Raw genomic sequence first — 69,624 nt, 5'->3', positions numbered from 1 at the left:
GATTAATGAAAAGAGCATATGATCCGAAACCGGTTTGGCTCAGTAGCTAGAGCGTCAGCCTGCAGACTGAAAGGTCCCAGGTTCAGTTCCAGTCAGAGGCATGTACCTTGGTTGCGGGCACATTCCCGGTAGGGGGGGTGCAAGAGGCAGCTAGCTGATCGATGATTCTCTCTCATCGATGTTTCTAACTCTCTATCCTCTCTCTTCCTCTCTGTTAAAAATCAATAAAATATATTTTTTTAAAAAAGAGCATATGACTACCCCAGCGAGCTCCACTGAGGGCTATTTGGGCTGAACGGATGGTTTGGAACAATGATCCCCGGGGAAAACAGATCTAAACTGGAGAGAGTGGCTTTTTAAGCTGTTGGAAGGAATTGGACCCCCGACAATGTGGTGAAATTGGTGAAGATGAAGATCTAGGCAAAGAGGGAAAGCAGGGAGGTATGGCCAGAATTGTCGCTGCCCTTGTCAGGGGTGGCGGCTGAGTCAGGACGGGAGGCGGGAAGCTGAATGAATGGCCCTCTGGCCAGCTGGTGAGGCAGGAGGACAAGAGCAGGAGTTCGGGGCCGCCAGGGTTAGGGTCTTTATTTTTTTTAATATATTTTTATTGATTTCAGAGAGAGAGAGAGAGAGAGAGGGAAACATCCATGATGAGACAGATTCATTGATTGGCTGCCTCCTGCACTCCCCACACCAAAGATCAAGCCCACCACCCAGGCATGTGTCCCAGTCAGGAATCAAACTGTGACCTCCTGGTTCATAGATCAATGCTCAACCACTGAGCTAAGCTACCTGGGCCAGGGTTAGGGTCTTCATGCTCCTGTAGTTTTGAGATGGGAGCCCCCTGGGCCACACCCTCTGACTAATAAGGGGCAAAAACCAGCCCTCCTGAGGACTAGAACTCAGCTTTTGTTGCTGCTTATTATTACAGAATTAGAGGCCTGGTGCATAAATTTGTGCATGAGTGGGGTCCCTCGGCCTGACCAGTGATCGGGGCTCATCAGGGCCATCTCAGCCAGTCCTGACCTTGCCGATTATGGGGAGGGACCGCAAGAGGTTGGCTATGGGAGCACACTTACCCCCAGGGGGCAGCTCCTGCATTGAGTGTCTGCCTCCTGGTGGTCAGTGCACATCATACTTACCGGCCGGTCATCCGGTCATAATGGTTGTTTAGGCTTTTATATATCGGAGGCTGTGATGTGTGCAAAAGCGAAGATGCTGCGTCTGACCTCCTGACAGACGCCCCTGGGCAAGGGGTAGTTCGATAATTGTAAGAAGAGACGTGCCATTCATAGTGTAGTGAGGCTGCCAGTCCTACCCAAGCAGCTGCTGGTAATTCCGGGACAGAATTTCAGGAATATGTATAAATATGTACAGTAAGTCAGCATGGGTCCAAAGAAGGTTACTGATGGCAGCAAAGTGAAAGGGAAGCTGTGAGAACACGGAAGAGCTTAAAAAGGAAATCATTGCAAATATGACAGCGGTGTTTGTGTGTCTGGTCTGGCTACTGAGTGCAGCATGATGAGCACAATCTCAAAACATAGAGGCCATCACGAGTATGGCTGCTGTTCAGGGTGTGAAAGTGCTCACGAAACAGCAATTGCAGGCAATTGAAGGGGTAGAAAATTTGTTGATTTTGCTACATGAAAAGTAGCAAGCCGGTGATGGCATTTCAGAGGCCGTGATGTGTGCAAACTCGAAGATGCTGCATCTGACCTCCTGACCGACGCCCCTGGGACAAGGGGCGGTTCGAGAACTGTAAGAAGAGACGTGCCATTCACACTGCAGTGAGGCTGCCAGACCTCACCAAGCAGCTGCTGGGAAGTCCGGGACAGAATTTCAGGAATATGTAGAGGCCGAGGGATTGGTTCCCCAACTTGTTCAGCTGTGTTCTTCTGGGGGGAAATGCCCAAGGCAACCCACATCACACAGGAGGAGAATCACTGCCGGGACACACACCATGAAAGACAGGCGGATGTTACTGTCCTTTGGCAAGGGGAGCAGGACCTTTTATTTTATTTTATTATTATTATTTTTTTAAGAAATTACAATTGGGAGAAGGACCCATTTTTTATTTTTATTTATTTTTTATTGATTTTTTACAGAGAGGAAGGTAGAGGGACAGAGAGTTAGAAACATCGATGAGAGAGAGACACCGATCAGCTGCCTCCTGCACACCCCCCACTGGGGATGCACCCGCAACCAAGGTACATGCCCTTGACCGGAATTAAACCTGGGACCCTTCAGTCCACAGACCGACGCTCTGTCCACTGAGCCAAACCGGTTTTGGCGGGAGTAGGGACTTTTAAATGGAAGCCTCTACTCACCTACCATTCTCAAAACCCACGAGTTTTCAAGAAAAACTATTTCATGGAAAACAAGTTGTCTATGATGGGGAGGGCTAATAGCAAAGGTTGGGAAACCAGGCAGTTTTTGAGTGGATGTTGAAGTGTTTGCCCCACTGACCTCTGGGACAGTGGTCGGCAAACACATTAGTCCACAGAGCCAACTATCAACAGCACCGCGATTGAAATGTCTTTGGAGAGCCAAAGTTTTTAAACTTAAACTTCTTCTAACGCCACTTCTTCAAAATAGACTCGCCCAGGCGGTGGTATTTTGTGGAAGAGCCACACTCAAGGGGCCAAAGAGCTGCATGCGGCTGAGAGCCGCAGTTTGCCGACCATGGCTCTGGGCAAAGCAACTGCCACTCAGGCACGAGTTGTCATGGAGCGGAGCTGGTGGAGGAGCACAGCCTCATCACTGCCCGGTCCTCGCCACCTACACAACCCCTCCCACCCAGCCCCCTGACCAGCGGGTCATTTCTAACTTGGAAAAACTCTACACAGCACCAGGCTGGGGTAGCTCAATGGTTGAACATCGTCGACCTATGAATGAGGAGGCCATGGTTTGATTTCTAGTCAGGGCACATGCCTGGGTGGTGGGCTCAATCCCCAGTAGGGGGCATGCAGAAGGCAACTGTTCAATGATGCTCTCTCATCATTGATATTTCTATGTCTCTCTCCCTTCCTCTCTGAAATCAATGAAGATATTTTTTTTTTTTTTTAAAGAAAGAAAAGAAACTCTACCCAAAGGCCCTGTTTTGGAGGTGTTTTGAGGCGAATTAAACTCTCAGGGAGTTCTGGAAGGAGCATTTTATTTATTTTGGGAGGAACATTTAATATCCTCAGTTGCTGAGCTTCCGGAGCAGACAACTTTGTGAGCATGGTGGCCCACTCTTTGTATGATAGTTGGTTGGGCTTGGGGTTCCAAACACGCTGGGGCCAGAGCCAGAAGCGGATGCTGATGGAGACAGAAAGGCCTGGAGGCCATGGGCACACAGAGCAAGGGGAGAGAGAAGAGAATGGGGGGTAGGCCTTCCCCAGGAGGAGGACAGAACCCCTGGCAGGTAGGGGTGGGGGACAGAGGGAGGGGAGCAGAGCAGCTCTCCCGGGCTGGAGAGAGACACGCAGAGGGACAGGGGCAATGGGAAAGATGTACTCTGGCCTCCCCAACATTTCCTTATTGTACCAAGATGGCGTCACACTGAACAACATTTTTACTGTAACTTGCAGGTTCAGGCTGCTTTACGATGTTATAAACCCTAGCTGTGTTTCATAATGTTCCTGTAAAGTAGATGGAAAACTATTTTTTAATTTATGGAGTGAGCTGAGCAAACACAACACTGGCTCCCGGTCACATAGCCAGTCAGTGACTAAGCAGAGAGGTACATTCCAGAACTACTGGTTCCCAGCACCCTGGCCAAGTCCACAGGCTGGCACCCCGGGATTTCCCCTCTCTGTTCCCTCCCCACCGCACAAACACCCCTGGGGTTCACCTGCGATGAGAGAGAGTGAGCAGAGGGTCCGAAGTGGGGAGACCGGCTACGCCCTCCTGCCACCCCCTCCTCTGGGGCAGGTTGGTGGAAATGAGGGAACATGCTCGCCCACAGCCCAGGAGCGCACAGCCCAGGAGCACACAGCCCAGGAGCACACAGCCCGGGAGCACACAGCCCAGGAGCACACAGCCCGGGAGCACACAGCCCAGGAGCACACAGCCCGGGAGCACACAGCCCAGGAGCACACAGCCCAGGAGCGCACAGCCCAGGAGCACACAGCCCAGGACTGCGGGGAGAAGGCTCTCCCAGCTGTTTCTTGGTCACCTGCCTCTCACACTCACCCCCCTGAGCACAGATGGGCTCCCCAACATTCCATTCATCACCTCCTGTGGAGCAGCCGATGTGCCCCAGTTGCCCTCCAACAATCCCCTCCTGAGACACAGGAGGTGTTTGCAGCCTGGATAAGGGTGGGGTGGCCTGGGCACTCCCGTCCTGGAGCCCATTGTATCACGGACACACTGCCTGGGGTCAGCCAAACCTCAGAGCAGGGCGACTGGGCACACAGGGGACTCTTGGGGTTCCTGGAGAGACACGCGGCCATGCCCCCCTCGGTCGGGAGCCACCTGCCCCAGAGGAGGGGGTGGCAGGAGGGCGTTGATCCTGAAGCCAGTCTGGGTCCTTCTGTGGTTTCAACACTATGGCTCTCGGACACCAGACCACTTGTAAATGGGACAAAGATCGTGCTCAGGGCCCTTCCATTCCCTCCTGGACATTAAGTCCTTCAGCCCTGCGGGACCCAGATGGCCCCTCACCCTTCTTCCCATACAGCCAGCTTCGGGAGCAGGAGGAGGGCAGGCTCACACCAGTTCTCACGTGAGTGCAAAAGGCTGATAGGGATTGCAATATGTCATACCGCACGACAGAATCCTGCTAAACAGAAGCCAGCCTCCAAGGGTGGCATCCAGGCTACCGTTGCCAGGCTGGCGGAATTCCTGGACTCCCGCGTCCATTCGCTCATTCGTGTCGTTGTGGCGGCTGCTGGAACCCCTCCCGCATGTGGGAACGCACAGAACGTGCTTCCCCTCTGTGGGCCACGGCGCCCGCCTCCCTGCCCTCCACAGGATTCCTGGGAGTGCCTGGGAGCTGGTCCCCTGGCCGCTCCCTCCCGAAGAGCCCCTCCTGGTCACTGAGTAGGAAATGGGGGAGTGGGCTTCTGGGGCTGTCCTTTCCTCCCAGAAGCAGCCTGGTAGGGTTCTGTTGCCCCCTTTGCCTTCAAGTCAGGGTTCAGGGCTCAAGGATCCTGGAAGGAAGTCCATGTTAGGGCGACAGTGGGGATTACTCAGTCAAAGCCAGATCTCTCTGAAGAACAAGTGTGGAGTCGTTAGCTCAGTGGCTGAGTCTGGCTTTAGAAGGTGGCATCTACCACTCACTAGACCTGGGCCTTTGGACATCAGATTGCTCTCCCCAAGCCCCAGCTTCCTTCCCCATAGCGTGGGGTGGCGGTGGCCTGTCCGTCACCCTCCTCTGCAGGTCTGTGTGCGACAAACGCACCAAGCACTTTGCTCACTGGGCAGTGGGCCTCCGCATGGCCTGTGCCTGCTCCCCTGGGCGGAGCGGATGTGGAGAGAACGCATTAGCGGACAGACAGACATCCAGTCCCACAGACCGGCGGTCTGGGGTGCGGGGTGCTGTGAAAGCAGGAGCTCTGGGGTGCGGGCCCATCAGGAGGTCAGGGAGAGCTTCCCCACGGAGGACGGAGGCCTCTGAGGCCAGCGTGGAGGCTGATTCAGGCACAGAGGAGGGAGGAGGGCACCGCATTCAGGGATATGGAACAGTATGTGCGGATTCCTGAGGCCGGCGGGAAGGAGCTATGAGCGTGGCTAGAGGGGGTTTCCTCCTTATTCTAAACCACGGAGGGGGTTTTATCAAGAAGGGGTCTCGCTCAGACATCAGAGTTCATCACCCTCCCCTTCTCACCGTCCGTCTCCAAGTCTACCCGGAGTCGGTACTTCCTCAATAACTTTTCATTGGATTGTGATCACTGTATGAAGCCATGACATGGACAAATAACAGCTTTCCTAAGTTTCACAGAGTTAGTGGGTCCCTGAACACACCCAATTTAAAAAACATTGCGTTTTGTGACCTTGGAGGGAGGGCCTACGACAAGTGGTGAGTCGTGCCAGCTAATTTTAATCACGGCCTTCGGGAGCATCACTCAAAAGGTAAGTTGATCCCTGGCTGGTTTGGCTCAGTGGATAGAGCCTGCGGCCTGAAGGGTCTGCGGTTCAATTCTGGTCAAGGACACAAGGGTTTGGGTTTGATCCCCAGTAGGGGGCATGCAGGAGAAGCTGGTCAATGATTCTCTTCTCATCAATGGTGTTTCTACTTCTCTCTCCTTCTCCCTTCCTCTTTGAAATCAATAAAAATATATTAGAAATAAAAAGATGTGTTGGCAATTGCATGAAAGACTACAGCAGACTTCGAACCACGAAACTCGGTTTGACTGTTTTGTTCTGGGCTGAAACAGCACAATTCTCTACAGCGACATTGGGGTGATAACCTGGGGAGGGGGGGTCCGTGGCAGAACCAGGGGGAGGAAGGGGCAGTGGACCACAGGTGGCGGCTCTGAACAGACGTGCCCAGTGTGAGAGGCAATGTTGTGGCGCCAGGAAGTGCAGGTCCCTTGTCCCTGAGCTGTCAGGGTGAGGAGTCCATGAGAGGAGGAAGACGCCATGGGAACGCCCCAGGAAGTGAATGCTGCTTGAAGAGAAAGCTGTGAAACACCCCCAAGGCCCCCCATTTAACAACCAGGAAACAGGCGGGCATGCTGGAGCTACACTCAGCTCTAGATTCCAGGAACAGGTGATTCACAAGCACGCCCGTCACCGGGGAAACCACTTCGCTGAACCCAAGGAGAGGCTAGGAAGATGTCACCGAGGGGCAGTGACCTCCAGACATTCCCTGTCACCCTGCGGCCAGCACTCATGTTTGTTCAGCCAGAACCTGGCCTGGGAGAGGCACAGGTGATGGGTCAGTTTAACCCAGCTCAATGTGACTGCAGCCCTGTCCCTCCTGCTCCTGGCCGCTCCCTGATGGGGACTCACCTGCTAGAGAAGAAGGAGGAAGAAGGGGAGGAGGAAGAGGGGGAGGAGGAGGAGGGGGAGGAGGGGGAGGGGGAGGAGGGGGAGGGGGAGGAGGAGGAGGGGGAGGAGGAGGAGGGGAAGGAGGAACAGGAGGAGGGGGAGGAGAGGGAGCCTGCAGGAAAAGCAAGCAGCCCTGCAGGGACCGTGGGAGCCCCTCACAGTGTGACTCTGGCTTACCATGCGGGTCCCAGGCCGGCCCCACACGCACCGCCAGCCTCTGCCGGGAGAGCCGGGGCATCTGCACTGTATTGATCGCCCCTGAAGGCTTTTCATGTGCATGAAGGTGTGGGACACACGGGGAGGCTGGCCAGCAATGCCTGGTTCACAAAAGGAAACACCCAGATCCTTCAAAAGTTGGCCAGCTTTGATTTTATTTATTTTTAAAATATGTATCTTTTTTATTGATTTCAGAGAGGAATGGAGAGGGGTAGAAAGAGATAGAAACATCAATGATGAGAGAGAATCATTGATTGGCTGCCTCCTGCATGCTCCCTATTGGGGATCCAGCCCACAACCTGGGCATGTGCCCCTGGCCGGAACCGAACCTGGCGGCCTTCAGTCCGCAGGCCGGTGCTCTACTCACTGAGCCAAACCGGCTAGGACAGCCAGCTTTGATTTTAATTCCAAGGTCTCACCAGGGCCTGCCATGCCCTTGGCATAGACAGCCATGCTAATGGCCGCCTGGGTTTGAGTGGCCCTAAACCAGCCTGTCCTAGGAGCTTGCCTTCTGGACCCGCGCAGCGTCATCGCCTGATCCGAAGAACAGGGGCGTCCATCGCCTGTTCCAAGAACGGTTATCTGAGATGGAGTTCGGGTTTCCTGGCAGAAATGCGCCCTCCTCCTCCGGGATCCTTTATGCCCGGGCAGGAGGTGTAAATGCCGAGATGAATTAAAAGGAAATACTGGAACAAAGGTCACGAGGCTTTGATGGAAGCCCCAGGCACCCGCCTTATCTTTCACAGCCACCCCGGCCTTGGCCTTCCCGAGAACTCGGTATCAAACACACCCTTAAGGAAGTCACCCCACCGAATAGTAAGCTGACTCATTCCAAGTCCCCCAGCTGGCAGCGCCACTGAGGTCCGGACTCTGCACCTGCTCGCCCTCAGGGACAGCGGTTCCAGATGTGACGAGCCGAAGGCCCAGGAGAAGTATAAGTGAGCGGTTCTTTCAGTTATCCGCATGTGCTCCAGCTCTTCCCTAGGGGTTCAGAAAACATTAATGTGGTTAACGCATGGATTCCTTGTCTAGCGTCATTGTGAATGAGCCGTGTCCGAACTTTTTAAAATCAATAAAGAAATTTTAAAACATCTTTATACTTCATGTTCACAACAATAGGACTATTTACATAGATTTTTTTTAGAAGTTAACTAGCTTTTTTTAAAATTTAATAAATCATTATTGCTCAGATTATTTAGGAAAAAAAATATTATATATATATATATATATATATATATATATATATATATATATATATATAAAAGACTGCAACCCATGACCTCGAAGAGGCTTTCCAGACTCAGTGCCTCGGCCTGCTCTGCATCTGTGGTGTTCCTGGGCCTCTCCTGGCAGTTCTCAAACTTGGCTGCCCCTCAGGGGACTTGCAAGCTCCTGTCAGGAAGACCTGACCCCTTAAGGATTAAAGCGGAACCTCAGGAAGGGAGCCCCAAGGAGAAACCATTTAAAACTCTCCCCAGGGGTTCCTGTGTGCAGCCGGGCTGGGACCTCCAGGGATCACAGATGCCCACGCTTGAACTGACCCTCCTCCTCAAAACAGGTGTCAAGCGCTTGGCACATGAATGAACCAAGAGACACTCAGATCGTCCCATAACTACCTCACCCAAAACAAGGGAACGGTGGAAAGGGTTGTTTTTCCTCCCTCTCCCAAACGATAGTTAATGACAGGAGCTGATGGAGGGGACTGAAACCTCCTAGGTCTGTTTCCTGTCTGCCTGTCTGCCTGAAGGTATTAGGCAGACCGGCGATCCAGCCCTGGTGGAACAGCAGCATGATCGAGGGAGACTGAGAGCTGGCACGAGGCTCTGGTTGAATGAGCATCCAAGGCTGAGAGCCACTGATTCTGTGGTGCTTTCATCCAGGTCTGCATTTCGCTCTTCCGTCTTCCTAAGTCCAAAGAGCTAATTGTGCATTCAATCTTTAAAATACCTACGTATATAAAAGCCAAGTGACAGAATGACTGGAATGACCAGAACAACGGGGTCACTATGACATGCCCTGTGGCTGGCCAACAGGCCCGATTGGGGGGACCAGCCAGCCAATCTCCTATGGCCCTTTCCCCCTCCCCACTGGCCAGGCTTCCAGGGAGGAAAGAAAAGGTAACCTACAGAAGCAACCACTGGCCATCTCATTGGGCCCCCACTCATGCACAAATTCATGTACTGGGCCTCTAGTATATTTACATATATGTTTTTATTAACTTTTAGAAAGAAATGAAGGAAGGGAGAGAGAGAGAGAGAAACGTTGATGATAAAGAAACATCTATTGTATATTCCCTCTGGGGATTGAGCCTGCAACCCGGGCACATGTGCCTTGACCGGGAATCAAACCAGCAACCTCTTGGTACATGGGTCAATGCTCAACCCCTGAGCCACACCAGCTGAGCATGCATTCGGCCTTAATAACAGTGTGGCAGCTTATAGAATTCTAGGTTGGAAGCCGTTTTCCTCTGCCTTTTGAAGGTTTCCACTCACCACCTTCCATCCGGGTGTTGAGATGGCCAGTGACCACCTTCCATCCGGGTGTTGAGATGGCCAGTGGTTGTTTGTGTAGGTTACCTTTTCTTTCCTTTCTGGAGGCCATTAGTCTTTCTCTTTGTCCTTGACGTCCTGCATTTTTACTGCAGGGAGTCTGCCTGTGGGTTTATTGTTAGGTATCCTGCTTGCTCCACAGTGTTATCTTTCTATTTGGAAAATTATGACTCTCTTCAACTTGGAAAAATGGTCAACTGTCATAATTTGGATAGTTCTTCCACATTTTCTGATATTCTCCAATCCTGGAACTCCTGTTAGCTGATGTTGGAATGTCTCGTTTTATTCTCCTTATTATTTAACTCGCATATTTTTCATTTCTTTGTTTTTTCTCTGGCCTATTAGCATTAATTCCTTAGTACAATCTTCCATTTCTTTAATTCTCTCTTTAACTGTATCCACTTTAGTGTTTATCCTGTTTTTTTAAGTTGTTTATTTTAATATTTACAGGGTTGTTGTTTATTTCCCATCATTTTTTAAATCTACTACTTGATTCACAGCTGCTTGAGTTGCTCTGTGATTTGCTGTTGTGTGTTTGCTTCTATTATTTTCCTTCCCTCTGTCTCTCCTCAGATCACACCCAGTCAGCGGAAGTCCTTTGATGGTTACTCTGTTACTTAGATTTCCTCAGGAGCCGTTTTCCACCTGTTGCCCTCAGAGGGAATGTGTTGAAGGCGTTAATTTTTACCCTTCGCTTTGAGTCATTATTGTGCAATCTCCTATTGTTTGGTTTGTGTAGGGTTCCTCTTTCTTCCCTCACGGAGTATGGCTGGTAGGCTTATGGTTAACTCCACTCCCTTCCAAGGTCAAGCACACAGTCTTTATTGACAGCCATCCAGCTTTATGTTCCTGGTGGGAAGCCACGCCCTGCTCTTGTTCCTCCAGTGAGCTGGCTCCTACTGCACACACAGTGCACCGGTGCCTCTTTCCACTTAGGAGGTGACGTTCCGATGGCACTGCCAGTGCCCAGGCCTGAACACCAGTAAGCCAGTAGCTTGTGCCCCTTCTATGAGTTTTCTCATTCCCTCTCTATTCCATGGCATCACTTTTGCTTTAGAGTAGCTATGTGCATAAAGTATTTTGTGTATGTATACGAGGGTGCTTGGAAAGGTGCAAGGAAGAGAGAAGCCAATTTCAAACATAAAGATAATTTACTGAATGGGAGAAGATATACATCCAATAAGGGGTTAATATTCAGAATATATCTATAAGGAAGTCATACAAGTTAACATTTAAAAAGCAAGCAATCCAACTGAAAAAGGGGCCAAGAACCTGAATAGACACTTCTCCAGAGAGGACATACAAATGGCTAGCAGACATATGAAAAGGTGCTCAACACCTTTAATCATCAGAGAAATGTCATTCAGACCACAATAAACTATCCCCTCACACTTGTCAGAAAGGTTGCCATCAATAAATCAGCAAACAGTGCTTGTAGGTGAGGACGTGGAGAAAAGAAAGCCCTCATGCACTGTTGGTGGGAATGTAAATTGGTGCAGCCACTGTGGAAAATAGTATGGAGGTTCCTCAAAATAATTAAAAGCAGAGCTACCATAGGAGCCAGCAATTCCAACTCTGGGATTTATTTAAAGAAAACATAGCACTAGTTAGAAAAGATAAATCCATCCCTATGTTTATTGCGGCATTACAACTGATAGATGAGCTAAGGAAGCAATGTAGGTGCCCATCGATAGAGAATGTGAGAAAGATATTTAATGGAATGTTACTCAGCAACAAAGAAGGATACAATCTTAACATTTGCAAACATAGATGGATCTAGAGGGTATTATACTAAGCGAAATAAGTCAGGCAGAGAAAGACAAACACCACATGATTTCACTTACATGTGGAATCTGAACAAAACAAACCAGAAACAGACCCACGGATACAGAGAACAAGCGGAGGGTTGCCAAGGGGAGGAGGGCGGAGGGTGGGTGAAAGAATATCTGAAAGACTGCAACGATTACCCCAAACCCTCAGGCTAAGTTCGTGAGCGGCTGGCAGCCCAAAGCCTGGCGTCTGCATCAGAAGTGGGCATAGGCTGTAGGGAGGGGTATTTTTAAAAAGAAGAAAAGAAAAAATTCACAGCAACTTTAAAACGGGCACTGTACCATGCCATGCAGCTGCAGGGCCGGCTGTCCCCCACACCCAATGGCCTAAGGGACTCCAAGGCGCTGGATGCTATACCAGAACCCGCTCCCCATGGATCATAAACCCTCCCTCTCCGCCTCCCACAACGTTGGGAGCAGGTCTTATGTAAACAGCCCGCTTGTTTTGCCACTGCTGACACAGGGCAGAGCTGGACTGAGCCAATCCAAGGATCCTGGTAGGGAGGGAGCTGCGGGAGGGGGGGGGAGTGTGGGAGGGGCTGCGAGGGGGTGCTGTGCCCAGTTTCCTGTCCCCTCAGGTCTAGCTCTTTGCACTGTTCAGCGCTCTCTTCCCATTGCAAAGCCCCTTCTGATCCGTTGCGTCAGGGATCCTCAGTGAAGGACAGATCGCCAGGTCCCTGCACAGAAACGGATACCGGCCAAGGCTGGGGCCACGTCGTTGGCAGGAGGCACCCTGCTAGAGAGTGGGGGCCTGGAACCCCAGCCCAGATTTCCTGGAACTTCAGTGGCTGGCTGCACGCAGATGGGCCTGGTGAGGGCCGCATCCTGAAACCTGTGCTCGAAGCCCAGGGGCTAAGGGGCCTCTGCCTGCGTTTCTGGTCCAACAGGAAAAACCAGGCCGTGGGCTCTGGGTGGCTGTGGCTGCCAGGTGGGTGGGGAGAGCAGTGAGAAAAGCAAAGAAAAGGGGAGCAACCATTCAGCCTGTACACAAACCACCCTGGGGCGGCGTGGGCCCCTGGACCCAGTTCCCCTGCGGACGTGACTCTCCGGTCCCTGCGAGGAAGGGTCCGGCCACTTTGAGTTTCCGTCTCTTCTCTCCCTGCTGAGCCCTGGTTTGTGCCAGCTCCCTCAGCGCCAAGCTGTCTTCCACTATCACCTGCTCCGAGGCAGTGAAATAGGAATGGTTAGGGGGGAAATAGGCAAGTTTAGGGAATTTTTTAAATTAAGGGAGTCCATGGATAAAACACAGGGCTACAGAGTTACAGAAGGGTACATTTCCATAAGACAAGGAAGTCAGAAGTGGCAGAAGTTACCTTTCCATAAGATAATGGGACTGGGAGTAGCCAAAGGCCTATATCCTATATAATAAAAGCCTAATATACAAATCAACCAAACAGGGAACTAGTCAGTGTGGTGTGGGGCCCATGAACCGGTGGCCCCAGGCTAGCCAAGGTGGGTGTCAGCAGGCAGAGGGAGGGGATGGCGACTGGGGGGTGATGGTGACCAGCAATGGAGAGTTGATCGGGGGAGCAGGGCCAGAGCTGCCCCCTGGTGGTCAGTGCACTTCCACAAGGGAGCACTGCTCAGCCACAAGCCAGGCTGATGGATGGTGAGTGCAGCTGCGATGACGAGCCTCTCCTGCCTGCCTCTGCAGCAGTGGTAAGAGTGGGCCTAAGCTGTCAGTTGGACATCCCCCAAGGGCTCCCAAACTGAGAGAGGTCTCAGACTGGGCTGAGGACCCCCCACCTGAGTGCACAGGTTTTCATGCACCGGGCCTCCAGTTAACAAAATAAAGAAGGACTGCCTAATATGTCCCAAGTAAGGTTTGACCTTTGAGCTCAGGAGTTGCCATAGTGACCAAATCAAAGGGGAATAGTGGCCAATCAGAGGGGATATGGTGGCACAAAAACTGCAGCCTTTATAAACGAGGGTGGGGGGTAAGGAACTTGGTGGACTCTTCCCCCTCCTTACGTGGGAGTCTGTGTTGGGACTCTTTTCCCCTCCCCACACTGGAGTCTGTATTTGTTCTTCAATAAATTCCACCTTTGCTGTATCATCTTCCCTCTGTGGTTTCATTCTTCGACTCCCATGGACAAAGAATCCCGGAAGCCATCCTGCCCAGGGGAACATCGTGTGTTCCAGTCCAGGACAGGTGACTGTGGGCTTCCTCTAATGGCCGGGACCTAAACCAGGAAATGCAAGAACCCAATTCCTTCCGTGCTGGGTGGCACGGAGCAAAGGGCAGCTTCCTAGGCTTATGCCTGGGCATGACTTAGCTGATAACCGGAAATAACACCATTTCCAGACACTGGGAGAGGAGGGTACAAGGGGAAGGAGCAGTCTGGAGCTTCCTGCACGTCTCCCTCACCTGGAACAAAGCCGTCTGGCCACATGGGTGCCTGGTCCCACCCACAACTACACTGAAGGGCACGCAGTGGACATGGCCTCCACACCCTCCCCTCTCCCGAGTCCTGGCCCAGCCCCAACTACCATGCGACTCTGAGCAACACACTCAAACCCATAACCCCGTGAAAGGGCTAATGACACCCCCTCCACCACCATTCCCAGGGTCTCCGGAGACCACATTCAGGAAGTGAGGTTAAAACACCAAACACATGGTGGATAGAGCCTCTTTGAACATAAAAAAAAAAAAAAAAAAAAAAAAAAAAAAAAAATTAAAGCAACACCCTAGCTAGTTTGGCTCAATGGATAGAGCATCAGCCTGCAGGCTGAAGGGTCCCGGGTTTGATTCTGGTCAAGGACACATGCCTGGGTTGTGGGCTGGATCCCCAGTTGGGGATGTGCAGGAGGCAGCTATGGATGATTCTCATTGATATTTCTATCCCTCTCCTTTCCTCTCTGAAATCAATAAAAATATATTTTAAAAAAATTAAACCAAAGTTCTTAGTCCTTTCAAGCTGCTGTAATGAAAATAACACAGTCTGGGCGCTCAAGCAACAAATGTTTCTCACCCCCTGGAGGCAGGAAGTCCAAGACCGAGGCACCGGCAGACCCGCGTCCTGCTTCCTAGATGCCACCTTCCCACTGTGACCTCACAAGGCAGGAAGGACGAGCAGCTAGGAGATCACAGTTTGATTCCTGTCAAGGGCACGTGCCCTGGTTGTGAGCTGGATGCCCAGTGGGGGCATGCAGGAGGCAGCTGATAAAGGATTCTCTCTCATTATTGTTCTTTCTCTCTCTCTCCTTCTCCTTTTCTCCCTGAAATCAATAAAGCATATTATATATATATAAAAAAGAGCCCCCCAAATAAAAATACTGCCTCTGAACTCTTCTTCTGAAGTATTTTTTTCCGTTGCTTTGAGTGCCACTTACTGCCAATGAACAAGAACCAACACAGCCCTAACTGGTTTGGCTCAGTGGATAGAGTGTCGGCCTGCGGACTGAAGGGTTCGATTCCAGTCAAGGGCATGTAGCTTGGTTGCAGGCACATCTCCAGTGGGAGGTGTGTGGGAGGCAGCTAATTGATGTTTCTAGCTTTCTAGCCTTCTCCCTTCCTCTCTGTAAAAAAAAAATCAATAAAATATATAGATTAAATAAATAAATAAATAAATAAGGAGCAGCACAGCACCACATAATCTCTTTATCCTCCCAAACGCCTCCCAGATGAAAGGTGCTTGGTTAGCCTCTTCCCACAGGAAATGACGTCAGGCTAGGATTGGGGAAACCCAAGCAGGCAGGTGCTCTCTTCTCCCCACCTCCTGCTTGGACTTCAGGCGGAGGGAAGGCAGGGCACACCCACGGAGGGGTGACGGTACCCTGGGGAGGGGTCCAGCCCCAGCTCTCGTCACCGTGTCACCAGCACCACAGGGGAGAGTGCGTTCGGAGTTTGTAAACCAGAGAGAAATGCCCGGTTCTGAGAATGGAGCCCAGGTTCCTTCCCGAGACCCGGCCTCGTGCTGACTCCCCAGGCTGGCTCCCCTCGCGGGCACCCTCTGCTTCTGCAGCTGGCCGTCCAGCTGTTCTCTTACCTGGGCCTGGAGAACACCTCGGTTCCAGACGCTGGCAATCAGCAGGTGCTGTCCCAGGTGATGGTAGCAGGTGCCCTCATTCGGAATCCTGTGAGCCACCTCGTGCTGCTGCCTTGACAAGCCCGTGTCCTTTCACCTTCCCAATAGCCTATGGGGGCACTCCTGGTCCCCTAGTACGGAGGAGGCTAAGAGAATTTAAAAAAACAACAACACATTTTATTGATTTTTTACAGAGAGGAAGGGAGACGGACAGAGAGCTAGAAACATCGATGAGAGAGAAACATCGACCAGCTGCCTCCTGCACACCCCGCACTGGGGATGTGCCCGCAACCAAGGTACATGCCCTTGACTGGAATCGAACCTGGGACCTTTCAGTCTGCAGTCTGATGCTCTATCCACTGAGCCAAACCGGTTTTGTCGAGGCTAAGAGAATTTAAGTTACAGTGCCAGGATTTAAAACCAAACGTCTGGCCCCAGCCAGTTTGGCTCAGTGGATAGAGCATCATCTGCTTACAAACTCAAGGGTTTTGGGTTCAATTTCGGCACATGCCCCAGTTGTGGGCTCCATCCCCTGTCAGGGCGTGCCAGGGGCAGACAATCAATGATTCCCTCTCATCATTGATGTTTCTGACGCTCTCCTTCTCCCTTCCTCTCTGAAATCAATAAAAATGAATATATATATATATATTGAAAAAAAACAATCAGCTGACTTGAAAAATCAGCATTTGACTAGCTCCAGCCGCACACTCTGGTCAGCCAGCCCTCTTTATGGGGCACCCACTTGTCTCCTATGAGTTCCTTGTGAGATGAGGGGTGTCCATGGGGCAAGTCCTCATGGAGGCTGTAGCTCCAGCAAAGCCGTCTCCCTGGCTTACGCTCATGACTGGAAGTCACCCTGGGCGTTTGCTATGCTCCCTGCCTCTCTTCCTGCCCACCCGTTCCTGCCAACACCCCTCCTGCTCCTGTGCTGGGAGGCGCCACGATGGGGTCTGCTCCCATCCTTCCCCAGATGCCCTCCTCTTCCCTTCTCCCCCGACACGTCCCCAGCCCCCTTAAGCTTGCCACCACGCCCCCTGACATGCCCCCCAGCCCAGGGTGCCCTCCGGGATTCCCCCCTCCGTGCTCATACACGACAATTAAAAGGTGAGTCCAGCTGGCTTTCACCTTGGAAAACACCGAACCAGTTGTCATTTGGGGATGTGGACCCTTTGACTGCTTGTCCGGGCACGGAACCTAAGCTTCCCCGCCCCCTTTCTCTCCGTGCTGAGCATTTCGGGGACAGCAGGCTGGGAACCAAGGGGGGAGCTTTGTCCAAGTACCGCTTCCTGACTCACATGTCAAACCCACTGCCACCGCATCGCAGTAAGAGCCGCGCTGCGAATGGGTGGCCATGAATACGTCACTTCTTTCCTGAGGGTTTAACACTGTAGTTAGGAAAAGACAGCGGGCAAGCCAGCAAGTGTGGAGCCCGCGAGCCAGGTGCTGCCCGCGCAGCGGGTGAGAGCAGAGGCCAGCCCAGCGTCTGGCCTGCTCAGCGTGTGCTCCCAGCGGCAGACCATGGCCTGTGGGGTCCGCACAGGCAGGGCTGCTGCTGCTAAAGCCAGTGGCTAGGGAGAGGGAGAAGTGAGCACAGGGCCAGTGCGGGCTATGTAGCGGGCAGAGAGAGCAAGCCAGAGGGGGGGACTCTGCTTGGGAATGTTACCTTCCCAGGATTTCCCACACTAGCGGTGGCTCCGCCCTCCCAGCCAGCCATTGTTCCCCAGGCCAGACAAGTCCCTTCTCTACTGTGCTTACTCGCCCATCCACCCCTTTGTTCCATCCCTCCCTCAGGACCTCAGGGCCCTGGATAGGTGTCCCCTGGGGAGCAGGAGCTGTAGCTTCCTGGCGAAGCTGCCAGAGGACCAGGCTTCTAACGTCTGGCCTCCCCTTTGCTCCCTTCCCTTCATTAGAGTGAATAACTAGCTAATGACAATGATAACCGTTCAATTGGCTATTTTCTCTTGCTCAGATGCCTCGTGTTTATCTAATTTTAACTTTAATATATATATATATAATTGACTTCAGAGAGAGAGGGGAAGGAGAGATAGAAACATCAATGATGAGAGAGTATTATTAATTGGTTGCTTCCTGCACGCCCCTTTTCTCTGAAATTGATAAAAATATACTTTTTAAAAAGACTCAGAGGGAAGGCAAGGGTGGGTGGGTGGGAAGAGATAAACCAAAGAGCTTGTACGCATCTATGCATAACCCGGGACACAGCTACAGGTGGTGGAAATGTGTGGGGAGGGATGGGGGCAGGCAATGAGGATTCAATGGGAGAGAAAAAGGGGATATGTAATGCTTTCAACAATAAAGATTTTTTTTTTTTTAAAGACTTGTGGGGTGTGAGCCTGTGGGGGTTGCAATAATGAATGATCAAGTCGTTTGCTTGAGCCTCCTGCAACTGAAGACAGGGAGCTGCTTGAAGGGGTGGGTTGGGTATGGGTGGGTTCAGTTCTCATTTTGTTTGCTTGTTTGTTTATTTTTGTTTTTGTTTTGTTAATCCTCACCCGAGGATATTTTTCCATTGATTTTTAGGGAGAATGGTAGAGAGAGGGAAAGACAGAGAGAAATATCAATGTGAGAGAAACAGATTGATTGGTTGCTTCCTGCACGCATCCAGACCAGGACCCGGGCTGGGGAGAAGCCTGCAACCAAGGTATGTGCCCTTGACCGGAATTGAACCCAGGACCCTTTGGTCCGCAGGCCAACGCTCTATCCATTGAGCCAAACCGGCTAGAGCCAGTTCTCATTTTTTGAAAGCACAGATTCACTAAAGCAGCTATGGTTTCTACAATCCGGCGAGAGGAAGGAGTGCCTGTGTTACACACCCTACATGTGCAGGATGGGGCAAAAATCAGTTTGCAGCTGCAAGTACCTGAGACACAGTTTATTCTTATTCTATGATGTGTGAATTATTGTCTTATTTTCCATGCAAACATCTGTAGCCCTACTTTTGCCCCACGCTGTGTCTATATGCACATACAAATACATGTATACACCCACACACAAACATGCATATGTATGTATATTCAAATTATGCTTAATATGTCATATATTCTAAATCAACTGAACGAGAGACATTCAAATCCGAACGAACGGGCTGCTCACTGAGCAGTGCGGCTCTGTCCTCCTGTGGTCGCCCCTGATGCTAACCCAGCAGAGTCACCGGGGGACGTATCCTCGTGCCCCAAGTAATGGAAGGAGGGCCAGCCGTCCCTCAGGCTGCCAGCCTCCCGGAAGGTCCTGTTCTCCCTGAAGCACTGGGCACCATCCCAAGAGCCGGACCGCACTCACTTCTAACACCGCCTCTCCCAGGCTGGGCGCGTGTTTCTTCGGCAGAGAGAGTTGGGGCTTTAAAAACCTTGCATAACCAGGAAGAAAACCACAAAAACAGAAAAGAAAACAGTGCTGGGTGGGTTTCCTGGCCCAGCCAGAGCTGCAGGGGCTGGCGTGGGAGGGGACCGCAGTGGCGAGCACTTCAGCGGCAGGACCTGGGGGATCCAGGCTGGATAAATCTTTCCTTTTTATAAAGTTATTTGTGTCTATTTCCGCCAGGATAAAGAAAACATGTGTAAGCATAAACGTAAACATGTTTTATTATGAGAAAAACTTGTGCAAAAAAAAAAAAAAGTCAGTTTTAGATTTTGAAGAACTTGTTATAAACAAAATCATATTTTAAAAATCTCTTTTCAACCCTAGGTAGTTTGGCTGGGTGGATAGAGCGTCAGCCTGCGGACTGAAGGGTTCCAGGTTCGGTTCTGGTCAAGGGCACATGCCTGGGTTGCGGGCTCGATACCCAGTAGGAGGCGTACAAGAGGCAGCTGGTCAACGATTCTCTCTCATCATTGATGTTTCTCTTTCTCTCACCCTTTCCCTTCCTCCAAAATCAATGAAGAAATATATATATATTTTAATCCAGGGGTCCTCAAACTTTTTAAAGTGGGGGCCAGATCACGGTCCCTCAGAGAGCTGGAGGGCCGGACTATATGAACTACTAATTCCTACTGTAACACCTCGGCTGCGCTCACTGCCCAAAAAACCTGGCGGGCCGGATCAGACTCCTCTGCGGGCCGCATGTGGCCCGCGGGCCGTAGTTTGAAGACGCCTGTTTCTCTTTTCAAAGAAAGCAATGACTCAGATCATTGGCACCCCTGAAACGATTTGTCTGTGTTGGGGGGCAGAAGGGTGAACATCCAGGGTTTACATCTGGGGCCCAGTGCGACCCATTTTGTGAATTAACTTTCTGCAAATGATTGCATTTGGTACTGTATTTTATTTCCTATTTATTTCATTCTGAAACGAGCAACAAAAACTACACTACTCATTGAAACACATTCTAATAAAATTATTTTTAAAAAAGAAGGGTAGGAGATGATTGGCTGTGCAAACCAAGCTTAACGCTAGTCCCCTGGGCTCTGTGAGCACCCTCTGAGCACCTCCCCCACCATCCACCCCTTCTCCCCACAAACAGGCACACACTCACAACATTTCCCTCCTCCTGTGTGCCCGGGGGGGTGGGCATGGCGGGAGGCACACCCCAGAGGTGTGAGCTTTCTACCTCCCCCTCAGCCCTCAGGAGCCCCTCACTGAAGTCACGCCAGGCTCCGGGTGAGCTCTGGGAGACTCCAAGCTCTGACCCACCCACAGATTCTTCCTGTACCCCCTCTGCAAAGCGGGCCAGGCAGAGGCGGATGAGGACCGTGCTCAGACCTGTGGTGCCCTCCCCACTGGTGCCCACCCCACCATTTCCTCCCTGGGCTGGGAAGGGGGAGATGTTGATGGGGAGGAGGAGCTCCCTGGCTCTCCACTGTTCCTCGCCAAGGCTGCCAGCCTGGCTCTACTCTTGGGTCTTGTTCTCCTGGGAATCACGTTGCCCACAGGAGGAGGTTCCTGCCAGCGGTCTCACCATTATGCCTCACCAGCCCTGAGTTATCTTACCTGTCATCCGTGGTGCTTCCCAGAAAGCCCAGGATGTGGACTGGAAATAGCGTGTGTAGAGGCTGACCTTTAATGAAGTTTGCTTAACAACAAGCGGCTATTGTTGGAGCCAGGGCCACATCTATTAAAACACTATACAGGGCACAGTGGGTACCAGGCAGGCCTAGCCTTTGCACTTCACCTGGAAGTCTGCAATTAGCCCGCCATTCATTGTCTAAACTGTTGGCCTTCAACAATGTCATAAAAATACTAACCCTGACATGATGAAAAAAACTGTTCACTCTAAAAAAACCACACACAGACACACACACACACACACACACACACACACACACACACACACACACACACACACACACACACACACGCAATTCTAGAAATGGATTCACCCACATGCGCATGAAGTGAACACCTCTAGTTGATGGTTCTCAGAGCCTAGACGACATCACTGTGATGACGTAGGGCTTTGCTAAAAGCTATAGCAGGTCATGTTTTAGATTAGAAGAAGGTGGTGTGACTAGCAGCAGCAGCTGTGGCAGTAGCTGTAGTAACAGCAGCTGGAGCAGCAGCAGCTGGAGCAGCAGTAGCTGTAGTAGCAGCAGCTGGAGCAGCAGTAGCTGTAGTAGCAGCAGCTGGAGCAGTAGCTGTAGTAACAGCAGCTGGAGCAGCAGCAGCTGGAGCAGCAGTAGCTGTAGTAGCAGCAGCTGGAGCAGCAGTAGCTGTAGTAGCAGCAGCTGGAGCAGCAGTAGCTGTAGTAGCAGCAGCTGGAGCAGCAGTAGCTGTAGTAGCAGCAGCTGGAGCAGTAGCTGTAGTAGCAGCAGCTGGAGCAGTAGCTGTAGTAGCAGCAGCTGGAGCAGTAGCTGTAGTAGCAGCAGCTGGAGCAGCAGTAGCTGTAGTAGCAGCAGCTGGAGCAGTAGCTGTAGTAGCAGCAGCTGGAGCAGTAGCTGTAGTAGCAGCAGCTGGAGCAGTAGCTGTAGTAGCAGCAGCTGGAGCAGCAGTAGCTGTAGTAGCAGCAGCTGGAGCAGCAGTAGCGGTAGTAGCAGCAGCTGGAGCAGCAGTAGCTGTAGTAGCAGCAGCTGGAGCAGCAGTAGCGGTAGTAGCAGCAGCTGGAGCAGCAGTAGCTGTAGTAGCAGCAGCTGGAGCAGCAGTAGCTGTAGTAGCAGCAGCTGGAGCAGCAGTAGCTGTAGTAGCAGCAGCTGGAGCAGCAGTAGCTGTAGTAGCAGCAGCTGGAGCAGTAGCTGTAGTAGCAGCAGCTGGAGCAGTAGCTGTAGTAGCAGCTGGAGCAGCAGTAGCTGTAGTAGCAGCAGCTGGAGCAGCAGTAGCTGTAGTAGCAGCAGCTGGAGCAGCAGTAGCTGTAGTAGCAGCAGCTGGAGCAGCAGTAGCTGTAGTAGCAGCAGCTGGAGCAGTAGCTGTAGTAGCAGCAGCTGGAGCAGTAGCTGTAGCAGCAGCAGCTGGAGCAGCAGTAGCTGTAGCAGCAGCAGCTGGAGCAGCAGTAGCGGTAGTAGCAGCAGCTGGAGCAGTAGCTGTAGTAGCAGCAGCTGGAGCAGTAGCTGTAGTAGCAGCAGCTGGAGCAGCAGTAGCTGTAGTAGCAGCAGCTGGAGCAGCAGTAGCGGTAGTAGCAGCAGCTGGAGCAGCAGTAGCTGTAGTAGCAGCAGCTGGAGCAGCAGTAACTGTAGCAGCAGCAGCTGGAGCAGCAGTAGCTGTAGTAGCAGCAGCTGGAGCAGTAGCTGTAGTAGCAGCAGCTGGAGCAGCAGTAGCTGTAGTAGCAGCAGCTGGAGCAGCAGTGGCAGCAGCACTACTGGGAGGAGCCGCAGCAGCGGAGGAACTGGACCTTTACTAGGGACCAGATGCTCTTCTAAACCTTTATGTGCCTCCTCTCAGCTCCACCGAACTAAGCTGCCTTGAGGCTTTACAAAGGAGGAAACGGAGGCACCACGAGGTTGAATAAGTTGTGTGCTGTGTCCTGAGGAGTCACGGGGGTCAGCCCTCTGGAGAGGGAAGGAGCAGAGCTGGGACAAGGAAGGCATGGAGCTGGGGTGCAGTTCCTGCAGAGGCTCGGCCAGCATGGGGGAGGGGTGGCTCCAATCTGCTCGCATTGGGTGCAGACTGCCCGCAGGGGGCAGCGGTCCCAGGTGAGAGGTAAGGTGGCTCCTCAGGGCAGTGTGTTTTGTGGGGTGAGGGTAGGAACCGATGGGTGTGGATTAGTTATCAGGGCGGGTGCTGATGCTGGGTGTATGGGTAAGAGTGCAGCTAAGAGCTACCCCCATATATTAGCAATCCTGAACTCTGTGTTGTTGTTGTGGTTAATCCTCACCAGAGGGTATTTTTTCCCATGATTTTCAGAGAGAGTGGAAAGGCAGCAAGAAGGGGGAGGAAGGAAGAGGAGGAGAAGGAGAGAGAAGCATTGATGTGAGTTAATTGCTTCCTGCACGTGCCCAGATCAACTGGCTGGGATTAAACCTGCAGCCCCAGGTACATGTCCTTGGCCAGGAATCGAACCTGCGACCCTTCAGTGCTCCGTGTGTGGGCCAACACTCTTAAACACTGAGCACACCGACCAGGTGCCACGTTGTATTGCTCATCCCCTCACTTGAACAAGCCTGTTAGCTCAGGAATTCATCATCTCCTGAGAAAGGCCATCGGGCAAGAAGTCACCAAATCATGTGAAAGGCAAGAGTGTGCTGTGGCCACCTGGCCGGGCTGGGTCCGTGGGACCTCTACCCAGAAGCCTTCGCTCTCTGTCACAGGGCACCGGCTGTGGGGGCCAGCTGGCCAAGCCTGAGTCCAGCTCCGAGGAGCTTGTCTGACCAGCACTCTGGTTGATGGAGATCAACGCCCCCCACAGGAAGCCCGCCACAGCCCTGAGGCTGGAGGAGCCGGTCCAGCCGGGCAGAGCTGGGACCCTCCCCCCTGAGGCCGTTCTGGATCGGAGCCAGGGCCAGCCAGGATCGCAGTCCCACTGCAGAGAGTCCCTGAGGGCAGGGCTGGGGGCCACGGGCGGCCTGTCCTTCCTGCTGGACCAGGCGGGCAGCTCCCCACCACATGCTGCTGCTCCGCCTCTTTCCAAGGGGAATTCTTAAATTTCAATTGCCTGTTTTTTCCTCCTTCGTTAGGAATTAGGTGTGTTGGAGACGAAGTTATAACTTAGCTGCCAGCACCAGGCTTAGGGGGGCTGCTGGGCTCAGTGCACATCGGCCAGCATCTGTCCTGGGTCCTTAGATGTGGGATGTGGCCCCTGGAGGTGAGAGTAGTGGGGGCGAGGACCACGGTCAGGCACGGGGACTCTGGCCCTGGAGGAGGATGTGGACAGGGAAGTGCCGACCTCTGTTGCCCTCCCCACAGCCCTGCGCACCTTCTCTACCAATCCTCCCTCTGGGTCTGGAGCCAAGGGGGCCTGTGGGATTTGGGGTCCCTGGGGACAGACTGGGAGAAGGGGAACCTTCCCATGTCTTGGTGGCAGGAGATCAGGCCCCTGATTCCTATCCAGCCACCCATGAGCCGGCAGTGCCCAGAGCCCCAGCTCTGGCCTCAGGTCCCCTCCCTCCCCCACCCCCTCTCCATCCCCCGTGTGACCAGGCAGGTCAGCTGCTGACCCCAAGCGGAGCCCCAGCGACCTCAGCTGTGAAGCGGAGTAATCAATGTACCTATCTCCCAACGACGGTGCGGGGGGGGAGCAGGCTGGAGTGTGTGCCTGGCACGGTAAATGTTTAATAAAAGGTAATTGTTCCTTTTATGGGCCTGAGACCCAGGACACGCTGCACCCCAGGGCCAGGCCCCATGACTTGCTCCAACCATGACAAACAACAAACACCGAGAGCCTGTTCCGTGTTTGAGCCACTGGGCTCTGCATTCCTCCGGGGACTGGCCCAAAGCATGGGGACTGCGGGGAGAGCAGGGGGGGTCCCTGAGAGGTGGCTCCCGGTGGCATCTGAACGTGCTGAGCCTCCTCTTACAGCATTTGGGCACCTCTTCTCTGCGCCCCATATCCTATATCCAGGGACTACCCTGTTTCCCCGAAAATAAGACAGTGTCTTATATTAATTTTTGCTCCCAAAGATGCGCTAGGTCTTATTTTCAGGGGATGTCTTATTTTTCCATGAAGAAGAATACGGTACACATTTATTGTTAAATGAAAATAAAAGGAAATTTGCTACCTGTATACGGTACGGTAGGACGGTTGAATCCTACAGACTGTGAATCCTACAGTATCAAGAATTTACTCATTTATTCAATGACAATCATGTCCCCATCTTCTGGAACATCATCATAACAATCCAATTCCTGAATTTTCTGGTGAATTTCTTGTGACTCCATTTCTTTCAGAATCAGTGGACCAAATCTCTCATGTTTAGCCTGGGGGGGGGGGGGCTTATTTTGGGGGATGCCTTATATTTCACTCAGAAGGAAACCTGTAAGTAGGTCTTATTTTCGGAGGATGTCTTATTTTCCGGGAAACACGGTAGTTAATTCTCTTTGATCCTCTGACTTTAGGTCCTGGGGGACTGGGAACTGGGTAAAGTACAGAACCTAAAGCACAGAATTGTCACCTCTGGCTTCAGCAGCACGGGACCAAAGACCGTCACGGGGTGGTGCATGGTTCCCTCATTCCCCTCAAGGGACTCGCTTTCCGACACAGACCTTTTAAAACCATGAGTTAATGAGTATACATACAGCATTGGCAAAATGACGCAATATCCCATACATACAACAGAATATATATTTCACCCCAAATGGTCTAAAGAAACGTAAGCCAAAACCGGTTTGGCTCAGTGGATAGAGCGTCAGCCTGAGGACTGAAAGGCCCCAGGTTCGATTCCGGTCAAGGGCATGTACCTTGGTTGCAGGCACATCCCCAGTAGGGGGTGTGCAGGAGGCAGCTGATTGATGACTCTCTCTCATTGATGTTTCTAACCTAACTCTCGATCCGTCTCTCTTCCTCTCTGTGAAAAATCAATAAAACATATTTTTAAAAAAAGAAAAGAAAAGAAAAGTAGATGATCAGCTATGGAGTCCAGGGCAAGAAACAAATGGCCACCAATACCCCTATGTGCAAACCCCGGCTTGTCTTCCGGCTCCTGGCACCCCCGGTTACTCCCACTGGTGGAAAACACGATACTGAGTTGTGTGTTTATCCACTTCTTTCTCTTTTCACACGTTTTGGCATATAGGCCCATGCCTCTAAACAACATATGATGTCATGGTGAATGTTAGAACTTTATAGGCATGTGATCATCTGTGTGTGTTCTGCGAATGGCTCTTTCGCTCCATGTGTGGACAGCTTCATCCGTGGTAATGGGTGGAGCTGTGGCTTTCTCATAGTCGTTGCTGGGCAGTACTCCATCTACAAATGCACCCCTGTGTGTTCATTCCGTGTCCTAGTAGAAGGAACTGACAGCAGTTCCCTGTCAGGATTTGGGTTGTTTCCATGCTTTTGCAATAGAAATGGTGTTTCCGTGAACATCCCTGTGGAAGTTTCTGGGCGCTTAGCACGTACTCTAGAGCACATACTTAGGAGTGGAATTTCTGGGTGAAAGTTTGCATGTCTTCAACATTACTGCAGAATGCTGAAGAGTTTTCTAAGTGGCTGTACCAGTTTAGACCTTCCTCCTTTCTCCTCACCTGCCCTCCACCTGACTGCATTTGGGCCAGACATGGTATTGAGTAACTTTATTCTTTTGCCAATTTAGCATTTGGGTGTTTTTGTGATGAAATGCACATTACATAAAATGTACTATGGTAACCATTTTTCAGTTGTACAGTTCAGTGTTATCTATACTAATAAAAGGGTGATATGCTAATTAGACAGGACATCTTCCGGACAAAACCACAGTGGTGCAGGCGGAGGCAGAGGCAGTTAGGAGTAACCAGGCTGGCAGGGGAGAGCAGTTAGAGGTGACCAGGCCATCAGGGGAGGGCAGTTAAGGGTGACTTTGCTGGCAGGTGAGGGCAGTTAGGGGGATCAGGCAGGCAGGCAGAGTGGTTAGGGCAGGCAGGCAGGTGAGCAGTTAGGAGCCAGAGGTCCCCGATTGTGAGAGGGATGTCCAACTGGGGGTTCCAAATTGGAGAGGGTGCGAGTCGGGCTGAGGGACCCCTCCCATGCATAAATTTCGTGCTCCAAGCCTCTAGTCCATAATAATAAAAGCATAATATGCTAATTAGGCTGGATGTCCTTCTGGACAACCTTCTGGACAAAGCTGGGGCTGCTAGGGATGTCTGGGTCCTGGGTGCCAGAGGGAAGCAGCGGGGGGGGGGGGGGGGAGGCTTACTCTTGCACGAATTTTATGCATCAGGCCTCTAGTGAAGTATATTCACATTGTTGTGCAGCCATCACCCACATCTCTCTCCAGAACTTTCCATCTTCCCAAACAAGCTCTGTCTCCATTAAACACCAACTCTACCTCCCCCTCCCCAGCCCTAAGCACCCACTCTTCTACTTTGGGCTCCAGGGGCCTCCTACACGTGGCACCACATGGTGTGTGTCCTCTCGGGTCTGGCTGGTTCCTCTCAGCCCAGTGTCCTCAGGTTCCTCTGCGTCAGAGACCTCACGGGTTTCCATCTGTGCTCCACAAGCTACAGTGATGTGTGTCTGGGTGTTTGTAGAAGGAGTTGGTGAGAGGATTGCTGCCTAACCAGTCTCTGTCTGACTCTGGCCTTTGCCTCTGGGGCTGTCGCTTGGAGACCGCGGGGCAGGGAGAGATGTTGTCTGAGCCTGCTTGGAGTGATATGACAAAATACCACAGGGTGGGGGCTTACACCTCACACATTCGCTTTCTCCAAGGTTCTGGAGGTTGCAAGTCCGAGGTCAGAGTGCCAGCCCGCTCGGTGCCTGGTGTGGGCTCCCTTTCTGGCTCGCAGAGGGCAACCTCCTCCGTCGTCGTCGTCGTCGTCTTCTTCTTCTTCTTCTTCTTCTTCTTCTTCTTCTTCTTCTTCTTCTTCTTTTTCTTCTTCTTCTTCTTCTTCTTCTTCTTCTTCTTCTTCTTCTTTTAAAAAAATATATTTTATTGATTTTTTACAGAGAGAGGGATAGAAAGTTAGAAACATCGATATGAGAGAATCATCGATTAGCTGCCCCCTGCACACCCCCTACTGGAGATGTGCCTGCAATCAAGGTACATGCCCTTGACCAGAATCGAACCTGGGACCTTTCAGTCTGCAGGCCGACGCTCTATCCACTGAGCCAAACCGGTCTCAGCAGAAGGCAGCCTTCTTGCTGCGTCCTCACTTGGCCTTTCCTCGTGGTGTGCACCTCAATCCTATCACTCCACCAATCCATCTAGGGCCTTAGGTAACCTTAGTTACCTAACAGCCCTATCACCAAATCATTAAGGGTATGAATTTGGGGGTAGAGAGAGGTCAGCATTGAATCACAGCAGATGTAAAGTGGGGGAGACCAGGACAAGCTGGGAACCCATAGGCACAAGCTGAAGCCCACAAGGCCAGCCTGTAGCCCTGACCCCGAGGAGGGTTTCCTGCAGAGGTTGGGATCGGGCTCCTCGTTGAAGAGCTAAACACATGCCCAGCCCAGGAGCTGGACAAGCTGGAGGCTCTGGGGGAAAGGGGAGTGTCTGCAGGCCTGGCCACTGCCTCGTGCAAGGAGGTGCGTCTGCAGGCCAGCACCAAGGTGTGGGAGCAGAAACTGGCCCTGCTTCATTTCTGCCCCCCAAAATCTCCAAGATCACTCAGGGTCCATCCTAACCAGAAGCACACGCTGGTGAAGCTGTCATAGCACAAAGCATCTTTGGAAAGTCCTCACACTGTGCTTTCACGTGTGGTCTCTCGTTCGCCCTTGCTGAGTCACATGGCGGATGTGATGTGGGATGCGAACGCCGTCTTCTTCCATGTGGATAACGGGTTTTCCCATTAGACCTCCGCACTGATCTGCATGCCCACCTGCCGCCTTCCTGTCTCCTCGGATGCTGCTTCTGACCTCTCCTTTCCCCACTCACTGTTTCTTCTTTTCGCTACGCCAATACCATTGCACAGCTTCCCACGGCGGCGTTAACAGACTCCGTCTCTGACAGTCTTCTGAAAGGGACAGTGTATTTGGGAATACTGCCATGTCTTCGCTCTTCTCCAGCTGTGTCTTAGTGAGTCTTGCTCCTTTATTCTCTCAAGATCTTGCATATTTATTTTAGACTAAACTCATCAATGAACTCCAATACACATGTATTAGGGTCGCTGAAGGGGGAATGCACGAGGCCAAAGGGGTAAAGAGGTATGAATTCACCCTAACTGGTTTGGCTCAATGGATAGAGTGTCGGCCTGGGGACTGAAGGGTCCCAGGTTTGATTCCCGTCAAGGGCATGTACCTTGGTTGCAGGCACATCCCCAGTAGGGGGTATGCAGGAGGCAGATGATCAATGTTTCTCTCATCAATGTTTCTGGCTCTCTATCCCTCTCCCTTCCTCTCTGTAAAAAAAAAAAAAAAAAAAAAAAAAATTCAATAAAATATATATTTTTAAAATTATGAATTCATTAGGTCATCTGGAAAACCATATGGGCTGAGCCCCAAAATGGTGCCAGCCCCCAGAGACAGGGAGTCAGAGGTTTTAAAGGACTCTAGGCGGGTTTTTCTGGGAGGAGAATTCTCTGGGCGGGTCCTGAGGGGAAAGATAATGGTCTTAGCAAGTGGAATGTGGTCTTAGCAAGTGAAATGTGGTCTAAGCAAAAGGGAATGTCCGCTGTGAAGTGGTCTAAAGGTCAGTTCCCAGGAGGTGGTGTTGATTCAATTATTTGATAAGACCTAATGGCATGTATTAAAATGTTGGTTGCAATTGTATTAAATCCATTATGTCAACTTAAAGAGACAATTGATATATCATGGTATGACATTGTATCTTCTAGGCATGAATTGCTGTCTCTCCACTTAGTCACTCTTTACTATCTTCCAGTAAGTCATTTTCTCCATAACAGTTTTTACATATGTTGGTAGGTCTATTCGAGGTAATAAATGGTATACCTTTGAAGTTTTTCTCAGCTTTGTGTGACCACACTTTCAAAGATACAGAAAATATGAAAGATTAGTACAATGAACACATTGTCCTCCTCCACCCAACAATTATGAACATTTTTTCACATGTGGCTCTTCCTTGATGAACCATTTGAAATTGAGTTGCAGACATTGTGACATGCCTCTTCAAGGATGGCATTCTCCTACAAAATCTCACTGCTGTTATCACAGGAGGTGGTACATTTAAAATGTGCATTTCCAAACTGACTAACAAAATAGACCCAGAAACAGGGAGGCAAGCCACAGACTGAGGATCCTCTGAGGGAAGGGAGGGGGTGGGGAAGAGATCAACCAAAGAACTTACATGCCTATATGCATAGCCCATGGACATAGACATTAGTGGGAGGAGAAGGGGGTCTGGAGGAGGGGGGGGGGCATCTGTAATAAGTTTCAACTATAAAAATAAAATTTAAAAATAAATAAAACATTTTTTAAAATGTGCTTTCTGATGTTTAGTGGGTGTTACTTTTGTGTATTTCCTCTGTATTTATCAAATATACATAGCTAAACTTTCTTCATGGTGAATTTGTGAAGATCTTATAGTTTTAGAAATATTTTCTTTATACATTTTTGGAGACTATGTTGTTAGGTACATATAAGTACACAACTGTTATATTTTCCAAGTGATTTTTTTCTTATCATTAAGAGAATTGTCTCTTAATTCTTTGAGGTTTTGTAGGTATACAATCATCTCTTCAAATACTGGCAGAATCATCTCTTCTTTCAGTGTAATTTCTTTTCCCTCCTTGACTACATAGGCTAAAATATTCACTATGATGTAGAGCAGAGTGGCAGAAGTAATCTTTTTTATTTTATCATTAAGGGTATTTGGGGGATTTTTATATATCATGTAAGAAAATTTCTTTTTACTTCATCTTTGTGAAGGACTTTTTTTTTTTTTTTTTTTTTGCCAAGTTCTCATGAATACATGTTGAATTTTATTGAATGCTCATTCTAAAAATGTTAAAATGACGTCATAATTTTTTTGTTTTAATGTGCTACTGTGTTGTACTATACCGAATGCTGCTTTTCTTTCTTTCTTTTTTTAAAAAAATATATTTTATTGATTTTTTACAGAGAGGAAGAGACAGGAATAGAAAGTCAGAAACATCGATTAGAAAGAAACATTGATCAGCTGCCTCCTGCACACCCCCTACAGGCGATGTGCCTGCAACCAAGGAATGGAACTTGGGACCTTTCTATTGTTTTCCTAGGATAAACCCAACTTGTTTAGTCAATATCAGATTAATTTTCATAATCTTTTTAGTCAATATCAGATTAATTTTCCTACCATTTGTTTGGGATTTTTATATTTATATTCATGAATAAGATTGAATTGTAATTTTCCATGAACTATTTTCCCAGCACTGATAAGTTGGACAGTATTTTCTATATTTCAACTTTTTTGAAGAATTTTTTAAAGAGTGAAATAGTATGTTTCTTATAACTGTTTCTAAGAATTAACCTGGAAAACCATCTGTCCGATTATTTGAAATAGGTTTCTATGTATGCCCATTAATAAAGCTGATTCATTGTGTTGTTCAAATAGTCTATATTTTTACTGTTGTTTTTGTTGTTGGTGGTGGTGGTTGGTTCCCTTGAATCTCTAATGACTAAGAGAGAAGATGGTGAATTTGTGAAGATCTTGTAGTTTTAGAAATATTTTCTTTATATATTTTTGCAGACTATGTTGTTTCATATGTTCACAATTGTTATATTTGCCAAGTGATTTTTTTCCTTATCATTATCAAGTGACTCTCCTTATTCTCAATACAACTGTTCATTCTAAAGTTTCTCTTGTCCATTATTAATATAGTCAAGCCAGCTTTCTTTTGTATATGCCCATTCTATATGTTTTATAAACAAGACACAATTGTCTTAAAAATGAAATAATCTGATAATTTATATCTTTAAAAAAGTCTATTCATATAAACGGAATCTTTTGGAGCACTTAGATGCATTATGGTTGTTGGTGTATTTGTATATATTTCTATAATTTTTCTTTCTTTTTTTTTTTCTTCTGGGTTCAACTTTACTCCTTTTCCTGCCTTCATTCTTCTTCTTTGCTTTACTTTTCTTGGTTTTATTGAATTTTCCCCCATTATCTGATTGGTTCTATTTTGTTTTATTTATTTTTAATTGTTTCTACTTTAAATGAAACATTTGAAATTAAGTTGCAGACATTTTGACATTATTAGGCACAATCAATATGTACTCCACTTTTATTCTTTTGTAATTCTCTTTTTAACAAACATAGTCAACAAAGTCTAAAGTTATTCGGTATGTTTATTCTCCTCCAGAATAATAAATATTTGAAATACTTTAATTTTATTCATTCCACTAGGGATAATATTAGGCTTTTATGCTATTATTTTCCAATACTATAGTTCTACTTTTGTTGCTGTTTTACTTCCTACGTTTACAAATTAAACATTTCCAGCAGTGTTATTTTATGTTGTTAATATCTGGTTAGACTTACCCACATTTTTACCATTTTCTTGGCTTACCATTTCCTTCTGAGATTATCTTGATTTGTCTGGAAATGTTTTCCCCCTCTTTCTTGAGCTATCTTTATCCTGGAACCAGCTCCCCATGATGGGACGATGCCGACCAATCATTCAGAGACGACTTCCACCCAGCCCAAGGAAGAGGGGTTCTGGAAACTCCCCGAGGAGAGTAGGAAATATTCTCCTTCTCCCCCAAGCCCCAGGTGCCCACGCTTCCACGCTCACTGGCCAAGTGGGGTGTGTTCATCTCCGAGGCAGGGACCTGGCAGAGAACAGGACTCAGCTCTAAGCCAGGTGACCGTATGCCCACCTCCTGCCCTGGGGGGGAGAGGGGTTGGCTCCATGAGCTGGTGGTGGTGCGCACACCCCAACAAAAATTCCAGAGTGCTGCCCAAACAGGAGGGAATGGATGTTGAGGAAAAGCACTGCAGGAGGGCTGGAAGTGGAGGCTCCCAGCTCTCTGATGTGCAGTGGCCTTTGGGGGGTTGGGGAACAATGGTGTCATTCCTCCTGGGCTCCGGGCACACCTTCCACTGCTAGCTGGTGACTTGCCACCAGGAGAGAACAGCCCTGGCCTATTTGCTAAAGATGGTCCTGGAGGGTCTCCTTAGAACCATGTCTCCCAAAGTGTGGTACGCGTACCCCCAGGGGTACGGGAAGAGTTTGGTGGGGTACACGTTGCACCGAAGTTTGGGGGGGATATGCACTGCACCGTGCTTAGCTGCACCTAATTCTTCGTTCTCATGAGTATGAGGGGTACTCAGCGTTACGAAAATTATAGAAGGGGTGCCCATGTGTCAGAAGTTTGGGAAACACTGCCTTAGAACAACGTGGACAGGGAGGAAGGGGAGAGGGCAGGCCTGGGGCACGGGCAGCACAGTCCCCTAGGCCAGAGGAGGGGGAAGGATTACCAGGAGAGTCCAGCTCCCAGGAGACCTGCCCACGGGAGGGGGGGGGGGCGGGTAAGGCAACAGGTGGCGGGATGAATAGGTTTTCTGGGGCTTCCCCCATCCCAAGCCATCCCCATGGTGTAGGAACAGCATTGGGAAGAGCCACTTACGGAGGGAGTGGTGGGGGTGGAAGCCTGCCTTCTGGACCAAAGTTTATCTCACTCCATTCCTCATCCCCTGTCCCCTGCCTGGGCTGGCGGGGACGCCTGGCACCCCTGCTGGGACGTCCAGAGGAAGGGGGGGGGGGGGACTTGGGGCCTGAGGGGGAGACGGGCGGCTCAGGAGGGCCAGGGAGGGTCCTGGGCGTCCTCCGGGGCTTGTGCCTGGGTCAGCGGTGCCAGGGGCCTCGCCGAGGGCACAGCCCAGGCAGGCTCCGGGACAGGGCTGGGGCAGGGCTGGGGGCAGGGCTCGGCAGAACTGGGGCCAGCCATCAACAGCAGCTCGCCTCTGGAAGCAGCAGCTCCCGGGATGACTAGGGATTCCGATCTGCGTTCCCGGGAATCTCCCTCCTTAATCCAAACCGAGTTGTGGGGCTGGAAGTGCCCAGGACAGACGAGGTCCAACCAACGGCCTCTGGGCGGGAGACGCTGCCCTTTCCAGCCCTGAAGTGTCCGAGGGGGCCGGGGCCGGGGCTGTCCCCAGTTCCCTCCGGGTCCCCCCTCCTCCCCCGCTGGGTCTGGAGCGCGTCCCGGGCCGCCACGGGGACCGCCTCCCGCTCCCCGCCCTCCCGGATCCGATCTGCGCTCCGGCCGCCGCCCCGCCCCGGCCCGGACGCCCGCACTGGGGGTGTAGCCCGGGCGCTCGGACGCCGCCTCCCGGGGTTAAAGCGCGAGCCCGGGGGCACCGGCGATTCCCGCGCGGACCGGGAAGGCCAGAGCTCCGCGGGCGGCGAGGAGCAGAGGAAGGCGCTGGCCCGGGGTGGCAGGTGAGCGTCCGGGCGCGGGGTGCGGGGTGCCGGGTGCCGGTTGCGGGGTGCGAAGTGCCGGGTGCGGGGTACGGGGTTTCGGGCACGGGAGGGGGAACCTGGGCGGCGGGGGGGGGGGGGACCCCGGTGCGCGGCGGGGCCGGCGGCAGGGGGAGCCGGGGAGCGCGGGGCCAGCGTAGCCGGTGCGGGGCGGAGCGGGGCCGGAGGGCACCACGTGCGGGGACCCCGGGGCGCGCAGCTTGGAGACCCCCGGCGTCACGCGGCCGGGGTGCGGGTTGCGGGGTGCGGGGGGCCAGGGCAGACGGTCTGTGGGCCCCTGGACAGTTCATTGGCCGGGAAGACGGCGCCTCGGGGTCCCTGGAGGGGTCCCCGCGGCCGGAGCCGGCCCGCGCCGCCTGTCCTCGGGGCCGGGCTGGGACCCGGTGCGCCTTTCCCGTCGGTAACGGGGAAGCAGCGGCGTGACGGCCGTTCCTTTGTTTCGGGGAAATCTCGGCGGCCCCGGAGGCGTGTTACCTGAACTCCTGCTGCCGCTCCGGCCCTCCCGGGTCCGGGAAACTGGAAACCCGCTCCGATCCCGGGCGATAGGCCGGCGGCGGGGCCGGGCGGGAAGGCGGCCGGAGGGTCCCGGCGCGGGGCACCGGGGGACGCGGGAGGGGGGGACTGCCCGCCGCCCCGGCCCCCCCAGCCCCCCGGCGCCCCGAGAACCCGCTCCCCGGCCCCGGCCCCGGCCCCGGCCCCGCAGGAACCGGCCGGCGCGGCGGGGCTGGCCCTGGGCGCGCGTTCTCCGCGGGAGAAACGGGCGCGGGGCGCTCCGGTCCACCGCCTGGCGGACCCGGGCACCGGCCGGGCACCCAGCGCACCTCCGGGCAGGGGGCGCCGTGCCCGCGGCCCCGGGTCCGGCGGGAGAGCTGCTCTCCGGCCTGAGTCCGTGCGTCCACTCCGCGGCCGCTGCCTGCAGGTGGCCCGGCTGTGGGCGGCATGTGCGGCCCGTGGGCCCCCGCCGCCGGGGTCGCGCAGTGGCCCTCAATGTCTGTCTTTTCGGGGTGCACAGGCTTCAGGCTACGGGGGAATTCTAGTGGCTCCTTTGGGAGGGAAATGATGGCGCAGCGTCCCAGGTCCACCTGGTCGGTCAGCCGGGGTCCCCAGGGCCCAGCCTTCAGGCTGCGGACCCCTCAGTTCAAACACGCTCCGCTGGGAGTCCCTGCGCTACAATAGGGGGGACACAGGCGCCCACAGCTGAGGGGAGTCCCCGGAAGAGTGGAAAGTTACGGTACAGGGCGGCATGGCCAGTCCTGCCGGAGGTGTTTGCAAAACCTGAGTGAGGAGGGAGGGTTGTTGACTTTGCCTGGGAGGTGGGAGGCCCTCCGGGAGTGAGAAAGGGACCAGCCGAGGGGACTAGGGTGGGGCCAGGGAGTGGGGCTGAGCTGAACCAGGCTGAGGGACCTGGGGCGCAGGCTCGGAGGGAGCCAGGGTCCCAGGGTCCGCCGCTGAGTGAGTTGGAGGGGTCTGGTGGGCCAGCTGATGGGGATCCCCCTCAAGAGGGGTGCTCGCTGTTCCCCCAGCTTTACCGGAGGTGGGGCCTGCCTCTGTCCTGCTGGGCAGATTGAGGCCAGGGCTCCAGCTGAGCAGCAACCACTCCTGGCGGGAGGTGCGTCCTTTGGGCTGGGACCCCCCCTGATTGCTCATTCGCACCTCGGTTTCGCCTTCCAAAAATAGCAACTGGTGACCGCAGGGGCCTTTGTTCTTAGGCTGGCCTTTGGTTTGGTCCCCAGGGACTTCCTTGTCATGGATGCCCCCTAGGTCAGCCTTCTAGCAATGGGGTTGGGAGTGCCATGGAGCCTGGCACCCACACCCTGGCTGCCCCGCCCCGGCCAGTCCCCTGAGCTGTAGGAGCGGGAATTTGGCCACACTGGTCTCAGAGTGAGAGCAAATCGAATGTGGCTGTGGCACTTCCTCCGGGCAAGGCACTATTCCTTACCTCTTTAAGGGAAGTGGAAGGAAGCTGAGGCAGGGAGGTGAGGTGGCTTGGAGAACTGGGGATGAGGGCAGGCCCTCTGGCTCTGGGCTGGCACCTGCCACTTCCCTTGCCTTACTCCAGGGGGTCTGAATGTGTGAAAGGCAGAGGAGAGGGGAGAAAGGGGAGCTGAGGACAGGCTCAGGGCCTCATGTGGTAGGGCCAGGCTAATGTCCCCCTGGGCTGTGTGCTGACCCCTTCCAGGGTGATCTGAGAGGGACTCCTCAGTGGGGCTGACCTCCTTGGCTGATGAGGCATCGAGGGACAAGGCGCCTGTGAAGTGTCCTGCAGGTGGTGCAGCCTGGTCACATGACAGGACAGCCTGCCGGTGGAAGGGGGCGGTCCATCAGGAAGCAGAGACCGGGACAGGGACCGGGCTGGTGACGGAGTCCTGGGGGAGCTTTGTAACAAACAGTATGGGGTCGTTGTCTTGGTTCAGCTTCTGCATTAGACTCTGGGGGCAGCTAGTCTGTTTTTCTGAACCTTCCAGAAAATTCACGGTTTGGGAACTGCCTCTCAAGTCTCAGCCTTGGGCCTGAAAGCAGAAAGGCAAGGTGAGCGGGTCAGTTTATCCGCTAGTCGGTTTGGTTACTTAAGGATTGGAAGCTGGGCCTGCTGGGGAGGAGCGGGGAGGGCCTGGAGGGGCATTCAGGGCCCTCAGGGCTTTCCCATCTCTGCTCTCTCCCACTGCTCTGGTCCCCAGAGGGCCCCACTTCCCACCCTCCTGGGCATTGCTGCTCTTCCTGCCCCTCCTTACTCTCCAGGGCACCTGCCCTGCGGGTGGGTCTGCCCCAGGACATCAGGTGGCCTCGGGGGGCTTGGGGTGCAAAGGTGTCAGGACCTAAGAGCTGAGATCTGCCCTAGGCTGGGCTTGGTGAGCTCCTTCGGCTCCCGGTAGGGGGGCACCACAGGCCATCTTGAGGAGCTCTGGCTTGCAAGTCCCCAGGGCAATGGGCCCTGGTATAAGGAAGGCGACATCCAACTACACGTACCATCCTGAGACTAGCAGAGGCCCGGGCTGACCACACAGCAGTTTTGGGAGACCGTCTGGAGGAGTCTGAGCTCAGGCAGCCTGGGACCTGGTTTGTCCCGCCCCGGACAGTGCCTGGAAGAGGAACTGGGACCCGGGGGAAATGGCCCGGAGCGGAGAAAGGCAGGCAGGGTGTTCTGGGGATTGTAAACTGGCGTGTGAAGAAGGAAGCGACTCAAAGACAGGCTTTTGCTCTTATTAGAGGAGAGCCAGGGAGGGGGAGAAAGGAAAGGCCGTGCTCCAGGTGGCTACCTCCAAGCACTGGGTCTGTGTGGCTAGAGTCTGTACTATAGACGGCCATGAGGCATCAATGCGCGCGCGCGCGTGTGTGTGTGTGTGTGTGTGTGTGTGTGTGTGTGTGTGTATGTGTGTGAGTGTGTGTGTGTGTATGTATGTGTGTGTGTGAGTGTGTGTGTATGTGTGTGAGTGTGTGTGTGAGTGTATGTGTGTATATGTGTGTGTGTGAGAGAGAGTGTGTGTGAGTGTATGTGTGTATGTATGTGTGTGTATGTATGTGTGTGTGAGTGTGTGTGAGTGTATGTGTATGTGTGTGTGAGTGTATGTGTGTGTGTGTGTGTGTGTGTGTGTGTGTGGAAAAAAAACGGTTTGGCGGGCTCTCGGAGCTCACCGCGGTGGCTGCCGATGTCTGGAAGTTCACGCCAGGACAGAAGAGCTGGGAGAGGGGGGACTTGAGAAGGGCTGAGGGGAGAGGGCATGGCGATGGCGGCCAGTGGACGTTGGTCAGATAAATATTTCCAAGTGAGAGCCGAATTGGAAGATGAAACAAAGCCGGTCTTCATTACTGTGGGTCCGTGTGTGGCCGGAGAGCCAGTGTCGGGTTCCCTTTAAGGTCATCGCCTTCCAAGGGGCCTTCCTGGCGGGACGCCGCACCTGACCTCATTCCGGCCCTCGAGCTGGGGTTTCGAGAGACGGGTTTAGTGTTCCTGCTTCGAGCTTCTGACCGCACAGCATAGTTGATCATCGTGCCTGGCCTCCCAGCGAACGCCCGGTTCTGTTCTAGAATATTCTTTTTTTTTTTTTTTTTAAATATATTTTTTATTGATTTTGTACAGAGAGGAAGGGAGAGAGATAGAGAGTTAGAAACATCGATGAGAGAGAGTCATCGATCAGCTGCCTCTTGCACTCCCCCTACTGGGGATATGCCCGCAACCAAGGTACATGCCCTTGACCGGAATCGAACCCGGGACCTTTCAGTCCCCAAGCCTACGCTTTATCCATTGAGCCAAACCGGTTTTGGCTAGAATATTCTTAAGAAACGGTCTTCCAGGATTGGATCCAATGGGTGTAAGTGTGAGAACTCTGCTCTTTCCAAGACGACCCAGTGGACATTTGAACATGGTTTCCCTGGGCTGCGTGAAACCTGGCTTTCTGATATTTCTGACTGTGTGGTCCTGGGTTTGTCCTTCGGATTTACACAAACGGATCCCCTCCACGTAACAGCCCCTTCGCTACCGGAAGGGAAATCCTGGCAGCTGTCGCTGTCACCGCGGAGCGTTCATCGCGGCTGGACGTGGTGCTGGGAACTTACACCATCCTCTCGCACCCTGCTCCAGCCGGTTATCCCGGCTCCACAGGCCGACTGTGGCCAGCTCCTTCACCCCCGGGCTTTGACCTCGGGACCTCGGGTGGCCCGTGTGACTCCCTCCGGAGAGACCTGGACCCGTCCGTTGCACACCTGGGCCTGCGGGGTTTGTCCAGGTGCAGGCTCCCCGGCTCTCTCACTCTTACGTTGCCTCCTACTCACTTGGCCTTTGGAACCCGAAATGCGTCGGAACCATTTCTTTGTAGGATACAGGCTGGATTTAAAAAATAATAATAAAGGGCCACACCCAGTGCCTGCCCTGAAAAGGTTGTCCGGACAATGAGGCATTCATCGAGAAAGAAACTCTGGTGCTTCCGGCAGTACCTCTCCTGCGGGATTATCTCTCTCTTTCTCTTCCTCCCCCCTCCCCCCTCTCTCTCTCTCACCACTGTATATGCCGTTTGTCTGAATGCCGAGCACTGTTTGTATTGAACCGCGGTTTAACCTGTTACTTTTAACAGTGTGTGCTGTCCCCAGCAGGCATGAGAGCATCCTTTTGTGTGTGATGTGGTTCTGGGCAGCGGCGGAGGCATGAGGGGGCCATTTGTTCGTTGCGTAGGGAGTGTCTGCTGCGGTTGCTTGCTTTGGCGTTGGATGAAGGGACACGGATTCTGAGGTCCAGGAAGCTGGGGCCCCTCGGTGCGTCACGCCGGTGACCCCTGGAAGGCGCCCCGTGGGGGGCTGCACCCCAGCACATGCCTGAGCGGGAGTGGGAGGTGAGAGTCAGTGGGTCCTCCATGGTAGGGAACACCGCTGACCCCCTGGGTGCATCTCTGAGACGGAGCTCATGTGCGTTAGTTGGGTGGCTTTTCAAACTGGCCTCTGGCTAAGGTAGGCCGGGACATCCGGAGACACCCGGAGAAGAGGCGATGCTTGTTTGGGGCCGGGCCTATGATGTCATGGGTGCAGCTGGGGTTTGACCGAGGCCCTCGGGTGACTCAGGCCTGACTCAGCTCCCTGAAGGGAAGGCCCCCGTGGACCGAAACGACCAGGCTCTGTGCTGTGCGGTGGACGGGGAGCCGCCGACGAGGCGGGGCTGGGCGCTCCGAGGCCTGTTTGCTTTTCGGCCACTTGAAGGAAGAGTGCCTCGCGGTGGCTGGTGTTGGGGAGGAGGGACAGTCATCGGTGTCCTTTAAAGGGCACGAGAGAAGGTTTGTGGCCCAGAGCCGTCCCCAGGTTACCTGGCTCCTCTCCGAAAACAGAGGTCCGCTGTCCTGGCCGGACAGGCCGCGTGGAGGAGCGGACCGGAGTGATCGTGGGCTTCCCTTTCAGACCCCGCTGGTTCCTTTGGGGGAACCCCCACGCCCCTTCCTCTGGGCCGGAGGACACCCCAGGCGGTGCCACTCTCGCCTTCTACTCCAAAGTCTCCTCCGACGCCGGGGGCTGGCCCGGCAGGCTGGTGCTTTGGTGCTGAGGTTCTGTGGGTTCAGGCTGTGTGAGACGGGACACGCTGCCCTAGGCGCGGGGTCCCCGGGCTTCTCGTGGGCCGTTCACGTGGCTCCCGCGCCTTCCCTCCGGCTTCCTGGTCTCGCTGTTAGGGATCTGGGATGAATAGGAAGCCTGGATTGTGAGCCCCGATGCCTCGCTCCTTTCAGAAGGCTCCTCAGCTGGGAAGGCGGCCAGTGGATCGAGTGTTCGTTTCCTGAAACTCCATCCACGCCTGTGACTGGGGAGCTGGCTCAGAGGCCCCCAGTCTCCGCCCTGCTCAGTCAGCCGGACTCGGTCCAAATCAATCTGGGGAAGGTGACGGGGTTATTCCAGCTTAGACGAGAGGGCAGTGGAGCTCACTGAGCGGATGTGAGGTTTCAGAAGGCTTTTGCCTCCCGGGGCAGAGGCGGGAAAGGTAAAGGAATATGTGATCCTCACGCCATTTGAAGGCTTACCCGTAAATGTTACATGAACGCTACACGGGAACCCCTCCCCTTGTATGTAGATCCGTGCTATTCTCTCTCACCTGGAAAGCTGTTGGCTTCTTTTTCGTCGTAAAAAAGCCTCCACGCTATGCTATCAACATGAACTGGTTCTTGTGTTGTATGCTGACATGGAGAGTACATACATGGCCGGGTGCATTTGGGGGGATGTCGTCAGTGGGGTTTCCCAAGATTGAAAAGCCTCCTCCTGTTTTATTCATGGCACGCTGTTGTTAGATTCGTGAATCGGATGGTCATTCTGCTCCGGAGACGGCATTCTGCGGGAGCTGGCTCCGCTGCCTGCCGCTTCCCTGCATCCTCTGAGCTGGTGGATTTCCAGAGGCAAACCTGCAAATGCCAAGCTTAGTTCCTGCCCCCTCTCCCCTGCCCAACTGGCTGCTCAACTTTTATCAGCCTTACTATCGCTCTTATTTTTTTAATATATTTTATTGATTTTTTACAGAGAGGAAGAGAGAGGGATAGAGAGTTAGAAACATTGATGAGAGAGAATTATCGATCAGCTGCCTCCTGCACACCCCCTACTGGGGATGTGCCCGCAACCAGGGTACATGTCCTTGACCGGAATTGAACCTGGGACCCTTCAGTCCACGGGCTGACGCTCTATCCACTGAGCCACACCGGTTTCAGCTCGCTCTTATTTAGAACAGAAATGTATGCAGCACTTCCTGTGTGCCAGGCACCGAGAGCGTCACTAGCACCGACTCATCTCATTCCATGGCGACCCTGGAGCGGGTGTTACTGTGCCTCCTTTTGCAGACGAGGAAACTGAGGCACAGAGACGTTCACTGACTTGTCCCAGGTCTCAGCCTGTGTAGGACTGAGCTGGGGTCAGAGGTCCTGGGCTTCCCCACACGCCACGCTGCCTGCTGCTGGTGGAGCACCTGCTGTGTGCCAGGCACGGTGCCGATGGGAAGTCTCCGGACCTGGCCCCAGCCTCGCAGCCCAGAGCTTTCTCAGCGGGAGCACCGTGCTGTGTGCGCCCGACGGCAAAGGCCATTCCTTGAAGCACTCTCTGGTCATTGCCAGAGAGCAGGGAGGGTGGGTGAAAGCCCTCATTTGTCACAAGAGGGAGAGTGAGGTCAGGTGGGGCTTTCCCATGGGGCTCTCTGTGTGGACGGTCTTTCTAGAATAAGGTGACCAGACGTCCCGCTTTTGGCGGGACAGTCCCGATTCTTAACAATTTGTCCCGCGTCCCGCGGCGTTTTAAAACAGTCCCAATTTTGGGAAAGAATCTTTGTTAAAAATCGGGACAGTCCCGCCAAAAGTGGGACGTCTGGTCACCTTATTCTAGGCATTACTGTGAGCGCTTCCCAGACAGCAAGCACATGGCCCAGAGCTTCCTTCTCATGATTAGGAAGCATCCCGGAGATGACTTCGGAGCTTCTTTTCTGGGTTTAGGCTGGTCCGTGGGGGAGTGGGTGGTGAGGATGTGTTTCACAGAGTTTTTTTTTTGTTTTTTTTTTTTTTTTTTTACACGTGGGTGTTTACTGAACAACGGGAGATTCCACGTGGCTTAGTTACAAAGCCAGGTGTGGCCTCTACCGGGTACGGAGTGCCAGGCCACCTGCTCAGGCGTGGCTGCTTCCTCATGCCGCCGGGCGCCTCTCTGCAGGTGCCAGCCAGGTCACTTCGGATAAATGGGTGCCCGTGTCCCTCGGTGCCCGGCCCTGCCTGCCCCGGCTCACTGAATCCTCACCCGAACGAGAGAGCGCGGTGACTGTGTCCTCTCCGCCTGAGGTGCAGGGAGGGTTCCTTTTGGCCGGGGATGCCTCCGGGAAGTGGCTCTGCCCGGGCCAGGTGTTCGCCCACCTGCAGCCGCTGCGGAACTGGAGGCCGAGTCACCGTGTGTGTCCCTAGTTCCTGCATTCTCCTTCGGGTGGAGGTGACCTCGGGTGGCCGAGGCCTCCTGGCCGGTGAGAGCCGCAGCCTCGGACTCCTCGGCGGGCAGCTTGGGGAGTCGGCAGTTGGTTCTGAAGAGAGCGAGCTCTCACCTGAACAGCTTTCCTTTCTTTTCTTTTTTAAAAAAATATATATTTTATTGATTTTTTACAGAGAGGAAGAGAGAGGGATAGAGAGTTAGAAACATTGATGAGAGAGAATTATCGATCAGCTGCCTCCTGCACACCCCCTACTGGGGATGTGCCCGCAACCAAGGGACATGCCCTTGACCGGAATCGAACCTGGGACCTTTCAGTCCGCAGGCCGACGCTTTATCCACTGAGCCAAACCGGTTTCAGCTGGACGGTTTTCCAGTTCTTTCTCAGCGGACCTTCTGGAAACTAAAGGTATGGAACGATTGCAGTCCTGCCATCCTTTCTTCCAGGTCCTCTGGAACGTTCTGAACACCTCCCGCCGCCTGATGCTGCGGACGAAGTCGGGATGGCTTTGAACTCAGTAAGTGGTGGGCTGCCAGGCGCCTGCGCTCTGCCTTGTCCCCTCATTCCTTCTGGTAGTTCCGGGGGTGGGAGGTGAGGGGACTGTGTGTGCACCGTGGAGGTCGGTCAAGGCCTTCTGTACATTGGGGGGGAGCAGGGGGCCGGGCGTGGCCACACAGCAGCCGCTCAGAGGGGAGGCCAGAAGCTGTGGGGTGGGTGTGGGAGAGGGGCGTTCTCACCGAGGCCCTCAGGGTGGGGTTGGGGGTGGGGCAGGACCAGGGTGGTGTGGGTGCCTATGGGGGCGGGATGCTGCTAAGAGGTGTCAGTCCCAGGAAGGAAGTGTGTAGGGGACACAGGCCAGCAGACTGTTGTGTAGCTTAGCTCCTGATACGCTGGGACAGGTCCTCACTGCGGGCACCGCGCCAGCTCTCTCTCTCCCTGGAATCCCCACTTTCCTCCTTCACCGTCATATTCACAGGTCCATCTTATTCCTGGAATAGCTATCTATCTATCTATCTATCTATTATTGATTTTTTTCAGAGAGGAAGGGAGAGGGATAGAGTTAGAAACATCGATGAGAGAGAAACATCCATCAGCTGCCTCCTGCACACCTACTACTGGGGATGTGCCCACAACCAAGATACCTGCCCTTGACCGGAATTGAACACAGGACCTTTCAGTCCGCAGGTTGATGCTCTATCCACTGAGCCACACTGGTAGGGCTCTGGAATCACTCTTTATGGAGAGTTGTGGTTACTAACCATTTTCTAAGTCCTGTATCTGGAGAACAGGCCCTTGCTCCCCGCCCTTATTTGTCCCTGGTTATAGATTCCTGGGCCACTTTAAATCTCAAGCCCGCGGCAAGGGGATCGACCGAGACAGACGCGGTGCTTGCTGCAGCCTTCCGGGGGGACGGCATGTTCTCAGATGCTGCCGATAGGGCCGAGCACACGTGCTCTTGTTTTACCTCCCTGCCCATTTAGGCGGGAGATTACATCTCGCTTTCTCTCTCTGTCTGCTGCTGGGTGTAGACCTGTGCTCTTTGGACTTGAGAACGAGGGTACTGGTGAGTGATTACATGAAGGGGGACTCCGGGAGTCTGCATTTGGCTCGCTTCTTCGTAATCACGCGCTCCTGAAGGCTCTGTTTAAAATTCCAAGCATGGAGCTGCCTCTGTTCGGAGTACGGGTCCTCTCTGAGATCACAATCAGCAAGACAGGAGGGGAGAAATCAACCGGGGGAAGGAAGGTTGCCTGGGGACCTCCCAGCCAGCTGGCACTGAAGGTGCTGGCGGGTGGAAGGCTGAGAGAATCTAGACTGGCCTGCTTAGCAGGTGTGTGGGGAGTCTTGAAATCAATATATTTTTATTTAGAGGAAGGAAGAGGGAGAGAGAGATAGAAACATCACTGATGGGAGAGAATCATTGATCAGCTGCCTCCTGCACGCCCCCTACCGGGGATCAGGCTTGCAACCCGGAATCAAACCTGTGACCTCTTGGTTCCTGGGTCAATGCTCAACTGCTGAACCATGCCTGGCTGGGCCTGCAGAGGCCATTTTTAAGAAGGAAGAGAAGAAGGACTTTCTAAGAACACAGACCAGCCCCAGACAATTCAATGGCTGGGGCCGTACCTTCCGTCTTTGGACCCCAAAATTTCACATACTCTCCACAAAATGCACGTGCTGCATAAGGAAGTTTTTTGTTTTTTTTAAAGGCAGAACTGCTAAGCAACCCCCAATTGTAAACCCTTTACATCTCTTATTAAAGGTACATGCCCTTTAATAAGAGATGGTGAGCACACGTGATATACTTTTGTAAGAGAAGAGGAGATACAAAAGGAATTTGCAAGTAACATGCCTAGGTAAAAGTGGTAACCTCTGTCACTCACGTGACAGTGTCCGACTGTGTCTCTCTGTAAAATGGGTATATTTATAATTCTGGTATTGCTAGTGGATAACTTTATACCCCATTCTCAAGGTATTGTCTCATTCCCAAACTTCCACACTTTTTCTTAAGAAGGGAATGTGTGAAATGGGTGAGGGAGGTAAAAAAAGGACGATTTCCAGCTAGAAGATAAATAAGTCCGGAGCAATGTGTAGCACGGTGACTGAAGTGAACAGTACTGTACTGCATATTTGAAAGCTCTTAAAAAAATACATCTTAAAAGTTCTCATAAGAAAAAAATTTTTTTAACCATGTATGGAGATGGAAGTTAATGAGACTTATGGTAATCATTTCACAATTTGTACAAATATCAAATTATGTTGTATTAGACACCGAAGCTAATAAATATTACATGTCAATTATCTGTACTAATAAAAGGGTAATTTGCTAATTGGTTAGGATTGACCAGACGTCTTCCATATGTCTGACTTCCTTCTGGACAAAGCCACAGTGGCAGGGGCTGAGGCAATCAGGCCGGTAGTGAAGCAATTAGGGGGCAACCAGGCCAGCAGGGGAGCAGTTATGGGGTGACCAGGCCAGCAGGGGGCAAGTTAGGGGGCGATCAGGTCTGCAGGGGAGCAGTTAGGGGGCAACCAGGCCAGCAAGGGAGCAGTTAGGAGGTGACCAGGCTGGCAGGAGACCAGTTAGGCAGGCAGGCGAGCAGTTAGGAGCCAACAGTCCTGGATTACAAGGGGGATATCTTTTTCTTTCTTTCTTTTTTTTTTTTTACAAGGGGGATATCTGACTGCCAGTTAAGGCCCCTGCGGGATGAATCCTAAACTGGCAGTCGGACATCCCTCAAGGGGTCCCAGATTGGAGACGGTGCAGGCCAGGCTGAGAGACGCCCCCCTCCTCCCGTGCACAAATTTCATGCACCAGGCTGTAGTACCTCAATAAAGAAATGAATATTAATTGAAAACTTGGTTAGCCTTTATCCTAGGTAAGTTTGGCTTTTGGCATAATTAGGGTCATCAGGGTTGCATATTATTCATCTTCCTTTTTTTTTGTTGTTTAGGGATTACCACCAAGTGTTGCACCTTACTATGAAAACCATGGGTACCAGCCCGAAAACCTGTACCCGCCACGGCCCCCTGTGGACCCCAGTGCCTACACGGTGTATCCAGCTCCCTACTACCCGCCCACCGTGCCCCAGTACACCCCCAGGGTCCTGACGAACACCTCCACACCCGCCGTCCGCACGCAGCCCAAGTCCCCATCGAGGAGACTGTGCACCTCAAGTAGGAACCTGTTTTGCATGCATTTCCTATCCGGGAACCCACGTGTGGGGTCGGCCTTCTCCAGTGGGCTCTCTGCTCCCTTCAGCTCCGTGGCCATCTCTCCTCGGCTGGGGGCTGGGCTGGGTAACAGGCCTTTCCCCTCCCGCTTCGCCCTGCCCTTCGCCCTGCCCTTCAGCTGCCAGGTGTCACCTTCCGGCCCCAAGCCTCTCAGAGTACACGGGATATTCTTGGACTCAATGACTGTGTTTGCTTGAGCAACAGCCACCAGTTGGTATTTCCCATTGAAGCGCCATGTGTACACACCTGACAGGTTAGGTTTTGGAGAATGAGGGTCAACAAGCCTGTGGTGCAGGCAGCTGACACCACACACAGGAGGGCTGAGTCCACAATAGACTGAGTGGATGGCGGTGAAGGTAAAGGGGCAGTCAGTTAGAATCACACTCAGCAGCACCTACAGCTGCACACAGCACTCTGGACCGAGCAGACACTGGTTCCAAAGCCCTTGTCCACCCAAGGTATGGCCAGGGCTGTCCTGCCCGCATGCTCCCGGCGAGAGCCGGGCAGCATGCCCGCCGCACACTTGGGAGGCCGAGCCTGCCCAGCTTAATATTCCATCGCTCGCCGGGCAAGCGGTGTTTTTCTTAGATAAAATGACACACATGGAAGTCGCCCAAGGGAAATGCTTATCCTCAGCCAATGGGGAGGACTGGCCGTTTGGAATTTACCCAGAGAGAGCGGCCTCTCTCGCTCCACTCTGCCTGCCCGAGACGTAATCCCTGTGGGCAGCGCGGTGATAAGGTGGCAGGGTGGCACTTGGCCTCACAGCCAGGCCTCCCTCTGCCCATCTGCATGGCGATGAGATCTCGGGTGGCCCCCAGGCTCCCAGGTGATCCTAAGCCGGTCCCAGTTCACAGGTTTGAGAGCAGGCTGTGGAATGCGCAGAATGTGGTAACAAAACAAAACGCGAGAGGCGTGGCCTTGCGCCCTCCTCCAGTGGGTCAGCTCCCGCCTCCGCTCCAGAGCTGCACTGGCCTGGCTGACTTCCAGAAGCGCTGATGTGTGCCTCTGGGTGCACCGGGTCTCCCCACACCACCCCTCCCCCCCAGCCGGGTGTCCTCCTGAATAAATGAGGGGGTCGGAGGGACTGCCACCCTCCCCTCCACCTCCACCTTCCTTCCCACCAAAGCTCCCCTAGGAATGGTGGGGTGGGGTGTGGCCCCGTCCGGGAACCTTTGCACAACTTCTGGCTTACACCCTGACCTACAGTTTTGACTAGAGAGCATTGGTTTCCTTTTCCAAAGTCTTAAAAAATATATATATATATTTTTTTATATATATATTTATATATATATGTTTATGGATTTTTTTTTTAATTAATTTTTAAAATATAGTTTATGGATTTTTTTTTTTTATAGAGAGGAAGGAAGAGGGATAGAGAGTTAGAAACATCGATGGGAGAGAAACATCGATCAGCTGCCCCCTGCATACCCCCTACCGGAGATGTGCCTGCCACCAAAGTACATGCCCTTGACCGGAATCAAATCTGGGACCTTTCAGTCAGTAGGCCAACGCTCTATCCACTGAGCCAAACCGGTCAGGGCTATTTTTTTATTTCAGAGAGGGAGAGGGAGAGGGAGAGGGAGAGAGACAGAAACATCAGTGAGGAGAGAGAATCATTCATTGGCTGCCTTCCCCTGTGAGAAAAACTCCTAGGATTATTGAATTTCCAGTCGGGGGGGTGGGGGGGGCTTGGCAGGGCCAGAGCAATGGTTTCGGGGGTCTTATAAGGCCGTGGGCGGACGCCCCACCCCTGCTTCACATCATGCTTTCTGCTCCAGCATATGTTTAGTGCTGGGGACCAAGGAAGACCTCCCAGGATATGCTTTTAAAGGTCACATTGTTAAGTGCCCGATGCACTATTTCCCGATGTGTGATGTTATAAAGGTAATGGATAACATTTAAGAGCCTGAATTAAAAACGCCTCCTTAATGAACCGTGCGCCTGTTCTCTTCTCAGAGACGAAGAAGGTGCTGTGCATCGCCGTTGCCCTGCTGGCCGTGCTCGCCGGCGCGGTGGCGGCCGCACTCCTGCTCTGGAGGTTCAGTAAGTGGGGAGCTGCCCCCAACGCGGCCGGAGAGGGCGCGATTGAGGCCAGGCGCTGGGTGCTCTGCTGGCGCTGGGGCTGGGGGCTGGGTGCTGGGTGCTCGGCTGGCGCTGGGTGCTGAGGGCTGGTGTTGGCACTGGGTGCTCTGCTGGCGCTGGGGCTGGGTGCTGAGGTTGGGGCTGGCCCTGGGTGCTGGGGACTGGGGCTGGGCCTAGGTGCTGGAGCTGTCCCTGGGTGCTGGCGCTGGCGCTGGGGCTGGGGCTAGGGCTGGGGCTGGCCCTGGGTGCTGGGGCGCTGGGTGCGGGGCTGGGGCTAGGGCTGGGGCTGGGGCTGGGTGCTGTGGCCCTGCTCTCTGGGTCAGGGCTCCCCTCAGCCCCTCCTGGAGTTTCCCTCTTACACAGCGAGCTGCTTCTCTTTGCTTCCGTCCAGCCGGGCGATGCATGGATACCCACTTTTGGAAGCAGGCAGCCTCCTGGTCTGGGTTGCGTGCTTCCTCCTAATCTGAGGAGGTCACAGCCCCGTGCCGTTTCCGTGGTGTTGACATTCCACGTTTACCCAGCGGCTCGGGCACCAGGTGCCACCTGGCACCCTGCACGCAGGCTCCCCGCCCCGGGGCCCACCTTGGGGCCAGCCTGTCCTCCTCCTGCCCCCAGGCCTGTCCCAGCAGCCGAGGGCCCGGGGAGTCACCTGTGGGGAGAGAGGGCGTGGAGCCTGCCCAAACCCAAACCCAAGGCCAGAGCCATTCCTCCAGCCGTGAGAGGAGCGTCACTAGCGTTCTGCTTTGCTGGCCTGCAGCCCTGTTTCCTTTCTTTCCTTCCTTCCTTCCTTCCTTCCTTCCTTCCTTCCTTCCTTCCTTCCTTCCTTCCTTCCTTCCTCCCTCCCTCCCTCCCTTCCTTCCTTCCTTTAAGGATTTTAAAAAATATATATTTTATTGATTTTTTCAGAGAGGAAGGGAGAGGGGTAGAGAGTCAGAAACATCGACCAGCCGCCTCCTGCACACCCCCAACTGGGGATGTGCCCACAACCAAGGTACATGCCCTTGACCGGAATTGAACCCGGGACCTTTGAGTCAGCAGGCCGACATTCTATCCACTGAGCCAAACTGGTTTCAGCTTGTTGTGTTTTTTTTTTTGTTTGTTTGTTTTTGTTTTAATTTTTTATCCTTTTGTTTGAGAAAGAAAAAGAAATATCAATTTGTTGTTCCACTCATTTATGCATTCATTGCCTGACTCCTGCATGTGCCCTGGCTGGGGATCGAACCTGCAGCCGTGGCTAAGCAGGACGACGCTCTCACCTACGGAGCTGCCCGGCCTGGGCTGCAGGCTGTGCTGTGCTCTTTGCTGTGAGCAGCTAGGACACCCCCTCCTGATTAAATGAGGGGGGGCCGGTTCTTCCCCTTCGCTGCGTGGGGCGGGTGACACTCTGGTGGGCGAGAGGCAGGCTCCCTGGCTCCTGAGCCTGACGGGTGTCCCCCTCCCGTCCCTCTGCTAGCGGAGAACAGGTGCCTGGTGTCCGGGATGGAGTGTGGCTCCTCGGGGACCTGTGTCAGCGCCTCCCTCTGGTGTGACGGGATCCTGCACTGTCCCAGTGGGGAGGACGAGAACCAGTGCGGTGAGTGGGAAGCTGCACGTGGCTGGGGACTGGGCACCAGGGGTCCACCGTGGCCGGGGTCCACCGTGGCCAGGTCCACCGTGGCCAGGTCCACCGTGGCCAGGGTCCACCGTGGCCGGGGTCCATCGTGGCCAGGTCCACCGTGGCCAGGTCCACTGTGGCCAGGTCCACCGTGGCCAGGGTCCACCGTGGCCAGGGCATGATGGCTGCAGGCCATGTCCATTACATCATGAGTCCCTACCTGGGGCCTTGGGTTAACCCCGATTTTCAGATGAGGAGACAGGCTCCAAGGGGGTGTGCTCCTCACTCTGCATCGCACAGCGGAGGGAGGGACATGACAGGGTCAGTCCCCGTGACGGGGCACACCCACTCCCACCTGCCACACGGCAGGAAAAGTGAGCAGCTGTGCGCAGTGTGGAGCTGAGCGCACTGTGTTTGTGGCTGCGAGAGGGCAGTGAGGCCCGGCTCCCGAAGCTGGGCTAACGTCACTGGTACCCAACCCAGAGTCAAGGCTGGCCCTCTGAGCCGGTCACGCTTCACGCGGTGCACGCCAGGAAAGAGTGGGCATCCTGGTCATCCTCCTGCCGCCTGGCCTCCTCGCAAGCGTCCCTTCTTGCTCGGCCTCGCTTCCATGTAGACTCACCATGCGTGTACACATACTCACATGCCTGGGCCCCGCTGGCCTCAGCCGCCACATGGTTACCTGTGTCCACAGGTGAAGGCCTCTGCCCGGAGCTCCCCCGGGGAGGATTTGCACTGGCAGGTGGCGGATCCCTCGTGGAGAGGAACTGCCTTCTTGAATCTCGGAGTTCGGGGAAGGGCGGGGCCAGCGCAGCCGGGACGATTGCCTGAGCCTCATGGGCCTCTCTCTCTCTCTCTCTCTCTCTCTCTCTCTCTCTCTGCAGTGCGCCTCTACGGCCCCAACTTCATCCTGCAGGTGTACTCGTCCCAGAGGAAGTCCTGGCACCCCGTGTGCCACGACGACTGGAGCGAGAGCTACGGGCGGGCAGCGTGCCAGGACATGGGCTACCGGTGAGTTCGGGGCCCTGGCCTCACGGCTGGCGCTGGGCACCATGGTTCTCGCCGCCCCTCCCTGGGCGTGCCAGCAGGCGGCACCGCTGCCCACCACAGCACCCCTGCTCCCCTCCGTCTGTCTGTCTGCGGCCACCCAGCCCTGCCCTGACCTCCATCTGCTCCTGGTGACTCAGGACCGTGCTGAGCTGAGGTCCCCAGGGCTGGGGCTGGGGTGCATGGGGAAGGCTGGATGGGGAAGGTCAGCAAGAGCAGACCCTGCACGCCCTTCAGGGCATGCACGTGGGCGGCAGTGAAGGCCACTGAGTGTGGGAGCACTGATCCCCAGATATAGACGAGAGAGAACACAGCCCCAGGGAAGGAGGGAGAGGAGAAGGGGAGTCCCAGCCAGGGTTCTCAGAGCCCCCAGGGAAATGCTGGGCAGCCCCTGCCTCCTTGAGCCACGGCTGTGTGGTTTGATTGCCACTGTCCCGTGTGTGGGGGTCCCCGGGAGGCGTCTGTGGCATTCCAGGGGGTTTTCTGGGTGGCAGGTTTCAGAGTGAGCCACCACGTGATAGAAACCTTGGCAGCTTCGCTAATGACATGCTCCCGTGCCATCCCCGCTGCAGGGCTGAGGGCATGGCGAAGCCCCCGTCACGGCCCGGGGCCTGGGTGAATGTGTGTCTAACGGGCATTTTAGCTTCCGTAAATTTTGTTAGGCCGCATGCACGTACGCATCCCTTCTCGTGTCTTTGGCCTAACCCAGGGGTCGGCAAACTCAGTCCACAGAGCCAAATATCAACAGTACAACGATTGACATTTCTTTTGAGAGCCACATTTTTTTTAACAAATATATTTTATTGATTTTTTACAGAAAGGAAGGGAGAGGGATAGAAAGTTAGAAACATTGATCAGCTGCCTCCTGCACACTCCCTACTGGGGATGTGCCCGCAACCAAAGTACATACCTACCCTTGACCGGAATCGAACCTGGGACCCTTCAGTCCGCAGGCTGACGCTCTATCTACTGAGCCAAACCGGCTAGAGCGAGAGCCACATTTTTTTAAACTTAAACTTCTCCTAACGCCACTTCAAAATAGACTCGCCCAGGCCGTGGTATTTTGTGGAAGAGCCACCCTCAAGGGGCCAAAGAGCCGCATTGTGGCTGTTGAGCCGCAGTTTGCCAACCACGAGCCTAACCCAAACTAGATTACAAACACCAACGACCTTCAGGTTACCGGGTCCAGAGAAGCTCACGCCGATCCCCGGGGCAGTGTGTGAGGCTGTTTTCCGACGTGTTGAGGCGGCCCTTGTCATCTCAGTGTCATGCCGGGGGGCGTGTTAGCACGGTGTTTGTAACCGCTGGCGGCCTAACCATCCCTTTGAGTGCGACGCTCTGTCTTTTCCAGGAACAGCTTTTACTCCAGCCAGGGCATAGCGGACGACAGCGGGGCCACCAGCTTCATGAAGCTGAACACCAGCGCCGGCAGCACCGACCTCTACAAGAAGCTGTACCACAGGTAAGGGCGGCGGCCGCTCCGCCCTGAGCCGGGCAGCATGAGAACCAGGGCGGGGGCGTCAGGGGCCACACCGGCCCGGGTCTCACTTCTGAGCTGCCATCGCGGGCTGGGCTGATTCTCATTGCGGGGAGCATGGGCGCCGGGCAGGACCCCCTGCCCCGAGCAGCTCTGGCTTCGTTCTGGGGAAGGTTTATGTGCCGTGTGGCTGTGCCCTATGCCCTCGGCGCCATCAGATGGCATTGCAAAGCTGAGAGTCCACACTCGTTTCCTCACCATCTGGATATTAGAGCTGTCAGGGGAGGTCTCTAGAAACAAAGAGAGCGCCTTGGGTCCCTGCAGGGTGGCTGGCCCTGCTTGCCTGGCATCTGGCTGGTTTTAGCGCTGACGTCCTGCTTCCCGGAACCCCCGCAGCCCCAGGCAGCCGGATGGTCAGTCCCAGCCCCACTCCTGGGGTCACAGGCTGCCCTGGGAGGGCCCGGCAGCACCCCCCTTCAGCCATCATTTCCTGTACCGCCAGGCTGACTGGCAGCCCTGGGTGGGTCACAGTGTGCCCTGTGGGTGGTAATGAACCCAAACACCAGGTCACATGATCCCGGGTCACATGGTCAACAGCTTAGCACAATTGTTGGCAAACTCATTAGTCAACAGAGCCAAATATCAACAGCACAGTGATGGACATTTCTTTTGAGAGCCGAAAACCGACTTCTGCTCCTGGGCCACGAAGTTTTAATCGCGCTGTATGTGGGTGCCCGCACTGGTATTTTGTGGAAGAGCCACACTCAACGGGCCAAAGAGCTGCATGTGGCTCATGAGCCGCAGTTTGCCGACCAGTGGCTTAGCTGGGTAGGAAGGTGGGGGAGGGGTGGGCGGAGCTTGGCGTGCATTTAAAACGTTGACAGTGTCCCCAGGTGGGTCATTGTCTGGTGCTCTTTAAAGAGACACAGAGTCCTTTGTGAAAAGCTTCCCCCAGCTGCCAGGTCCTCTCTTGGCCCAGGTGTTGCCAGCCGCCTCCCGCAGGCCAGGGAAGGCTGGGTTAATCACGCTGTCCCTCTGTCCGGGAGTGGGAGGCCGGAAGCAGGTTTGCATTCCTGGTGGCCAATGGCTGAGGTGTTTGGGATCCGACTTCCTCTGGAGCCCGGCTGTCCCTGGGAATGGGGCAGGGTGCGCCCCAGAGGCAGGCTGGGCCGGCCAGGTGTGCCCGTCCAAACAGCGGGCTGCGGTCGGCCCACCGGGGAAGCCAAACACAGCTGCCTGTGCCTTGGTTCGTGCCGAGTGCCGGCTGTGCCCCTGGGTGACCGAGGCCGGGGCTAATGGGGCCGAGGGAAGGCGGAAGCTGCCACCTCACCTCTGAGCCCTGGAGCTCAGGAGGACCAAGGCCTCGGAGGGGGGAGAGAGGCATTGACCTGGCTCTCGGGGTCTCTGCGTTGGGGGTGTGGGGGGGTGTGTGGGAGGACTTCGCTTCTGCTCTCAGAAGCTGCCCTTTGTTATTGTGGACGAAAAAGGGGTCGCACACTACACCCCAGGAGCTCAGGGGAGGCCTGCGTGGTGGCCTTGCAAACTCAGACTGGACGTAACCACATAGGATGTGGGGACTGAAAACTTCCTAACCAAAACTGAGCCGTGGTGGTAGTCACGGCCTAGGCCGGTATTCTTCTTTAACAAAGGTCAGTCTTGGCCTTCTCGGAGCCTGTTGTCTTTTTTGCATCTGTAATAACATAATTGATAACCTACCTTTGGAATAGCTAAGTAATTTCCTCCCCCTCCCCCTCAAAGCACAGTCGGAGTGGAAGCCACAGCCCCCTCATTGTTGTACCATGTTAATCGCTGACTGTTAACTCTCCTGCACACACCTCTGTAGGAGAAGCATTGATCATCAGAAGGTGCATGCTTACCCTCAAAGCCATCCTATGAGTTGGTGCTGTTATTAGCCCATTCTGCAGGTGGGGAAACCGAGGCACAGAGGTTACGTAACTTGCTCCAGGTCACCTGGCTGGGGTTTGACCCACTTTCGGTGTCTGCTCTTCAAGGAGCAGGGGCTTGCTCTGGATTGGACGCTGGCAGGAGCCGAGGGTGATTCTTGGGTTGACATCTCGGCACGTTTTTTTCTGTCCATCATTTCACTTCTTATCCAATCCCAGATGTTTCCTCACTTTGCTTTCTCCCGCCTCCGTAACCCATCACCAATGGATTTCCTGTAACCGCTATGTCTCCTCCTTTGGCTGCGATATATAAAATAAGCAAAATCCATTGCGATTTTGTTTCCCCGCAATTGTTGCCAGTTTGGCTCCAACATACTCATAAAAACACCCGTGCAGGTTTGGGCATTTCTTACGTTGTCGGTCTTACGTCTGAGCCGCTAGTGGGGTCCGGAATGGCCGCAGCAAGCCGGAGGCTGATGGCTGCACAGCGGGGGTTCGATTCTTAGAAAACACCTTTCCTTGGGAATGGGCTTCTCGGCCTTGCCGGTGTCCCTCAGCCAGGACGGCGAGGACACGCCGTCGCCCTTGGCACATGAGTCGTGTGGGCAGGAAGGTGTTGAAAGCGGCTTACAGGGTTTAGGCTCGTGTTGGGTCATTTTGGGGAAGATTCAAAGGAGCAGAGGTTTGCTCTGGATTGGACGCCGGCAGGAGCCGAGGGTGATTCTTGGATTGGCATCTTGGCACGTTTTTCCTAGAAGGGGGGTGTCGTGGGCCGTGGCCAGCTGTGAATGCCCGGATGTCGAGGCCGCCTCTCTCCTCCCCAGCATTTAGGAGGAACATTCGCTATACACCAGGACGCTTCGGTTACCTTTTTTCCACCTGTAACCTCAAATGTTTACCTTCCAAAGCAGTAACTCTTGGTTGTTGTTGTTTTTTTTTCTGCTCCCAGACAAATAATGGCTTGTATTGTTTTCTGTGTGATGAATGTGAAGCAGTCATAGGAAACCAAAGTTTACAAATGGCCCCCTTAGTTTAAAAGTAGAGGCTGATTTAAAATCCCAGAATAGCCGAAACCGGTTTGGCTCAATGGATAGAGCGTCAGCTTGGAGACTGAAAGGTCCCGGGTTCAATTCCGGTCAAGGGCATGTACCTTGGTTGCGGGCATATCCCCAATAGGGGGTGTGCAAGAGGCAGCTGATCGATGACTCTCTCTCATGGATGTTTCTAACTCTCTATCTCTCTCCCTTCCTCTCTGTTCAAAACCAATAAAAAAAATATAAAAAAATAATAATAATAAATAAAATCCCAGAATAGACATAATGGGCCCGTGTTGCTGCTGCGAGCTTGCCCTTGAAGCCATCCTGTGCTGTGATTAGCCCATTCTGCAGATGGGGAAACCGAGGTGCAGGGATTACGTAACTTGCTCAAGGTCACACAGCCACTATGGGTTTGACCGGTTTGACCCACTCTTGGTGTCTGCTCTTTACCACTGCCCTCTGAATGGATGTATAATACTTTCCTGATCCAAGCTTTGGTCACGGACTCCACCCCACGTCTGGGGAGGCAGGGGAGTGAGAATGCGGGAGAACATTCTGAGCGTTGTGAGAGTCGAATGGCTCATCTGTGTGACCACCATTGTCTTTCTTCTTTCGTAGCGACGTCTGTTCTTCAAAAACGGTGGTTTCCTTACGCTGTATAGGTAAGTGGGCCTTGGTTTCCCTTTTTGGTCCCGTGTTTTCGGACATGGGTCCCCTGTGTCTGGGAGGGTGGAGAGAGAAGGGGGCCCCTCTGAAGCCACCCTGAGGTGGAACGGGAAGCCTGGGGCTGCCCCTGCTGTGTTTGGGTTACTTCTGCTCACAAACCTCTTAGCAGCAGGGAAGGCTCGGCCCTGGGCTCCGCTCAGGGACGCCCCGTCCTGTTCCTTTACCGCCTCTCGGTCCTGGAGCTCAGCTGACGTTCCCCGGGGCCTGGCAGCAGCTTCCCAGCCCCCTGGGCAGAAGCTTCTGTAGTTACCAAGGGAGCAAGCTGCCCGTCCCGCCCTCCGGCCCGCCAGCACCGGTGGGCAGGTGACCAGCATCAGGCGGAATCCCTCCCTCACTTGGTTCTTTGGTTGTGGGCCCTGAGCATTCAATCCCCCTAGCCCAGTGGTCGGCAAACTCATTCGTCCCCAGAGCCAAATATCAACAGGACAACGATGGACATTTCTTTGGAGAGCCACATTTTTTAAACTTAAACTTCTTCTAACGCCACTTCTTCAACATAGACTCGCCCAGGCCGTGGTGTTTTGTGGAAGCAATTTTCACACTCAAGGGGCCAAAGAGCCGCATGTGGCTCTGGAGCCGCCGTTTGCCGACCACGGCGCTAGGGCTCAGGAGATCCAGGGCCTTTGTCACCCAGGACCCACGTGGGTGTCTGGAGTCACAGTGGCAGTCTAAGAGGTGCATGGAGAGTGATGGGGTGTCCCACATCCCTCCACCCTAAAGGGGACCAGGCCACGCTCTCCCAAAGCCAGATCCCAAACAACCCGGAAAGAGAGGTGGGAATCGCCGTCCGCTCCGCCAGCCTGGCGGGGCCTTGGGGACGGGTGCGGTCCGGGCGCAGGGTGGCCCCGATCCTGCTCACCGGCCTGCTCTGTCGTGCTTGTCGCTTCCAGAGTGCGGGGTGAACTCGAAGATGGGCCGGCAGAGCCGGATCGTGGGCGGGTCCAGTGCCGCCCCGGGGGACTGGCCCTGGCAGGTCAGCCTGCACGTGCAGGGCGTGCACGTCTGCGGAGGCTCCATCATCACCCCCGAGTGGATCGTGACGGCCGCCCACTGCGTGGAGGAGTACGTTCCCGGGGAGCGGGCTCCTGCGCGGGGAGGTGGGGAGGTGGCCCCTTCAGGCTCCCGTTTCCCTGTGTATAAGCGGGGCTGTGATGGCGCCCCCTCCGTCCCTGGGGGGGCGGGGTCAGATGAGCCAGGGCACGTGCTGCCCGTGGCCACGCCCACCCCTCAGCAGGTGTGCACTGGGCGTCCGCTGAGGGCAGGGTGCTGGGAGCAAGGACGCAGGGTCGGGCTGGGTGCCACTGGCCTCTGCTGCCCTCGGGGGAGCTCTGGTCTCTGGACGGCCGTCCTGGGAGAGGCCACACTCAGACACACTCGGAGATCGCACACGGCCCTGCCGGGAGGTTCCCCGTGGCCTCACACAGGTTCCCACACAGCCAGCTGGGAGGGGCAAATCAAAGGGATGATTTATGGCGTTAGCTTTTATGGAAGATACTGTCCCCTCTCCCCCTTTTTTCCTTAAACATAGAGTTGTTGTTATTGTTTTTAATATATTTTTATTGATTTCAGAGAGGAAGGGAGAGGGAGAGAGAGAAACATCAATGATGAGAGAAAATCATTGATCAGCTGCCTCCTGCACACCCCCCTAATGGGGGTGGAGCCCACAACCTGGGCCTGTGTTCTTGCCTGGAATGGAACCTGGGACCCTTCAGTTCGAAGTCCAACACTCTATCCACTGAGCCACCCCGGCTAGGGCTTAGACATGGACCTTTTTGCTTACGTGTCGATTTTGGAGAAAAACTCACTCATCAGAGCTACAATATTTCCCGGTTTAGCGTGAGGCTGGGCCTGGCTCGGCTGTGTGGCCTCGGGCGGTGCACGCAAGGTGTCTACACATGGCAGGTGTGTGGGAAACGCCCAGATAAAGCCGAGGGCTATGAATGTGTCCCTGCACATTCATAAAGCACCTACTGGGTGTCAGGAAAGCCCTGGCACGTCAGGGGAGGTAAGACCCGGTCCTGCCAGAAGCGAAGTTTAAAACCTCCGAGAGGCAGGTAGGTCCGAGACCCAGTGTTTTCGTTAATGGGAGGGTCCAGGGGCTGCTGCTGGAACTGCCGGAGCCCCGGGGCCCAGGACTCAGCCCGGAGGCAGAGGGGGGTAGGAGGCGGGCAGGTGTGCAGGTGGGGCCGGCCCGAGGCGGGGACTGGGGAGGCCCCACACCTGCTCGCCAGTCGCCCTGGCTGTGGTGGCCCTGTCACCGCGGGAAGCGTGCCTCCAGCGTAGGACTTCCGCTCGCTGGGTGCGTGTTCCGCGCTGCCGGCTCCGGGATGCTGAGCCGTGCTCACCTCTGCCCGCCAGGCCCCTGAACCACCCCCGGAACTGGATGGCCTTCGCGGGAATCCTGAGGCAGTCGGCCATGTTCTACGGAAACGCGCACCGCGTGGGCAAGGTGATCTCCCACCCGCACTACGACTCCAAGACCAAGAACAACGACATCGCGCTGATGAAGCTGCAGACGCCGCTGACCTTCAACGGTACGCGCCTCCGTCCGCGGGCCCGGGCGGTGAGCCCCTGACCCAGCGGGAGGGGCGGCTGGCTGGAGAGAGAGCCTGGGCTGGGTCCGGGGAGGCAGGGGTTGGGGGCGGAAGGGTGGCTGACAGGTGTGTGCTCGGCAGAAGCCAGGCCCCCTGGAAAGGTGCCGTGTGGGCGAAGGAAAGCAGTGAGCACCACACTCTCCTCCGTGTCTGGGGGGCAAGTTGACCAAAAGGGAGGGGGTTCCACCCCAGCACCATGGGCACTGGGGGCCGGCAGGTTCTTGGGGGAGGGCTGTGTGCACTGTGGGCCCTCAGCAGCACCCCGGCCCCTGCCCCCCTAGATTAAGGTGACCAGACGTCCCGCTTTTGGTGGGACAGTCCCGATTTTTAACAATTTGTCCCGCATCCCAATTTTTACAACGCCCCAGGGACGCGGGACAAATTGTTAGAAATCGGAATTGTCCCGCCAAAAGCGGGACGTCTGGTCACCTTACCCTAGATGCCAGGATCTGCCTCGTTGTGCAGGCAAAGGGGTCCCAGGACTTCGTCAGACGCCCCTTGGGGCAGCGTCACTGCCCGAGAGGCCAACTGCCCTCTGGCTTGTAAAGATGCTTCCGTTCTCCACGTTATTCCGGAAATCAAATGCTTTAACCCAGTGGTCGGCCAGCTCATCAGTCAACGGAGCCACATACCAACAGGACCACGATTGAAATTCCTTTGGAGAGCCAAGTTATTTTAAACGTAAACTTCTTCTCACGCCACTTCTTCCAAATAGGCTCACTCGCCCAGGCCGTGGTATTTTGTGGAAGAGCCACCCTCAAGGGGCCAAAGAGCCGCCTGTGGCTCTCGAGCCGCAGTTTGCCGACCACGGCTTTAATGTAATAACAACTTAAAAGGATAGGAAAACAAACCAACATTTATTCTTTCGCTTCTTAATTGGGCCCCAATCTGGCCCATCCAAGGGTCCAGAGCCCCCTAGCGCCCCCTCTCCCCTTCTTCCCTCCCCCTTCCCCGGGGAAAAGACATAAAACCACACCCCTGCCCTCCAGGGGCTTGCCTTCAAGTCAGGAAGCAGCGCAGGTGGAGGCGGGTCCAGCCCAGCCCCCGGGAGCTAGAAGTGCCCGCCAGCCCCCTGGCCACTGGCAACTGCCACAGTCTGTCTGTCTGTCTGACCGTCTGTCCCTTGGAGACGCTGTGCATTTGTCATTTCTGTTTCTTGAGGATTTCGTTTGAAGGAAAGTTAATTGTGTGTGTTTTGAAGCAGAGCTAGCCAATCATTCCACTTGTAAGTCGCACAACTGCGGGAGGCGAGCGTCCGCCCGTGGGGAGGAGGGCGCCGGTGGGGGCAGGAGGCGGGGTGCCAGGGCCCACTGGCACCCGCACTGTCCTGGGGCAGGACGGCCCGCCGCGGGACACGGGGAACGTCAGACCAGTCGTGCTCACAGCGCTTTTCCCTCCTGACACAGACAACGTGAGGCCGGTGTGCCTGCCCAACCCCGGCCTGATGCTGGAGCCCAGGCAGGCCTGCTGGATCTCCGGCTGGGGGGCCACCTACGAGAAAGGTGAGGCTCCGAGCTCGGCCCCTGGGCATGCGGTGGGAGCCCGGGGTTCAGTCCCGGGTCTGCTTGGAGGGGCGGGTGGCCATGGGCGGTTCGCTCGGGCTCTGTGCCTCAGTGTGACCAGTGTGACCAGTGCATGGAGGAGGGTGTGGGGTGCAGAAAAGCCGGTTTGCTTACGGAGGGAGACAGGAGCTCCTGGCCGGCGGGGGGCCGGCGGAGAAGAGGGAGCGATGACTGGGGCAGGGTGAGCCCGCAGAACCGATGAACCGAAGTTGCTGAGTGATGGTGAGGGCGACTCTGGAACGTGGGGTGCAGGGGAAGGAGATGGCGGTGTGTGTGTGTGTGTGTGTGTGTGTGTATGTGTGTGTGTTTCTATGGCTGCAGGGCCAGGAAGTCTTTCCCCTGAAACCAAAACCTTGCTGAAACCGGTTTGGCTCAGTGGATAGAGCGTCGGCCTGCGGATTGAAAGGTCGCGGGTTCGATTCCGGTCAAGGGCACGTACCTTGGTTGCGGGCACATCCCCAGTAGGGGGCGTGTAGGAGGCAGCTGGTCGATGATTCTCTCTCATCGTTGTTTCTAATTCTCTGTCCCTCTCTCTTCCTCTCTGTAAGAAATCAATAAAATATAGTTTAAAAAAACAAACAAAGAAACAAACAAACCACAGGTCTCCCTTTAAAAAACAAACAAACAAAACCTAGAGCTGCAGGAAGCGCAGGCCGGCCGGCTGCAGGGGTGACCCAGTTCCCCGGGAGGCGGGGTGGGAGGTGGGAGGGGGGGGGGGGGGAGGGCCTCCTGTCCGTCCCCCGTGGCCTGTCTGTCCCCCGTGGCCTGTCTCCAGGAGGGACCCTCCCTCCCATGGGAGCCCGGGCTGCGCTGACGGGCCATGACCCGCTCTGTCTCAGGGAAAACGTCAGATGTGCTGAACGCGGCGAGGGTGACCCTCATCGAGCCGGCGCGGTGCAACAGCAGATTCGTCTACAACAACCTGGTCACGCCCGCCATGCTGTGCGCCGGCTACCTGGCCGGCAGCGTGGACTCCTGCCAGGTGTGTGCCGCTGCCCGCTCTCGCCCGCCCCACCGAGCCCGTGAGCTCCGTCCTCCCGCTGGGAGAGGAGGCTCCAGGTCCCTGGGGTGGGGGTTTAGGTGAGCCACGTGTCCCCGGAGCAGAAATAAGGACGGGGCTGCTTTAAGATGCAGACGCCCGTGGACGTACTAACTCTGAGCTCGTCTAGGCTAAAATGCATCGCGGGTGCAGTCTCTCTGGGGGATTCTATGACTCTTGCCCAGTGGTCGGCAAACTCATTAGTCCGCTGAGCCAAATAGCAACAGGACAACGATTGAAATTTCTTTGGAGAGCCACATTTTTTATTTTATTATTATTTTTAATTTTTTTTATTAATTTCTTTATTGATTAAGGTATCACCTATTTGTCCCCAACCCCCCATTCCAATCCCCTCCCCCACTCATGCTTCCACCCCACTATTGTCCTTGACCACTGGTTAGGCTCATGTGTGTGCACATACGTCCTTTGGTTGAGAGCCACATTTTTTAAACATAAACTTCTTCTGACGCCACTTCTTCAGCATAGACTCGCCCAGGCCGTGGTGTTTTGTGGAGGAGCCACACTCAAGGGGCCCAAGAGCCGCCTGTGGCTCGTGAGCCGCAGTTTGCCGACCACGGCTCTTACCTATTGGAAGAGCTAGGACACCCTCACACCCCCTGGGAAGTCCCACGGATTCGCCCAGCCCCGGTGCAAGGCCGTGGCGGGGGCGGTGGGGGCCTGACGTCTGCTCTGTGCGTGCTTGTCCCCAGGGCGACAGCGGCGGCCCCCTGGTCACGTTGAAAAGCAGCATCTGGTGGCTGATCGGGGACACGAGCTGGGGGTCCGGCTGCGCCAAGGCGAACAGGCCGGGCGTGTACGGGAACGTGACGATGTTTACAGACTGGATCTACCGACAAATGAAGGTGAGTTCCCTGTCCTCCGGGCTCCGAGCTTGGGCACGTGTCACAGCCCAGGTGTCTGTGAGTCGTGGTCCCGCTGTTGGGAGCTGAGGGCCACCCATACTGTCCCGTCCCCCCCCCCATTCCTCCCCCCTCCTGCCTTCGTGTCCACCCATCACTGCTGGGGGCCTCCCTGGCACGCAGCCCAGGGGGCGTGGACGAAGCAGCCGGCAGGGCTGACTTCACCCGGGGCCGTGCTCTGCTGACCACAGTCCCGGCTCAGCTGGCTCCACCTGCCGGCAGAGAGCACAGGGACGCAAACCAGCCAGTGGAGCCGGGACGGTGCCCTCTCCTTTTCTGGGCCATCGAGGGCACCCCGGGCAGGTCCCCCAGTCCGGGGTGAGGAGCAGCTGGGGCTCCGGTGCACACAGAACGGAGGCGGTGAAACAGGAGGTCCCAGGGGCTCCCTGCCACCTGCCCCCGGGACTCCCGGCCTGACCCCGCTGCTCAGCGGAGACCTCTTCCCCGCATTGCCCGGGTCCCGGGCGAGGGCCAGGTCCCTCTCCATCCCGGGGCCCCTGCCAGTGAGAGACGTAGTTCCTCGTTGTGTCCTCCCAAGTCTCCAGTCTGGGGAGGGGGACAGGACCCCAGGGCATTGTCTGACGTGGCCCCCAAATAAAACCAGAGGCCTCATACCTGCTAGTGCCCACAGCGGCTGTCCAGTCCGCACCCGGCAGAGGGCCGAGAGCTGGAACAGGACGTCCAGATGGGGCTCCCGTGGAGGGGAGCCAGGCCCAGGGGCGGGCTGTCTGCCGGGTCTGTGAGAGAGCACACCGCACGGTGTGCAGGGCATGGCCAGGGCTCAGCGCCCGAGCATCGGGTGGAAGGCTGGTGCAGGAGAGGCCACGGGCAGGGAGCCAGGCGGTTGGACACCGGTCTCTCTGTGGCCGTGTGGAGCGAGTTTCCCAGCCAAGGCCTGGGTCCCGGCTCTGCTGAGCGGTTTGCTTCCGCACACACCCGGCTCCCCGCTCCCTCCAGGCCCGGGCACGCCTGGTCCTCGGCCCAGCTGCCCGCCGCCACGGTCAGCTCAGTCCTGACCTTCGTGCGTGCGGAGACCACGTCCCTTTGTCCTCTGAGGTTTGCTCAGCAGGTGTATCCGCGCCTTGTCAACCTAGAGTGAGAAAAAAGTTTCCTATTTGTGTTTATCTTAAGGAAATAACGTCCTTTCTGCCCTAACCGGTTTGGCTCGGTGGATAGAGCATCCGCCTGCGGACTCAAGGGTCCCAGGTTCGATTCCGGTCAAGGGCATGCACCTTGGTTGCGGGCACATCCCCAGTAGTGGGTATGCAGGAGGCGGCTGATGGATGATTCTCTCCCTCCCTCTCCCTTCCTCTCTGTAAAAAATCAATAATACCTCAATATATATATATATATATATATATATATATATATATATATATATATATATGTATGTATATATGTGTATATATATATGTGTATATATATATATATATATATATATATATATATATTTTTTTTTTTTTTTTTAATAACCTCTTCTTTTCCCCTTTTGAACAGGCAAACAGCTGATCCGTCCGGCCTTGTCCTCGACGCCGGTTGACGAGGCAGCGAGGGGCTGGTTTTCCCTCTCTGTGCTGGTGTTTGTGAGCGATGACGCAGAGGTCCTTTCGTTTTGATTAAACCGTGAACTTGTCCGTCTCTGGCAGTCTCCACAGTGCTGATCAGGCCACGGTGGCTCCTCCCCGGGCCCTGCTCCCCGAGCTTCTGTCCAAAGGGGGTGACCGCCCGGGCGGGCTGGGTGTGTCGTCTCCGGCCAAGGGGCAGAGGGCTGGAGCCTGCCTCCCCGCATCTTCCTCTGAGCCCGTCCGGGGGGTGCCCTGGGGCTGGTGACCGCTCAGCTGTGGACGGTTAGAGGTGGGAAGGGTGCCTCCCTCTGGGCCTCTGCTAGGGAGGCCGCTGGGAAGGCCGGGGCCCGTCTTCCCACAGGCGTTCCCACTCACCAGGTCTGACTGACTTCGGAGCAGCCCCGGGCGGTGGCTGGAAACCCAGGGACCCGCCCTTCATGGGGGGGGGGGGGTGACTTGATGGTCCCTTGAAGGGGCACGGAGACCTTTTTTCTTCTTGTGAGGGAGAGGGCCGACAGGGCCCTTGGAGCCTGCAGCCATTAAGACTAATCACGGGAAATCGAGGTTCCTGGGGAAATCAGGGATGTGTGATTCAGCGGCGCTGTCTGCCCGCACCGTCTCCACGTTACCGCTACCTCAGTGCGCACGGAGGCCCCACGGGGACGCTCCGGGCCATCGCCATGCCGGGCCCCCGGACCTGTGGGCCTTGCCGAGGGGGAGCCGCGGCCAGGAGGAGCCGCCTTCCCGGCACCGGCGCCCGGCCTCACACTCCGGGAAGGCGTTCGCTGAAGAGCAGCACGCGCTTGCGGCGAAGAAGAGGTGTCTTTTGGACTCGGGGTGCGGCCCCTCCCGGACCCTGGGGGTCCCCTGGAAGGAGGGGCCCCGCTGGACCTGCTGGGGAGGCCAGTGCGCAGCCAGCACGCTGGTTTCCAGGAACAGAAGGATCCATCTGCTGGGACTTGACCTTGGGGGGCAGGTTGTGCTCTTCTCAGGATGCTCGCTCCTCGGCTCCCGGGGCATCGGCGTCCGGAGGTCTCCCAGGCCCGCGGCACTGAGGCTCCCGGCTCCTCTCGGGGAGCGCCCGTTCTTCCTTTCCTCCTATTTATGTGACCCCCCGTCTGTCTTGTTTTGTATCCTTTTTTTTTTTTTTTAACTGTAAATTGAACTGTGAAATGTTGTACAAATAAATTATGCTCTTTTTCCAAATATGCATTGAGTCTCCGGCGTCCCACTCTCCCCCGGCTGAGGGTTTTCTGCTTCGTGCACAAACGCGCTGCTAGCGATGAGTCGGGGTTACGCCAGGGCTCAGCGAGTGGGCCAGTTCACACAGAAGGGGGTCAGTGTGATGGCTGAGTCCATGCCCAAAAGTGTCCACGTGGGCAGCAGCGCCAGCCCTTCCCGGTACGGTTTTCACCTGGGATTCACCTGTGAGAGGTTTTCCTTGGGGTGAGGCTCACTCCACTTTGAGGTGTAGCCGGAGTGCCGAGACTAGGGACATACAGATACGCGTGTAGTCATACTTCTATAAAGAGAATTAAGCCCTGGCCAGTTTGCTCAGTGTTTGATTCTGGTCAAGGGCATGTACGATACCTCAGTTACAGGCTCGACTCCCGGCTCTGGTCCGGGCACATGAGGGAGACAACCAATCAATGTGTCTTTCTCACATCAATGTTTCTTTCTCTGTCTCTCCCTCTCTCTTCCACTCTCTTTTTTGCATTTGTGCTGTTCTTTTTTTAATTATTATTATTATTTAAAGTATTACAAGTAGTAGTACATATGTCTCTCTCTCTTTTTTTTTTCTCCCCCCAATTGACCTTCCCCCAGCCTCCCTGACCCCTCGGCACATGCCCTCACCCCCTTTCCAGTCTTCTGCTCTGTCTTAAAAAAAAAAAAGAAAGAAAGAAAGAAAGAAAGAAAGAAAGAAAGAAAGAAAGAAAGAAAGAAAGAAAGAAAGAAAGGAAAAACGTTTGGGGAAAAAAAAGCAAGGAAATTGATTTGCTTAATATAAAATGACCCAGAAGACTTAGGAAAATGTAAGCATTAATGAAAGTGCATAATTCGAGCCGATCATTTTGTTGCTTCTTGCAGATGGGTCCGCAGTCAGTGCCCTGCGTGGGTTTCCTTCCCCACCCACTTTACCCTCCCCTCCACCTCCCGCTGCATTGTCACAGGGCCAGTCCTATCTTACGCTCCGGTCGGATCCCATCGCTCTCTGCTTTGGGGTCCCCTGGTTTCCCAGCCCCAGTTTTCCAGCCTTTTCCCTTCCACCCAGCCCTGCCTCCGCAGCCCGACTTCGCAAACAGCCACAGGTCCCAGCCCCACAGCCCTCGGCTGCTGTGGGTGCAGAGGGGCCGAGGCGAGCCTGAGCGCCCTCTCCCAGGCTCCGGTGTGGTAGGGAAAGGCTGGAGTGAATGATACTTCTACAGGAGCATTTACGAAATTCACCCCCGTGCCCTCGACCTCATTGTAAACCAATCGGCTCCGTGACTAGTGGTGCTCCAGCCTTCGCTTGCTGGGGCCTCGGAACCTGACCTCACCCTTTTCCTGGAGGGAACAGTGAGGTGGGGTCTGACCCCTGGAGGCCAAGGCGACCCCTGGCTGCCCCTCTGCTGCTCCGGCTGCTGCTGGGGAAGGACTTGCCCCTCAGGCTGGGTCCTCTCCTCCCCAACACACAGGGTCCCTGGAGCCCGCCCAGCCTGCTGGGTGCTTCTGGCGTGGCTGTGCGTGGGAAGGGCAGTGATGACGCAGGTGCTCCACGTGGCACCTTAGAGGGCAACCACACACCTAGGAAGTCCTGTGGACAAACACTGGTGTCTCCCAAGCCGCCCTCCCTCCCACAGCATCGCCAAGCCCCTGCCGCCGGCCAGACCCTGCGTCCAGTCAGCTCTGGTCAGTTCCTTTCTCTCCAGCCCTTCATCTCGCTCTGCTCCAAACTCAGCCCCACCCCACCGGACAGCCGAGCCCCGAGGAGCCTGGAGTGAGGGCCCACGAGTGGGCATCGTTGCTATTTGAGCACATCCTGGCACGGCTGAGGGGCCTCCAGGCCGAGCTACAGTGTGGGCAGCGGGATCTGGGGATGTCTGCCCTCAGGGGTGTGGGGCAGGGCTGGGGGGCCTCCGGGGCGGTTCAGCCCCTTGCCTGAGCCCTTCTGCTCTCAGTAGGACCCCCCACATGGACTCCAGCTACGTCTTCCCATGTCCTGGCCACCGGGGGGGGGGCGGTGAGGGACAGTGCACTCCTCCCCGTTCAGATCCCCGGACACCTGCTCTTTTTGGCCAAAAGGAAAGAGACTGAGTCCTTATCAGATTTACCCTCCTCCCCAACCCGCTGGGTAGTCTCCCATCTGGAGCACAGACCATCAGCTTTCTTCCTCCGCCTTCTGCGGGACAACCAGGGAAATTACAACCGCAAAGAACCCTGGGCAACGCTGCCACCTGTGCCTCTGGTCCCCAGGTGTCTCTGCTCAGAGGTAGTAACTCCTGGTACTGGAGCAGTTACTCGAGCCGGCCACCAGGAAGCGCCAGCTCCCCAGCTCCGAGGGGAGAAGCTGGCCCAGTCTCCTAAAGGGACACATGCCTAGAACTGGACTGGGAACGTGAGCCCTGCCCGCTTACCCTGGTTCTCAGAAAAGTCTGTGCGCACTGATATGGCCTTCTCTTTAAATAGGACTCATGCCGGCTCTTGGGAGCCCTCCATCCTGCATCAGCCTGCAGACAGGGGTTTGGCCCTGAGTGAGGCACCAAGGTGCTGCCTGCCCATGGTCTTGGCATGCCCTCTTGTGCATAAATTCCCAAGTTGTCCCAAAGCAGCGAGGAGCTCGGAGTGTCCGGAGCAGCGGGAGGGGACAGCGTAACCAGCTCACGCTCTGGCCCTGGCCAGCGGGTGCCCAGCCTGGCCGGAAGCCCTCCTTCTTGGACGCATTGGCAGAGATGCTCCTGCCGCGCATGCTGGTCGTGCAGAGTGGGTCTCCCTGAAGGGCATCCGCTCCCGAGTCCTCCTCGGGCAGCTGGCTCCCACCTCGCCGCTCTGCCTGTCCCCTGGCCTCCCCGCTCTGGGCGTGAGGCTCAGCTCCCTTCCGAGGACACGGTGCGGTCCTTGTGGGACCTGCCCGCCTCCAGCTCCAGCCCGTGGCTCAGTATCCTGCCCAGAGCTGCGGGGCTGGGTGTCTGTGAGTGTCCCCACTCTCTCCCGGGTGAGACCAGGCAGCAGGTCTGGTGATCCGTGGTCAGCAGTCCCACTGCTGCTCCCCGGACCATGGCCACGGCCAGCCAGTGCCTCCGCCCTCTGTGCCACCTCCCGGCCCAGCCTTTATCTTGAACTCTAAGCAAGTGCCCAGGGATTTTAACAGTCGGACACCGAACCAGGGCACATTATCAGCAGCTAAGGCTGCTGGCTCCACCCTGTTTCACTTCCTCCCCATCTCCCCTCAGCCTCTTAAAATAACCAGACCATGAGCTTTGACTCCACTTCCTCATCCCTACACCTGGCCCAGCTCCCCGCGGCCCCACCTGCCGTCATTTCCAGGCCCTCCCCCCACATGAGGAGAGACATCAGGGAAACGTCTGTTAGAAACGTTTATTACAAACGAATGAGGTATGGCTTCTACAGCTTCATGCATCGGGCACTCAGGGTCCTAAAGCACCAGGCGCGTGAACGGGCACGGGAGAAACCGGGCACCAGCCCTGCTCCGGTGCTCAGGGGCGTGGGTCCCCGAGGAAGACGGCAGAGAGCCAGGGAAGGGGAACCCTGTGATGGGAAGATCACCGCGTCCCTAACCAGGAAGGCGGTGCTGGCCCCCCATCCCAAACCACACCCTTCGCGAGGGCGGGTCTCAAGTCTCCCGCTGGCGACCACATCTGGCAACCACATCGCTCACCGTGGCTCCCTCCTGGCCCCTCAGCTCCACAGGGATGAGCTCGGGGACTAACGAAGAGGACCCGGGAGGCGGGAGGCTGGGACGGAGCCCTTAGCCCGGGAACTGGGCCAGCCGGCGCCGGGCCTTGGTCAGCCGCGCCAGCCGCTCCTTCAGGAACCTGCGCTTGTCGCTGGTATCGCCGCGCTCCTTGAGGAGCCAGCTGTACTTGTCCTTGTCCTGCAGCAGCTGGAGCATGGCCTTCTGCAGCTGCTGCCCGTTGGACTGCAGGACGAAGAACTGGATGATCAGAGGGATGTGGCTGGACAGGCGTCGGCTGGCCTCCTGCAAGGGACCAAGGGACGGGTCACAGAGGGGCGGAGGGGACACTGGAGGAAAGTGCCCCCTCGTGACTTTCGCCCCGTGAGCACCCGTCGGGACCGGACCCAGCAGGTCTCGCATCGCTGTGCCCCGGGCAGCGAGAGGCCACACAGGTCCCTGCAGCGCGGAGGGCGCAGCTGGGGTCAGGGGCCAGCTGGGCTCCCGCTGGCTAGTCCTAAGACAATGAAAGGGCCACTTCTGACGGGAGACGGTCAGAGCAGCTCCAGAAAGGCGGATGGGGGACACGTTCACACTGTTTGCACCTTGGCCCAGAAGACTCTATGCTGTTCCTTTAAGTCCCCATGAGGAGCTGTAGCAGAACAGAGGCTGGGCTACCAGCAGCCACAGGAGGGCCAGTTCCAGGCAGGTTGGCTGGTAGTCCCAACCCTGCTCCCCACCCCCACCCCACCCGCCCGTGAGGGGAAAGTTTCTCTTTCCGAGACAGGCGATCGCTCCGGCAGCTCAGAGAGACCCGCACTGAGCAAGCGCTGTGACCTCCCAGGTTCCTTCCCTACAAAACGCCAGCACCGGCCTCCTGGGATGGCTAGGAGGCGACAGTGTGGAAAGATGCCAGGCGTGGAATGAGTCCAGAGCAGTGGCTCTCAACTTCCTAATGCCGCGACCCTTTAATACAGCTCCTCATGCGGTGGTGACCCCCAACCATAAAATGATTTTCGTCGCTACTTCATCACTGTAATTTTGCTACTGTGATGAATCG

General features: G+C 54.8%; 2 protein-coding genes across 3 annotated transcripts in view; one reads left to right on the top strand and one right to left on the bottom strand.

The window, feature by feature from the left end:
* Positions 1–33,909: 33,909 nt before the first annotated feature.
* Positions 33,910–64,881, top strand: TMPRSS2 (transmembrane serine protease 2). The gene is made up of 14 exons (XM_036446834.2): positions 33,910–33,933; positions 42,835–42,905; positions 45,844–46,066; positions 48,083–48,169; positions 49,662–49,781; positions 50,687–50,813; positions 52,201–52,311; positions 55,886–55,929; positions 56,884–57,055; positions 58,352–58,527; positions 59,994–60,089; positions 60,989–61,131; positions 61,899–62,051; positions 63,606–64,881. The coding sequence occupies exons 2-14, from the start codon at positions 42,891–42,893 to the stop codon at positions 63,615–63,617; spliced, it is 1,479 nt and encodes a 492-aa protein (XP_036302727.1). The 5' UTR covers positions 33,910–33,933; positions 42,835–42,890; the 3' UTR covers positions 63,618–64,881.
* Positions 64,882–68,234: 3,353 nt separating this feature from the next.
* MX1 (MX dynamin like GTPase 1) overlaps positions 68,235–69,624 on the bottom strand; it is a 24,853-nt gene continuing 23,463 nt past the window's right edge. For both annotated transcript variants that reach the window (XM_045585259.1, XM_036445307.2), the window contains exon 15: positions 68,235–68,870. In XM_045585259.1, the coding sequence (XP_045441215.1) occupies positions 68,640–68,870 (231 nt within the window). In that variant the 3' untranslated portion in view covers positions 68,235–68,639. The remainder of the gene's footprint in view (positions 68,871–69,624) is intronic.

Source organism: Pipistrellus kuhlii, unplaced genomic scaffold, assembly GCF_014108245.1.
Source record: "Pipistrellus kuhlii isolate mPipKuh1 unplaced genomic scaffold, mPipKuh1.p scaffold_m20_p_2, whole genome shotgun sequence".
Classification (NCBI taxonomy): Eukaryota; Metazoa; Chordata; class Mammalia; order Chiroptera; family Vespertilionidae; genus Pipistrellus; species Pipistrellus kuhlii.
This window is presented reverse-complemented; position numbering and strand designations above follow the sequence as displayed.

Excerpts from the sequence above, each read along its gene's own strand:
- TMPRSS2 (XM_036446834.2), top strand. Across the intron at positions 46,067-48,082 it reads GAGGAGACTGTGCACCTCAA|AGACGAAGAAGGTGCTGTGC; the intron begins GTAGGAACCTGT and ends TTCTCTTCTCAG. Across the intron at positions 60,090-60,988 it reads GGGGGCCACCTACGAGAAAG|GGAAAACGTCAGATGTGCTG; the intron begins GTGAGGCTCCGA and ends GCTCTGTCTCAG.